General features: G+C 47.3%; 1 protein-coding gene across 2 annotated transcripts; it reads right to left on the minus strand.

Annotated features, from left to right (window-relative positions):
- Positions 1 to 19675: 19675 nt before the first annotated feature.
- DUSP10 (dual specificity phosphatase 10) lies at positions 19676 to 49633 on the minus strand. Of its 2 annotated transcripts, none has more exons than XM_049833954.1 (4): positions 49538 to 49633; positions 43418 to 44263; positions 24373 to 24750; positions 19676 to 20976 (listed from the first exon to the last, which is right to left on the minus strand). In XM_049833954.1, the coding sequence occupies exons 2-4, from the start codon at positions 44217 to 44219 to the stop codon at positions 20711 to 20713; spliced, it is 1446 nt and encodes a 481-aa protein (XP_049689911.1). In that variant the 5' UTR covers positions 44220 to 44263; positions 49538 to 49633; the 3' UTR covers positions 19676 to 20710. The 2 variants fall into 2 exon arrangements, with proteins under 2 accessions (XP_049689911.1, XP_049689910.1); XM_049833953.1 differs by lacking the exon at positions 49538 to 49633 and adding an exon at positions 45939 to 46038.
- Positions 49634 to 71942: the final 22309 nt, after the last annotated feature.

Genomic DNA, 71942 nt, shown 5'->3' on the forward strand with positions numbered 1-71942 from the left:
GCACACCCTTCATCCCCTCTCCCAGAGGAGCGGGACACGCTGTGTGCTGAACTTTGCATTCAGAGGTGGCTCCACAAGTCAGATCCGAAGCTGCCAGATAAATGTGCCCTCGCCTGCCTCCGTGCACATCGGCGTGACATCCCGTGGCAGGTTCACTTAGTCTCAAGCGCTCGCTCTTACCTATGTTTCCCCCACGCAGTACCACAACTTTTGTCCTCCCCCTCGCCGCTCCCCAGCCCCAGGAGGACGGTGGCTGCAGTTCGTCGCAGCATGCTGTGCTCGAGGCCGGAATGAGCGAGGGGGCTGTGCTTTAATCAGCTCCTGGGGTAATTAATACCCTTCTGTCTTTTCTCATTCAGCGGTCGGTGTTGCACCCCTGTATCATCTCCCTTGCTGGGGGATGGAGGCGGCACCCTGAGCCCTCCTGTTACTTTCTCCTGCTTCCCTGCGAGAGCACGGGTTCTGCTGGAGTAGGTGGAGCGCTGCCACGCCGTTCGCTGCACATCACATTGCCTTTTAATATTTCACACACAGATCCAGAAACAGCAGCACACATTTTTTTGTGTCACAGGACATATACCACATGGCCGAGCTACTGGTACAGCCCCCCCATCTCCAGCAATCTGTGTTTCTCTAGGGTGCTGGTATGTTTAATCTTAAAATCCAGACCCTCTCCTTGGGTATCTCCCATTCATCTAGAGGACCACAAGCAATAGCTTTCCTCTGTGTCAGAGGAAAACCTTCCTTTTAGGTTTCTGAGACGTGCCTCGCCCCAGAGGGGGTCTCAGATGGCTTGGAGACCTGGCTGGCAGCTTCGCTGGCGTGAAATACGTGAGGATCCTTTATGCAAATGGCATCTAAGATAACACTGTCTGGTCGACTAGGTCTTTCCAAAGGAAGTCAAAATCTTAAACTATTTTAGAGGCTGTTGGGACACAGCTAGTGAACTAACGAAGTCTGGGGAGCAGGGCTGTGTCCCTTTCTCACCGAGTGGTGGTGATAGGGCCTGTTCACACCTCACGGATGAACAGTTTTTCCATTTGGAAAAAAAAAAAAAAAAAAAGGAAAAGGCATCTGTATTTTTTTCACAGCAGGACTTTCATAAGAGCTGCCTGAAGCAATATTAGGACTGTGCCTCCACAGAATTTACTAATCATACATAAAATACATACGTTGTTCTCCTGGGACTCGTTAACAGGGCTGGGACCACACTTCTTGATGGCTAGGTGGGAAAGGGAGCTTTGCCTACTGGAAAGGCTCGAGAATCGCTGCTGTAACAGGCTGTGATTTAATGCTAGGAAAAACTGTATCCACTCAGTAAATGTACTTGGACTAGATTTTATGTAAGTAAATGCAGAAAAACCTTACTCATTCTTCTGTCACTAATCCACGCACCTCATCATTTGCACGAGGTGAGGGGAAGAGAGGAAAATGGTACACTGCTGCTTGCCAGGCAAAACATAACACTGGTTTCTCACTACTTAGATTTCATTCATTTTCTACAAGACAACAGCAGACCTTTTACTAATATACACGAAGCCACACACAGACTCCAGGTATTTATTGCCTTTGCTCTTCGATATCCGCTATGTATAACGAGAAGTCTATGCATAGGCAGATGTAGAGGCACAGCCTTTTTTGGCATGCTACATTTTAATGGCTGTAATGAAATGAAAGTATGCCAGTGGCTGTCATTTGGGGGCATCATCCTCCTAATTCCTGTATGGTTGAAGCCCAAATATTTACAGATCAGCATGTACTGTCTTAATGTATTTTAAAGGCAAATCAGTCTTTCTGTGCATCCTTGTGCCTTCTCTGCTCTTGGAAAGACAGCACAGTCATTATCTCCTCTGCTTTTCCATTCTTCCCTCTACCCACAAACACTTCAGAAGCGTTGAGTAATTCAGTCACTGCTTTCTCACAGCTGCCTCCTTACCCACCGCGAGAGTGTACTTTTAAATACGAGCAAATAATGAAAGAGCATCTCTAAGGAGGCAAGGGAGCCTGAATGCAGACAGCGTAGGGTCCCTTGATCAGTAGGAACACACACACGCCGAGCCCCACGTACCCCAACACATGTCAGATCAACTGAGTCATACTCGGCGACTTGGTAAGCTTCCACTTCATGAAGCAATGGATGTGCTTTAATCACACATTGGCAGTACCCAAAAGAGTGTCTGCATAAGCAGAAAAAGAAAATTAATTAGTTGCTAAACCTTTCCCAGGAACCACATTACCCTCAGACTTAATGATCTCATCTGCTGGTTGCTGGCTTTGGGGTTCTTCTTAACAACTCCTGATTCTCTTAGTCCTCCTTCCCTGGGAACGCTGCTTTTTCCATACACAGGCACATAATTGTCAAGGCCAAAGAGTAGCATCCACTCTGTTCAAAGTTATTGCTCCACAAGTACACCATCATGTTATGTAAAAGTCCCAGCACCCACAAATCTGTCTTGTTCCTCCTTAATTGGGCCCTACAAGGCTTTAGGGCTATGGATAGCAAGAAGGAACTGAACAAACATATCCACTAAACAAGCCAAACCAGAAATATTTACCAAAAAGTTTCTAAGTGTTCTTGCCCTTGAAAATTTTGTCACTAAGTACCTTGTGGAAAGGAAAAGATAACGTCCTGACCTTACTGTCCCATCGCTTTGTGTTTGGTAGGACAGTCTCCCTGCCTCTTCAGCAAAGAGCAGCCAACCACCCAAATCTTGCTCTAGCCATCTCCCACACAAGGATCTCCATCCCAGCGGTGGGAAATGGCCTGTACCGCCAAGTCCTGACAGGTCCTGTTCAAAGCAGCACTTTCACACAATACAGACATCGGCATATTCATGCCACGGAGCCAGAGGCAACCACGGCACTTCAGCTGGCAACAGCGCTGCTCTGCTCCCACGAACAGCAAGATCTTGACCTTCCAAGGAAAGGGGAAGAGGAAAACAAGGACTCCTCACTCTGTGGTCATACTTTGTTGTAACCCTTCAGGAAAACACAGTATAAGCTTAGGAGAACTTCAGCATGCATGTTTACCTGTTTGGTCTCCACAAAGCTGAGGAAAATGTGGATTCAGGATCACGAGAACTTGCAGGAACATGATCAATGCTCACAGCTCTGCCTAGCCACAGCCAAAACCTCACGTTCTGGAAGAGAATGAGTCATTTTGGAGACCCTCCTGAGGAAGCCAGCTCATTGTTTTCTGAAAACAGGGCACTGGTGTATAATCAAAACCCCAAACCCAGACACTTCTGAGTAGCCCATACCTTTCTGTCAGGTAGCTCTAAGACAGCTGTGTTTCACCACAGCTGCTGCTTTAAGCCACTTCTAGCCATGCATGCATGAAAACTGACACAGGTTTCATGAGTTTTAGCCATGCTGTAATTCACACCCCCCTGCAATTAATGTCATTTTATGATTTTTAATTGCAATATTTTGATGCTATTACATCTAATTAGAAAAGTCATGATTTTATGATGAGACTGTACTTCACAACAGTCGCTGGCTATTTAGTTTTATGTGACATCCAGCATTTTATGAATTTTAATTCCCATTTAATCTCAGATTTACTCCAAGTTGATGGCACATTTATAAGTAAAGGATGGATTCCCGTATGCCCTTGGGGCTCCCAGACCATAGGCCTGGGGAACGCAGCCCCCTGAGAGCAGACGCAACACAGGAGCCGCATCTCACCATCCTTGTGTCACCCAGGTTCAAGTCAGGAGTGTCTGCAAACTTGCCACAGGGATAGGAGGCTGAGCACATGGCAACACAGGCTTTAGGAACTCAGCATCGGCACTTTATACATGCATGAAATGGTTATCTCGCCCTCCCTGAGCACCTCCCTTTCCGAGGGAAAGCATTGGGAATGTCAGGATCTCGTGGGAAAACCCGCCCTTACATTAGGATGAACTAGAACAGTTATCACAGTATTTGGTGCAGACAGTTTGAGGCAAGGTGCAGATGTCCCAGACTCAAGACTGTTTCCAAGTCACTTTTTAAGCACTGCCTAACAATTGCATCAACCCATCATTTCCTCTGGTGGAAATTCTCATTCCCAACTGCCTATTTCCACCCTTTCCAATCAGTTGGAAAACACTATTTCTTGAGCAATCCCAGTCCTAACCTATGTCCTCTTAACCAAGTCTCCCCTTCATGATCAACCAGGGACAGATGCAGAGAGAGGATTGTGGTTCTGCTTATTATCGAGAAAACGACTTCTTTTTAAAATGTCTTATATTTGCTTCATTCAAGATATTCAATTCAACTCTTTCTCACCCCAGATTTTATGCCACTCAGAAACACTATTCAGCCCTGCCTGGCAGCAATTACTATGGCCCGAGTTTGTTTCAGGATTTATGAAAGGGCTTCTATAGATTCTGGCAGCAGATTTGTTTGTTATTTTTATGTAATGTTCATAGACTGCAAGTGATCACTGAGGACGAGAGTGTTATTGCCAAAGAACTTCCTCCAGGTTGGCAGTAGCACAATATTACTTAAAAATAAATAAAAGGAAAGGTAGCTCAGTTTCCCTGTCCATGCACACAGACCAAGAACCGCAATGTCTTTAAATTAAAACTATGCAGACTGATCCACCACTTATTAAATTGCTTACATACTAAATTTTTTTTAAAAGCATATTTTAATGGAGGACTGCAGGTTCCAACCTACAGCTGGGTTCTACTGGTGCTGAATTCCATTTGCAACTGACACATTTCACATACGCCACAGGTATCTCTCAGCTTTTGGAAACTACCTGGCTGGACTGGATTTGATAAGTGGCCTGACAATACAGGTGGACTTACCCCATCACCCTTCTGCTGAGCCACCTGATCACCAGAAGCTAAACAGTTAACACTCAAACTCAAAGCCAAATTAGTTTCTCAAGTAGAAACTTAAAGACCATGCTGTCCATCAGGAAGAGAGGAGATCACGGGAATGTGGTGCTTCAGAAATTGAATTTGTCAGGTTGGAGTAGCTTAGAAGCAAGGAATGAGTTTTCCTTCCTTTTGACTTATAAGTTAATTTAAGTTATTCACCGAAATTTCAAAACCCAGGGTTGCTATCAGGATTGTGATGCAGTAAGGATATAAAAACCTCAACAAAAGTAAGGTAAAAAGTGTTGTAAAGTACATTAATAAAAGAATTACATTAAATAATTATCCCTTTATTTGCATTCAGAAAGAAATCCTTTAAAGGATTACTGAACGAGCTTGAAATAAAATTAGTCAATCAGCCAGCTTGCATGTGGTTAGGATGACAGAAAGCAGGCTAACTAATTGCTTGTGGAGGGTTATTTCAGTGGCGTTCAATCTCAGGGTCAGTCAAGGAGAAGATGATGAAGGAGCAAAGCTGAGAAAGAGCAAAATAAACAGCATGAACTACCGCTAGTGCGAAAAATACGCTGTTGGTGGATTGAGGTGGGTCAAATTGTAAGCATGACCAATGGTCACCGCCATCCATGAAGTCAGGGACTAAGTAAGCAAGTGATAAAAAGCTGGTGCTAAACATGACAAGGCTTAAAAATCTGGATTTATAAGTAGCCATTTTCAAACAGGCACACAGATTTTGGCTTGAACTGCCAAAATTAGTGAGTAATTTTAAAAGCATGGGTACAGAGAAGCAATTTATTTTGTAATCGCTCCAACACTGTGGTTTTGATAACTAGACTGGAATTTGAACTTTCACTGGTTTATTTTCTGGGTTAGAGTGGGGCTGATAAGGAAGAGAAAAGGACCACCTTTTCTGAGAAATATTGCATTCTGTCTGGAACAGGGTATTTGAGTGTTCAAAACATAGTAAGAAGCAGGGGGGGAGATCTTTTTCTTTACAAATTACCTCTAAGTTTCCATTTACAGAACACAGCCAGAACGTGGGGAGAGGAGCACCAGGAGCCAGGTGTGTGGAAGGAGCACTAAAGCCTCTGGCTCCCTGAGAGCTTCAGCTTCAGGCAGCGTTCGCAGGGCTTTCGAGATCAGCAGTTTGAGAGGGTTTCACTTTGCAGGAACTTAGAAGCTTTGGGGACTTCAGCCCCAAGGCAGTAAAAAGGAAAATAAGGTGCTTAAAAGGAGGTTTACAAACTCATCAGTCACCTGGACTTTGGTAGAGGACATGGAGCCGTAAATGTAGAAGCACCAGAGTGCCTCTCCAGCTACATCCCTTCCCACCACTGAGCCTCACTGGGGTGAGAAATCACCCCTCTTGGAGAACTTAGGCTGCCGCGCTCCCTTTGCTGGGTCACCAGCCCCACAGGTTGGACACCTGAGCCATATCCTCCATTTTCCAGGTTTCCGAACCTGTATTTGCTCAGCTATGCCACGCTGAATATTTGGACGAGTTCTAACCGGGGTCTTCCAAGAAACCACACACATCTTTCCTGAGGCCACTGTTCAATGTTCAAATGCAGAAAATGCCGTGGCACAAAGACTGCGTGTCTCTCACTTTCTTAAAAATTAACTCAAACTGCTAATTGCAAGGACACTTTTGAGGAAATTAGATTGCTAATACTGTGATCGCTGGTCTGTAAAAATTTTGCTAGCAACTTTCAAAAAAATGCTATAAATTTCTATAAAATAGTTCGGAGGCGGCAATCCTAGTTTCATCCACACAAAACCAAAACTGTGCAAACAAGACACGAAATTCTGAAATTTACGTTTTAATAGAGAAATGTTGCTGGCAAATTATTTTAAGTTACACCTCCTACCTCATCAGTGGTATTATCTGTATGAAATGAAACAAATGTCCTGGTAGCTGTCCTGCAAACAACACACAGTTGCTTTTTAAAGAAAAACGAGGTAAATTACCAACTAAAGACTATATATCTGAATTATCAAGATATTAAAATCCCTTTTTGGCATACTTCGCTTGCTTCTAACTTGGCCATAGATTTTCTTATATTGTATTGCAGGTCTTTGTACCAGCTTTTACTGCTTGTTCTCTTTTATCACAGAGAAACGAACTTCAACGCGTTGCTTTCTTCCTTTCATGATTTTCTTGACTACATTAAACATCAAGCCTCCTTTAATTTAGCACTTATCATCGCTAGTGAATACCTAAACCCCTTTGCTGCATCTCTAAATGACCTAGGATAATTACGCACAAAAGCATGGGGGTCACGTAGCTGAAAAGACAAGAAGAACATTTTTCCCCAAGATGAATTAAATGCTCTGAATTATAAAAGCCATGTGTTGTCTTTGTCTCTAGCCTGGTATTCAGGCATACCTTGATTTCTTACTAGTATCTTGCAATAGGAAAAATATGTTTTCACTCAAGCTCAAGACAAGCACGGCATTTCAGGCACAAGGCTCTCGGCAGAGCTGAGCACTAGGAAAGTGGAGCCGAACAAGTCAACCATAGGCAACGTGAGGCCCCTCACTTTCAAGAATATGAACTTTGATACTCTCTACTTCTTGAATTGCTATTTGGCAATTCAAAGCACTATATTGACTTCAGTTGCATAATATTGTTTCACAAACATATTAATGTTCCTGTTCTTGTTAATAAGCATTCCTAACCCATTACCACATGCAGCGTCAAGTGCTCTTCAAATGCTTTCAGGGTGAATCCAGAGAAGCGCACTGGTGTCATGGTATAAGCCCAGCTAGCAACAAAGCACCATGAAGCCGCTTGCTCACTCTTCCCCCCAACCCTGGTAGGATGGGCAGGAGAGAATATAATGCAAGGCTCATGGGTCGAGACAAGGACAGGCAGGGATCACTCACCAATTATGGTCAAGGGCAAAACAGACTCAACTTGGGGAAGAAAAACCAAAATCAATTTAATTTGTTATCAATCAAATCAGAGCAGGATAACAAGAAGTAAAACCAAATCTTAGAACACCTTCCCGCCACCCCTCCATTCTTCCTGGGCTCAGCTCCACTCCTGGTTTTCTCCACCTCCTCCCCCCCAGCAGCGCAGGGGGACGGGGAACGGTGGTTGGGGTCAGTTCATCACACGTTGTCTCTGCTGCTCCTTCCTCCTCAGCGGGATGACTCCTCACGTTCTTTCCCTGCTCCAGCATGGGGTTTCTCCCACGGGAGACAGTCCTTCACGAACTTCTCCAGCATGGGTCCTTTCTGCGGGCTGCAGTCCTTCAGGCACAGACTGCTCCAGCCCAGGCTTTCCTATGGAGTCCCGGCCATCTTTGGGGGCATCCCCCTGCTCCGGCATGGGCTCCTCCCCAGGCTGCAGGTGGGCATCTGCTCCCTCGCTCCCCTCCATGGGCTGGGCGGGGGGGACAGCCTGCCGTCTCACCAGGGGCTGTGGGGGCATCCCCTCCTCCAGCACACCTCCTCCCCCTCCTTCCTCACTGACCTTGGTGTCTGCAGAGGGGTTTCTCTCACATTCCCACTAAATATCCCATTAAATCTGTTCTCCCAGAGGTGCTACCACCATCGCTGATGGGCTCAGCCTCAGCCAGAGGTGGGTCCGACTTGGAGCCAGGGAAGCTTCTAGCAGCTTCTCACAGGAGTGACCCCTGCAGCCCCTCCCCTGCTACTAAAATCCCACCACAAAAACCCAGTACAACCAACATTTGTCCCTTAGGCCACAGCTCCTCTTTGAGAGCCTCCAACCTAACTTCTTCCATCCACGCTTTCTGCAAGGAGCACTGAGCCCCAAGACATAAGCAATTCCCTCCCCTCATTTTACAGGTGAGAATGCTGAGGATGAGAATTAAGAGCACGCTTCAGCACATAAATGTCTGCCTGCCCAGAAAGAGGAGCGTAAACAAGGAAACCTCCCCTGACACAGCTGTCAGGTGAGATCCCAGATGAGGGACACCAGCCCCTGCTGTAAACCCTGCACTGGCTGGTGGCCAGCCTTGGGTCAGGATGTGCTCCAGCAAAGGGCTGAAGGAGCTCGCATCCCTCAGAGTGGGAACGCGGCATTGCTACAGCCACAGCACCAGCCTCAGCAGCATGGTTTGTTCTTGATGTTGGCTTGGAGTCAACAGTTTCCAGGGGTCCCAGCTGGGCTGGACCCTCACATGGAGATCCAACACCAAATGCCCAGCTCAAACACATGCCCAGACTCAATAGCAAAGGAGGAGTTGCACTTCCCAAAACTACAAACTTAAAACTCCTGTCAGACGTTCTCCTACTGCTTTCAGGATATCAAGTGAAGGCTTTTCCCAGTAAACATAGCTGAGTGCTTCTAGTCTGAGTGCTCCGAAGGGGATCAGGCAAACAAACATTAGGAAGGAAGAAAAGAAATACCAGCATAGAGTATGTTGTTAGAAACTATCATTTAGAAGAAAAGCTTCACTTCCCTCTAGGTCTGGCACACTGAAGAGACTGAAGTAGTAGTTTGGGAAAACTTGAAACACGGGAGAGCCTCTGTAAGTCAATATTTTTTTGAGATCTCTCATGAATGTAAGAATACATCATTATTTTCTATAAAGAGAATTTCACCTTCACATTAAGACCCAAATCAGGTACACATGTCTATTTGGCCCCCCTTTGCAACCACGCAGTCTTGGTAGAACAAATACATCCTCAACGCTGACCCTCCAAGCAAGATGCAGCAGTCTTGCGAATGCTGTCAGCCATTGACATGGACGTTTTCCTTTCTCAACCACAGCCCCATAAAGTCTGGTTTAGCAGTAGCATGACTAGGAGTCCATGATGCAGAGCAAACTGCCTGAAGACAATACAAAGGGGACACAGGAGCCTCCTTCTGTTTTCTCTCTCCCACCCAGGCCAGGCTGGGACCCTTCTCCTACCTGGCTCCAACCATGAGTGAACTCTTGGACTCACCTGGAAGAGCAGCAGCCACATTTCAGGATGTCAGCACACCGCTCTGACATCATTAACAGATCTGGGTCACACTCATGACGCAGGCCGTGGAGGCAGGTTCTGTGCACCAGTGGGACCACTGGTGACCCGCACAGACCCTGCACCAGCCCCTGCAAGGCATCTCCACAGCCTCAGGGTGCTTCAAATTCTGTAAAATAAATGAGGCAAACAGGCAAAGCTCCTTTCTCTGCTCACATTTACTATTTGGGATTATTATTCACTGGGAAGTATTGACATTCCTTATTGGAAGAAACACCATCATTTCAAAAACTGCCTGCACTGAGCCATTTAAAAAACGATTCATTTACAGATGACCAAAAAGTTTTTACAAAAGTCAAAGCACTTCTTTCCGATAGCAACTTTATTTCATTTTATATATGCACTCAGAAGACTAAGTCCTTTTTGGGGGTGAGCAATCGAACGGTTTCATCGCCAAAAAGGTCGAAGTAACACACTCTGACCTTATCAAAAGGGTTTTCTCCCAATTATTTTTCTTAACAAAACCCTAGAATTATACATTCCATGCAATGCCTTGCTGTTAATGAAATGAATCATTTTCCTAATGAAAATGAAATTATTTTCATTTTCCTAATGAATAAAATCAAAACATCTTATTCCAAAAATTCTCATCAGTTCAAGCTAAAAAAGAATTACCTAAGAACACAATGGAAATAGAGTTAATCACATTCAGATCAGCGCAAATGGGTACTTAGCCTTGATACCCACCCAACACGGAAAATTTTAGCCCCAAATAGTTCAAGTTCAGCAAAGTTATAAGGAACTGAAACCTGACCCTTCTCCTGATAAGTGCAAGGAAACCACAGTGAGATTAACAGAGCCAGCAGGGTCATGACAAAGTGCCCAAGTCCTCTCTGTGAGGCAACAGAATTTAACCTTCACGGAAAAAGGGTTGCAGGGAAGCCAAGATGGTTCTCGGGGGGAAAGGTGCCAACAGGCTGGGCATCCAGCCCTGTCTCCCAGCATTAGGATGCCAGTTGGACCCAACCGGCTTTCAGTCACCAGGGAGCAGCTAGCCCCAGGCCCTCTCTGGGAAGCTGAAGACTCCAGGAGGATCTCAAACCCTTGGATGGGCACACAATGTCTCCGTTGCCTTCTGCATGTATCCTATCTCAACCCAGCTCTACCCTGCTGCGCAGAGCAGGGACTAAAGTGGACTTTTGGCCATGTAGAAACTCCTTTTCTATCTGGGTCACCGTTTCCATCTCTCTGAACCAGGCCCATGATATCGTAAAGAAATGCGTGAAGCATAATTATTGTTTTGCTCCAGCCCAGCTCCCGGGACCCATTTCTTTCCCCGGTCAGCAGCTCATCTCAAGAGGTCCAGCTACCAACTGCCAGAGGTGGTGTTCCTCATTCCCCACCACTCTGCAGAGATCCAACATTGTCCCTCAAACCCAGGTGAGGAGAGACTCTCAATTCTGCGCCCAGTTTTCCCTCTGTGTGCCATCCTCTGCTTCTTAGCATCTCCCACGCATGGTACTTTTCAGTAGGGTGGTTATGCCTTTTCCACCCTCCAGTCATTAAAAGCCTGAATTTTCTTCACCTTAAAGGTGAAAAAGGAAGCAAAGAGAAATACCATCCCCAGCTGAAACAGAAAGGAGAATTTTAACAGGCAAAATACCATTATTCTGTGGGTGTAGACCATGTGCCTGGGGTGCTACTGAAGGCATCTGGCAGACAGAAACATAGAATAGGAGAGGTTAAAGCAGCAAAAATACTACAGTATATTTTCTTGGGATCCTAGGATGATCCAGAAATCCTTTTGCCCAGTTTCTCCATACATGACCCTTACTCTGACAGATTGCACTGTCAGGGTTCCTCTGCTTCCTCATGTACAATGTGCGGTCATCTTAGCGAAAGCAAGGCAAAGGTAGCAGCAGTTTATTTATTTAATTCCCCCGTGGTTTATCTAGCCATATCCAGCCCAGTCATCCCAGGAATTCAGCTGGGAGGGACATTAGGTCCAGCATACCCTGGATCAGACCGTTTGCAAGAAGCAGCTCTTTGCAATGTGCTGCGTGGGAAAGGGCTCAGCTCTGCAGAAGCCTGCCTTGAATCAGGCTGGTACCGATCAAGCGGCTGCAGCTGGCTGCCAGCATTCAGCTGACACATTCCTACCACGTCAGGGTGTGCTGTAAGATGCTGCTGTCTAGCCATTCAGTCCTCAAAGCCAATAGGATACACACAATTAAAATGAAGAAAATAGATGAGGAAAACATTCCAAGCTTTCAACAGGCATTAGCCTGTCCCAAAACCAAATCTTCTGCCTGCACAATACTTAGCGAGCTGCGTGCCATATGTGTGCAGAAGACTAAATCCCCATTTAGCAGCCGAAACCGTGGTACCATCACACTTGGGCTTGCCCTGTCGCTACAGGCCCTGTCTTTGCACGACTTTCCTCCATCCTGCAACACCAGGTAGGCAGTACTGCGCATCTCATGATGCACTGCGCAGCCTCTGCCCTAAGCAGGAACGTTTCCCGAGTCACCACCAGACTCCAGCTTTGGCTTCCTTGTCCGTGTAGTCCCTGACTCCAGGCTCCTACTGCGAGGATTTCAGGATGATTGCAACAGTACTGAGTGCTATTAAAGACTCAGGTTCAGTTTTCAAGAGTAGTTTGCACTCTCTCCCGAGGGAAAATTTCTGCAGACAAAGCTTAGACTGAAGTCACTGAAGACAGCAAGAAAACACAATCTTGGCTCGTTAATAGCACTCCTTAGAGCCCCTAGAAAAGCTTTGTGCAGGTGTCCAAGAAGAAAGGGGAAAAAGAGAAGGGGGAAGCACAACAGCCCAGGCCCTTTGCCCAACAGCTCTCTCTGAATTACGTCCTCCGGCTTTAAAGCCGAGGCTGTAGCAGTGTACAGCCATGCCAGCTGTGTCCGGGGCTGCCGTGGCGAGGGAGCACAGTTCCCCCACCACCCAGGTGCTTGTGCTGCACAGCTGGTGGTCGCCAGCACGGGCAGCAGCCCCACCACCCCCTGAGCAGTAAGAGATGCTGGTGTGATGGTTCACCACTCACCGGCATGACCGCCTGTGCTGCAGGACCCACCAAACCAGCACTCTTGCTCAGCCTCAAGTCAGGGTTGCAGAGACATCTGTGTGCACCCTGGTAGTGTCCTGAAATGCTGCAAAGCCTCTCGTGCCTTGGGTCATCTCTGCTGCGGAAAGGCAGCCCAGCCAAATGGAAGTCCCTTCGGGGCTGTGCTGGAAGCTTGTCTTTTCCAAATACGTCGAAAACAGAAGGCCAGGGCTGGATGCAGGTTTGCTGAGATCAGGGCTATTCTGGTGCAGACAGGCTATGTGCTGCTGATAGGGAGGATTAATGAGCCAGGCTGCTCATCCATTGCAATTAGAAACAACACTACAACTATTTTGGTGCCATTTCTCTGCAGACTACTCAAACGGCTTATCAGCCCCTTCTATATCTCTGTGTAATCGTGGCTTTGTTAAATATAGGATGGTAAACTGCCGTACATATGAATTGCTCTTCATTTAGAGCTAAGGTGCAGAGGACCATTTCCTAATGCTTATACAGCAGTAGAAAGGGGTTTAGTGAATGGCACTAAGACGACTTCACTGTCACTTCGTGGAAGCTAAAATTGCTCTGGCTTTTTCAGTGCCTATAGGAGAGCTGGACACACCAAGGACCTAATTTGCTCTGGCTTCAAGAAGGGCCTCAGCATGTGATGCTATAGCTAATCACCACATCTATCAGCAACCAGATGAAGTTTTAAGAAATGGTTTTGTGACATTAGTAAAGAAAGGGGAGTTCTAGCTCCTGGGCTCTGTTCCTCACTCCGCTCTGTGACCACGGACATTCCTCTCGCCCACCCCAGCAGCAAAATGGGAGGGACAACACGTGTCTGAAGGATGACGTCTTGCCTTCTGCTTCCACGCTGTTATTTACAAGTGTGGGCGACACTTAGGGGCAGAGAGGACTCCCAGAGAAACCCAATCCTGTCTTATAGCCAACATACCATTTCACACAGATCTTATAGAGAAGTAAACATTTTATGTGCCTAGATTCCCTGACAAAGGTTAGGTATTCATGACCATGCACCAAATCCTCCATACACATGAACAATTCAGAGTAGGAACTGGGCTCTTATTTCAGGCTTTCTGAGATTTTTTTACTGATGCTACATGCGCAAGAGTTCAGCTGAGTCAGCTGGCAGCAACAGCCCACCCAGTGCGCTCGAGTTTCCCTTTCAGGCACTGTCAAAGACCCCAGCCCAGAAGAGCCAAGCCCAGAGGGGTTTCTCCATAGGTCACACTCCAGCAGGATCAACAGCTTGAACACAGCTGGACTCCTCACCACTCAAGGAGCACAGCTAAAAACCGAGGAGGGTTTGGAGAAGGAGCACAAACCGTCACTGTGCTCCTCAGCACCTATTTGCCTCCCACTGGAAATAAATCCCTACAAACTATTACCAGTAACTGCAAAAGTTTGGTCTCCGGTGTTGAAGTATTACATGACAGAGCAAAGCAACGTAAGGCAGATGCACAGCACTGCATCAAAACTGGATGCCTTGAAAAAGAGCTTTCAAATGGGCGGTAGAGGGGCAAAGCTTTGTTCAGGACTGTGGGACAGACCTTTGAAAATGTAAATGGCTCCAGATAAGCTCCTCAACCCACCTGCCAATATCTCACAGGTTTTCAGACCAGCATCCTCTTCCATCACCCCAGTGGATTTTAACAAATGACCAGAACGTGTTCTCAGGGAAGCTGCTGCCTATGCTTCTGACTAGACGTTTTGCATCTGCCTGAGTCCTGGACCAGAGAGAGATTTTACAAATCCAGTGGCTCTCTAGAGTCCCTGCATCACAAACTTCTGTCCGTCTTTATAGCAACTTACTACTCTGCTCTACAACGTGATGTTCTTTAAATGCTCCACTGGTGTCTGCCAGAAGTGCAACTTGATATGAAACCCCCAAGTGCCAGACAGCTCCTTCATCTCTCCATGACAAATAAATCTTCATGATAAATCCATGCTCTCCAATGTCACCTCTTATATATAGACAATCAAAGAAGGTAAGGTACAGCAAGTAGAAGTGTGAAGACAAGGCATACGAGTCAAATTACATTTAACCTCTGCTTTAGTGCTTTTACCTATCAGAAATAGATTGTTACATGTTTTAACTGTACTCCCTGATTCATGTTAGGTTTTTTTAAGTGTTTCTGTACTGTGCTGAACTCTTCCCCCTCCCAGATACAGCAATTCGTATCCTCAAGAATAAAACTTTGGGTTATTTTTCCTCATCACTGAAATGAGCCCAGCCCTAAGGCAGGAGCTCACAGGCTCTATGCTCACTCTGACAAACTCACATCACAGCCCAGGAACACGCCAAACAGACAGGCATCTCATGGTGGAGGATTTAAGCCAGACTGGATCCAGCCAAATTTGACAGGAGCTCAGACAGCTTCTGAGGCAAGGGACCACATCTCTACATACTCCAGGATACTGGCTCCATAAAGATGCAAAGAGAAGATCAGCCTCTGAGTCACCAGTGGGATGTCTGGCTGCGCACTGGGTAAGTCCTGCTACAGCTCATTGCACGCCTGACAGGCCTCCCCACCCTGGGCAGCACCAACTAGAGACGAGCGTGCCACTCAGCAAGTGATCGCAATACGTAATTTTGTCATCCCAACAATGTCCCTTGTTTCTAGTAATGAGGGGGCTGCAAGCAGAAATTGCTGCAGGAGACGGTCTCAGGCTCTGGCCTCCCTGGATAATACCCAAATCAAACCAGGAGCCCAGCAGGGTGGCTGAAAGCATTCATCCCGCTGCAGTACACCTTCCAAATGACCGGCTTTAAATCGCTTTCCTCTAGTCTGAGGAATGACAGTGTTGGAAAAGATGCAGAAGACAGCTAAAGCAAGACAAGGAAGGAGCCTGCTCCTCCATCTCATGCTCCACTGGGACAAGAGTCCAACAGAAGGAGAGGAGATAGCAGAAGAAAGCAACCCCTCAGCAAAGGGAGCATCCCATTTAGCGGAAAGATCAAGATTGCACCCAGCACTGGGAGGATTCTGGGGGCTGGCAGCACCTGGGACCATGGCACTGCTTGAACCACCTCCCTTTGCTGCCAGCAGTGGCACGCTCAGGGGGAAGACGAAGGGCTCTAATTATCAGCTACGGATGTCAGGCTGTGCTCAAACCATTTGAAACCTGCTCATCCGTAACCTCCTCAGTGGTACCTACAGGAGCAGCAGGCAAACATGCCACAGGAAAGCAGATACCTGCTAATGAGACAGCCATCAACCACTTGTTATCTCGCTGTGATTACCTCCTTAACTCAGTCAAGAGATAGCATGCTTTATTTTTGTCCTCCCTGCTGAAGCAGCATCCTCAGTTTCCGAGAGGCTTTCCTGCTGCTGGTACTGCACACGCCAGGAGCCAGCTCCACTGCGGCTGAGTGGGACCCCAGGCCGAAACGCTCCCAGTCTGTCCAGCACTTTCCCACACCCCTTGTGTCTCCTACCTCGGTCTTGTCGGCTCCTGCATGTGCTTTTGAACACCCGCCCCCACAAAAGTCCTTGGCACATCTTGTGACCATAAGGTGACAACGCACTTCCTACACAATTGCTTCATCTTGAAACACTCCTAGCCTCTATCTGTCAAGCGGGTAGGAGAGGGACCTTTGATTCATCTTGCCTCAAAGGCAAGAAAGGTTGAGTTTGCGAAAGGTAGAGTCATAGGAAGCCTCAGAAAATCTGACTGCCAAGACAAAAAGGGGGATTCAGTTCAGTCCCCAGTGTGACGCAGAAAAACAAAGCATCCGAGATACTTAGCATGGGAAGTTAAACAATCTGTTGGCTCTGAAAGTCCAACCTTAAAATCAGGATACCTTGCAAGATCAACGAATTGAACAGTTTTAGCTTCAATAGATATTTACAGCCGGTCTCAACACTCTCACACACTGATAGTTCACCATTTGGTAGAGTTCCCAGTTTGCAAAGAGAAAGTAAATTCACTTGCTCCGACCATCCTGCCTTGCTTTGCAAGTTGGATCTCAAGGACATGTTCACGAGACCTGGGTCTTGAGGGCAGTGCTCTCAGAAACAAGCACTCAGGGACTACCCCAGGCTCCCAAAGGGGAGAAATGGAAAATAAGTTATGAGGTAATAAATTTTCCAGGACCGTACCTATTTTAGCATACCTCACACACAAGCACGCCATGCTGACGCTGAGCAGGGAAAAGCAGGTCCTGTCCTCGCTGACACCCCCATGTGCATCAAAGGCTAAAGAAAGATTTTCCCAATTTGTGTTTTGTTTTTACTATGCCCCACCTTGGAGAAGCTGGGAGCCTGTTGCAGCCAGTAGTAGAGCAGGGGATTGGGGATCAAGCCTCAGTTCCGACCTTAAAGTCAGAAATAACCTTTCTGGAGGTTTCTGTAGCAAAGCAATGCCAATGTCTGCTAAACTCCTTCACAACTGTGACACCAACCCCTTCAGCCTTGCTTCCTCATAGAAACGAGGGCAAGTTTTTATATTTTTTTTCTGGCTAGGAGCACACGATGCTCAGACACGGGCTTTCTACTGACGTGCAGGTGCATATTCGTAGTGCAGCGTATCAGGTACCAGAAAAGGAGGAATCTCCAACACACGTGCACACAGGCAGGGCACCCAGGTGGTCTAACACTCATACAAACGCTAGCTGAATTTCTCCTGCCCTCAAGCATAAAGACGTCAAGTAATTATTCACTAGCTTCAATAAACTCTGCCTGAAAAAACCCAGCATTTCTCCTCGGCCCACCTCCCAGTGAAGTGATTCTCAGGCTGCCATTTCCCAGCATTGCCTTCAGTGGGACGTAACCCTCCCGAGCTCCTCTCCACCAGCCCAGCTCCAGTCCCCTCCAAGGGAAGGGGTCTGCACAAAGGAGGGCTTTGATCCAGCTCGTCTCCGATACCGACAGACCCACAGCAAACTCCGCTCACTCACAACCTCGCATCACCCTGCCCCATCATTTCCAAGTTCATCACGCTGGAGAGCAAAATCAGGCAGTACTTCTCACCACGACGGGCACAAAGGCCAGCGGGGTTTCTGCAGTAGGAAGCCCTCCACAAACTCCACGTTTGCGCACGCAGCAGCAGCAATGCTCAGCCTTACCGAGGCAAATGCATTGGCCCCTCTGCTGCCAGTAACTTACTCGGCGCCGAGAGGGCTGTTCTTGGGCTTAAATAAAAACCAAACGCCAGAACTTACATGGCTGAAAACTTGATCCTGATCCAAGGCAGCACGTGGCGGCTGAGGCTGAACCAGAGCGGACGCGCGGCAGGCCCCCCTCCCTGCTGGAGACGTTTGCATCAGGCCATTTAGCCCAGGAACGAGAAAACAGTATTAACAGGGAAGACCCAATTTTGAGTCTAGTCCTCCCTCCCCTCCCACGTAGGAGGGCTGTGTCCCAGGTAGGCAGCTCGCACGCCCCCCCCTTGCCGAATAACCCGTTTCCCTCGTGGAGCATCAGCGCTGTTATGCAGCACCTACAGCCACGAACACGGGCTGCAAGGACCAACTTTTCAGCCGGTCCTCAGCCCTGCCGCTGCTCCCTTCTCTGGCAAGAAACAAAGGGGTTTTCTAACCTCCTCCCTGCTATCAAACAACCTGCACCTGCAGTTCATGGCGAACAGCTGGGAGAGGTTAGGCCCAAACACAAGCAAAGGGGTGAGGGACAGGAGGAGACCATCTTTACTAAGGGACCTCCTTCCTCCTGGAGCATGATGGCTTCCAACCAGCAAACGGAAACTTCTCTGTCCAGCCACTCTCTCCTTAACCCCAGGAGCGGTCACAGTCCGAGAGGTTTTGCCTCCTGGGCAATGCTCGCTGCCAAGGGCATCTCAGCAAAAGGACCAATATTGATCATAGAAAAGAATTAAAAAAAAAAAAAAAAATATCAATTCCAGTAGAAAAATAATTTAATAAAGGGATAAGTTTCAAGAAAATATCTGTATAATAACAACATTATAAGTAAAATGTCCACAAAAATATACATGTCTAATGTGATTATACATAAGTTTTCCGACAGGTCCTGTTTTAAACTTGGTTCAGTCCATCTATGTTTTCATCTAGGAAAAACCTTCACTGCTATCAGACTTCCTGGGATATATCAGTTTGCACAACAGAATCATATGAGAAACGTTTTCCAACTCATTTTATGCTCATACAAAGAAACTTCAGAGTTGGCAACGGTCCAGAAGAGATCAGGTTATACCATATCATTACCAAAAAAAAGTAAATACAAACAAAGAAAGCAAAAGTCAGCCACCTAAGGGACATTGTCAGGCAGAAACATCAGCCCTACAATACACACCACACTTAACACTGACAGCTGGAAAAGGAGGGGGATGAAGGGAAGATGGGTAAGAGAGAAGGGAAAACCCCAGGAGGAGGATTCCCAGGAATCATGGAACTGCTAAAGGAGGGGGCTATAGAGAGGCCAGGGAAAAGCACACACGAGACCAATGTATTTCTAGAAACAGGACAATTTTTTTAACAGTAAGCTAATGGCAATAAGATGAAAAGCAATCAGTTGAGAATGTTTATCTCTTATTTTTCCAAATGGCTACTGGAGCTGTAGAAATAACATGTCTGGCCCAAAAAGCCCTCACCAATAGTGCCAATTCAGCTGAACAGCTCCAAAACTGATGCACTTCCAGGAGAGAAAAATCTGGTTACAGAAATTGAAGGATGCAAGAGTACAGTAGAAAATAGCAGGACAGGAACGAGACACTGAAGAGGAGATGCCAAACAAGAGATCAGTTTTGTCAAAGGGAGATGAACACTGCAACAAAAAAAAACAACAAAACAAAAAGAACAGAACAAAAACCCATCCCATAGAAAGAAAATGGAAAACTGCTAAAGAAATAAAAGGACACACATTTTCCAAAAGATTTTTTGTTTTATAATCAAATTTGTTTTTACATAGACAACTGAAACACACCAATATTTTGTGCGAAAAATATTTTTAAATAAACTTTGCTCGTTCTTGATTTTTGTACATTCTGATATACATATGCAACAAGGTTTATGGCACTGTAACCAGGATCAAAATCATATAAAGGAACGAAATAGTTGCTCTCATTTATCCTTTCTGAACCAAGCTGGCTGCCGTTGCACTATTAGACTTTAAAAATTATTATCTTATTATTAGTGGGCAGCCAACTCCAATTGGTTTGAACACTCAAAACAAACTCCAAATTATTATTGCACGAGAAGCCAGTGAAGGCATATGGCATAGAATGATCAAAGTCCCTTACTGTTAAAACCTTACACCCCAAAATAGAAAAATAGAACTGGAACATGAAACACACCAAATAAACTTTTTTTCTTTTCTTCTTTAGTTTGAGTCAGGAGTGTGAAAAGTGCCTTGCAGACTTTTTAAGCTGCTCCGATTTCCTTTGCATTGGTGAGCGTTTTGCTAGGTTATCTTTAGCAAAGCCTTTGCAGAACAAAGGCCCTTATGTTTCAGGGAGTATTTTTTCTGCTTTGTTTTTGGCTGCTTCTGTTTCGTCTTCAACTTCGGTTTCTTCAGTCTATGAACCTGCACAGACTACTTAGCCATAAACTCTACAAGTAGCTAGAGAGGAGGGAAAAATAAAAAGGAAAAAGCCCAATGTTTCTTTTTATTATTTTGATTTTTAAAAGTACTCCTTTTGCTCCGAAGCCTCCCTGCTCTGCCGGCATCTGGGAAGGAAATCACAACAGCATCCCAAACATGGCGAAGTTCTTAGATCTTTTAAAAACCTTTCCTTACAAAAAAAGGTTTTTATTCACAAAAAGTTTGCCACAAAACCCCCCTTGAAAGCTAAAAAGAAAAACCCAAAACCCACCCGTCGCTGCCCCAAATCAGGTGAAGAATAGGTTAACCCCTTCATTGACCACCTCCTCACAGCTTCACCATCACACGACGGTCTCTACGCCGATCAACTTTGGTGTGAGGATTCGCGGTGTAACACCATTGTTTAGATCTTCTTCGAACTCCAGTAACTGCCCCATAAAGTTAAGGTTAGGGGAAATGATTGGTCGTTTGCCTTTCACAAATTTATAGGCATCCGTCATGGTCATGCGTGTGTGCTTCATTAAGTATGCGATAACTATGGTAGCAGATCGGGAGACACCAGCCTGGCAGTGGATGAGGAGACCTTTTCCACACTGATGAGCTTCCTCTGGAAATGAGAAAGAGAGGACAAAGTAAGATTTTTGCCAGTTTGTAAATGAGAAAAAGCTCAGTACAATTAAGAGTAACTTAATGTGAAAAGTCCCTTTATTTGATTACAAGCACACCACTGTCTCCTCCCCTTCCCCTCCAGTCCATCTTCCTTTGGGGTTTCAGAGTTACTGAATGTGAAACACAGGCCAGCCTAACACTGAAAATCCTCACGTCCACTTTTATCTCTTTATAAGACGAACGGCACATTGAGAGATGCCGCTGCGCTGCTCTGCTCACACGCACTGCCAGGGAGTATTTATTTAGGAGGTCAAGGCCCATGACAAGGCAGCTCGGGCTCCACCTCTGTCACAACGCCGCATTACGTCAGCATCTCAACCTCCCAAAGCAGGACATCACCTTTTCAAAAAACAGGTCTTTTCAGATTCCAATTCGTAACAATACATCTGTTTCAAAGCCCTATTCTTTGAGGCTTTTTACAAAGCTACTCTTGAAAAGAGCTGCAACAGGGCACTCTGCTGCGGTGTCTCTGCAAAAGCAGGAGCTGGATCCAGTTTATACCTCACTGGTAAGAGACCTCAAATTCTGACTCCTCGCTTCCTGCATGTCAAGCTCTGCATGTTTTGAATTTGTCACCTTCAGCAGTGTGAAAAAGGGATTTGCCATCCCTATCTCCTCGTGGTTCAAGCACAGCATTGCATTCTGCCGAATGCTGTCCCTCCAGAGCTTCTCACTGGGAGCAGTGGGCAAAGGACGAGGTGGGGAGGGAGGGAAACGTCAACAATCATGTGCTCTCCACCAAGATATACCACTTAGAGGGATGTAACCTGGGAAGGATTTAGGGAGGACGGAAGGCCCTGGAACCACAGGCTAACAGGACACAAGAAAGAGGACAGTCACTACGATACCATCCTCATCTCCCACAGCTTGCTTTTAAAACAGGAGATAAAGCTTTCAAGATGTGACATCTTATTCTTTTGTTTTAATCCGCAGGATGAGCAGGAATTTAGTCTGCAAGTTTTGGCATGAATCCAACACCACCAAGAGTATGGTTCATCCTACCCCACATGTTCAACCTGTATTGTGAAAGCATAGATGAAGCAGACTTCCCTCTAGACATTTTTGCCAGTTAGTCTTTCAGAAAGCTGAAACTCTCTAACGCATTTTGACACACTTTCCCAGGGAGTTTCTGATGATTTCACTTCCTATGGCTTTAGTCTTAGCTAAACCTGGGTTTGGTTGTGGGTTTTTTAAAACATTTAAAGAAACATAGGCCAATGATCTGCTGTTTAAACATTTCCAAATCTTCTCAAATGCAATTTAAAGTTTACCCTGAGGAAGGGAAAGCTTTGACTAGTTTCTTCCCCAGCTGGCTAAACTTGCTATGAAGAAAAACTCTCAATGGAGAAATATTTGTTTATTAAAAACAGAGACAGACCCTCAAGCTGTAATTATTAAAGAGGAAAGTAAATGGGGTTTTGAAAGACTTTCTAAACCTTTTCAGAGCAAGGCTGCTTTCTCTGCCCTTGGTAAGATCATAAGCCAAACACTATCTTTTAGTGGTTTCGAGAGCTCTAATCCTGCAGTTCATAGGGATGCTGGGAGCAGAGATCTCCTTCCCACCTCCAGAGGACCTCAGAGCTTTGCAGTTTCTTTACATAAGCTTAGCCTATTGCATCTCCTCATCTTGGTGAATTCAAAGTTTAAGGTTTTACTGGATTTCTTGACCCAGCTTTTCTTCCCAAAGGATCAAAGTGAGGTTCCCTCATCCCTGCCCTCAGAGAGGGCTTCCCTTCACCCAAAAAGAGGCGTTCACCTTCCCATGCACGTAGGAATGAGCAGTTTGGGCAGCTGACAGCACTACTGGTAGAGCCGGGGTTGGGTTAAGAACACTAGGAAAAATTTGGTTTTAAGTAGAGATCCTTTGGTCCTCTCCACTGTAGAGGAAAAGCCCAAGGGCTCCAGACAGAAGTTCTCAGTGATAAGACTCATGCTTTAATGCTGCACTCCATCTGAACTGCAGTGTAAGCAGTGATTTGCACCTTCACTGAAGTAGCATGGCTACAGACTGCATGCATCAGCGCAGGATGACCCCCTGCCAACCCAACCACAGCCGGACTAGGCTGACGAGCCGTCTGCTTCAGAGCAGGCATACAGCAGGGGCAGATGGGGTCAGAAGAATATGCTGAGCTTGGACCTCCTTGCCCTGGGACCCAGTCCCACAACTGGGGCCCAATCCCTGCTGAGCCCGAGAGCACCTCCACAGAACCAGCCCAAACAGACTTGAGTTTCAGGAGCCGTGTACCCACACCCTGACTCGAGGGCCATAAACATTGATCGTTTGAGGGCAGGGAGGAAGACAGCTCTGCACCCACTTCAGCATGGAGTCAGCTAAGGACCTAAACTGTGACACAGCACAGAACCACACTTCTTCTGTCTAGTCCTCCACCATCAAGGCTGAAGTATGGGTAAAGAGATTAGCCCAACCTTGGCACAAGAAAATAAAATTATATGTCAGCGGTCCCCCCAGCATATTTCAGAAAACCTGTCAGGACACATACTTGCGCTGGGGAAGCACAAGTGGACCTTCGCTATGCTGCAAAAGCTGTGCCCACAAGAGACGTATAGAGGGGCAAGGGAAGGTCCTCAGAAGTTTTCAGTATCACATGCTGATGTCCTCACTGACCAGCCTTGCTTAAAAAGGCCACGTGGTTTTAGCCTAGATGACCAACAAGAGCTGAATGCACCCCTAAACTTGGCTAAGTGCTGTACTGTGTGGATTGTAGCAAGGTTCAGAGCAACATGGGTAACGTTGCTGGGTCATTTCTTCAGCAACCTCCCCAACAAGCTGCATGTTTGTGGTGAACTCTCTCACACAGCCTAGAGGGTTTAGGGGCTTATTAATACAGGTTTGCATCACAATCAAGTCATCCACACATACACTCTGAAGTTACAAATCTAATGGTAGAAGAAGCAAAGTGTGGAAGTTCATCAGTTTTCTCATGAAATTAAGTTAGGAAAGACTCAGCCATCATTAAGTATAGTTACTATGAAAAATTGGCTAGAAGCCACTGTGGAAACTAGGAACGCAAAGGAATCAAGAAGAAGGGATGACAAAAGTCTCAGTTTTCTGGGGTTTCCTGAATTTGGAAGCCTGGAGGCAGGCATCACTATCAATGTATAAAAATTGTACCCCCAGGCTACTTAACCGGATATGCCAGAGATGAGAATGAGTAGAAACATGGACACGCTCAGAATTTCTGACAACATAAACAGAAGTAAATATGGCATTACGTAGCCTTCAGGGTAGTTCACAAAGCAAAAAATTCACTCTAGATTCTAACATCAGGTAAAAAAGACAAACACAGGAGTATTTCCAGTCAAGGGTAATTACCAATGAACTCAAAAGCCTCTTCAAAATACTGCCTGAGATTCTGCTTGTTGCTGTCAGTGGCCGGGAGCCGCTTGTAGTTGAACAGGCCTTTCTCGTAATGGTACAGGGGCAGGTGGGTGGTCACATTGATTATGTAGCCTATGTTCATCCTCTGCATTTTCTCCAAGTCCTGAGCATCGTGCTCATTTCCAAGGAAGAGGAAGGGCAGGATGGGGGTGAGCTCAGCATTCTCGATGTCTGGCGTGGTGGGGATGGACTGAGGTAGCGTGGGGGGCACGGCGGACGCGCCGCCCCCTCCTCCCCCCTCGGGGCACTCTTGCAGCTGGAGGGAGTTATCGCAGAGGTTTTCATGGTTCTGCTTGAAACCGCTGAGTCCTCCTGGGAAGAGAGACCAAGCAGATATTTTGGTTAGACACCCCAAGGTCGGCGACACTTTGGACCCACCGTTCTTCAGAGCACGTGCTGGGGCCACCAGGACTGGAGCTGGCTCTATTGTTCCCACCACCGCTGTCACAGTGACCAATGCTGGCCATGACCACCAACGGCAAGGGTGGCATGAATCAGCAGCACACATTGTCCTCCCCTCCACGAGGCTGACGGTGCCAAGGAACAGGCTCAGACAAACGTGCCTCTGTGCAGCACCAGTGCGCTGCGGCTGCCTCACCTACAAGCCCGTGGGAGGCAGCAAAGGCTGGGGGGTGGGAGAAGGGAAGACAAAAGGCATTTTTCCAAGACGGAAAACATCACCAAAACTACAAGCAAATGGGCTAGCAGCACACCAAAGCAGAGCAGTGAGACAGCTGGGACAGTTTTGGCTTTACCTGTCCGCAGGTGGGAGCAGCCCTGCAGTGCATTCCCCCCATCCAACACCCCCGAGGAGGGGTGGGTGCAGCTCATGCCAGCATCACTCCGGGGAAACCTACGTATGCGTTCGTACGGCTGAACAAAAGAAAACCGTTCCTCGTAACCTAACAGTGACTGAGGTGCTCACTTAACATGTGGCCAACAGCTCTCCTTTTTCTGCCCCGGTTGCCTCAAAATATCTAGCAAGAGTTATTTTTAGGACATTAATACGAATTGGCAAATGGATCCAAAGCAGGAGGGAGAAGTCACTTTTTTGGCTCATGCCTCCCCTGGCTCTACTGCACATCTTGCTGGCTTTTTCAAGCAGCATTTCCCACTGCCCCAGCCCCCACCCTTTTTTTTTCTTTTTTTTTTTTTTCAGGAGGGCGGCTCCGCAGAACTGGAGCAAGAAAAGCAGACCTTCTTTCTACACCTCATTCGGCAATTACATCAGCCCCAGGCTCCCCACCTGCCCGGTTTCCATAGCGATTACACAAAGCACACAATGACATCAGCTGGCATGACATCAGCTCTTTGAGCGCAAACAATACAAGAAGAACTACTTTGTGTAAGGCCTTTGGTAGGAGGCAGCGTTCCTGGGAGCCGCTGATGTAATGCTAACAGGTGGCTCCTCCAAAAGAAAAAGGCGGAAAGAGGAGAAATGCAATGATATATCCCCCCGCCTCGCCCACAAAAGCACACGTTTATGTTGTACCAGGATACTTGGAGTCATGCACCACATCGAGACGGGCCAAGTGTTCAGATTCAACCGCACTTTGTTAAATGCAAGCCAATAAAAAAAAAAGCAAAAAACAAAAACCCAGGAGGGGGGAGAGCTACGCTGAAGTTACTAGAAAGAGCTACACTAGCCAAAATAAATGCTGAATGTCACCGTCCCAATAATGTTATTTTTTAAAAAAAGCAGAAAAGAGCTTATTTGTCTTCTCCATGCTCTTTCACAGTGATCTAGCAAAGGAGGATTTTAAAACAGCACAACACACTGTCAGATGGGCTCTGGATCACACACAAAGGGCTTCGATGCCTACGTCTTGAGTGCTGCAACTCCAAATGTCCATGCACCAGCCCATAGGGTATGACCCACCCAGGGACCATCTCTGTGCCCTACAGAGTACTCAATGGGCATGAGGCACCCAGACTAGGTTACAACCAGCTGAGCCCCTCTAATACAAGTGCCCTTTTTTAATGTCCAGATTTCTGTCCTTCACATGCTGCCAGTAACTCATTTTCCCAGAAATCCTTGAATTGCCCACAAAACACAGAGTATTACCCCCATCTCAGAAGCATGCTTGTCTGTTTCTGCTGTTTACAGGACACAGAGAACACAGATCTGCCTTAAAGTTCTCTACTCATGAAGCTGTTACAACAGGGGAACAGGACGGGAAGAAGAGCAAGGACAAAAATCTGAGCTCGACTGCCAACTGCACCACCTGGCCTTGACAGGGTCTGAGAAGTCTGCTTAGTCCAATCAAGAAAAACAAACACCACTATGGTCCCTAAGCTGAAGATGTTTGAAGTTTCATCCAAACCAACAGCCCCAGCCCAGAGTCTAGGCTAAAGGCTAAGCCCTAACCCACATTCCCATCCCTCTGCATAGGCAAGCAATCCATTCAGCTTAAATACTGCTGTTTAAACAATGACCAGAGCATGCTAGGATTCCCAAGAAAACCCCTAAAAGGTAAGCTGCTTTAGTGACTCCAGAGCCAACACTCATTTTCCATCTCTCTTGCAGCCTTCTGGGAGTAAGCTGCCATAGGCAGAGGTAGTATCCCACTGCTTCATCACCCAGATGCAGACACGCTGATGGTGTGGCAGACACCATCCTGCTTCACCACCCAGCCACCCTGTAAGACACAGCAGAGCTGGAGAGTCTAGAGCGAGCTCTTTCCTCACCACCTCTGCCTTCCTCTCAGGGCCTCTGCCTGCCCTGTTGGCCAGAAGACACTCTTACTCCTGTTACCAACTATTCCTCAGTGTGAGCTTTAGTCCAGCAGATGAGAACAGGGAGGAGAGGACATTACATTGTGCAGAACTCTGTTATCACTGTACCCAGAAGAGATCAAGAGGTGCAGGGCAATCCCCACAATTCCAGCAGGAACATCAGGCCAAAAGACAGCAAGACAACCCCAAATAAACCATGCAGAAGATGCCCAAACAAGTGGAGTAGCCATACATACAATAGCTTCACCGACTATTTCTTTCCTGACATTCACCAGTGCAGAAGTCACCTTTCCTAAAGTCAGTCTACATCCTCCCTCTCCTTGCTCTCCTCCCTCATGCTGGTAGGGAATTAAAAAGTCAGTTCAAGCAATACTTAAGTACCATAACCAAGCAACTCTCAGAGCAAACATCCCTGAAACAACACGTTGCTGGGGAGAGGATTACTAACCTGAACTGGCTCAGACATGTGAGCAAGGGAGGACTGGACAAGAACACTAGTACCCAGAAGGATGCAGCAAAATGCAGTCATTAGCTGAACTCTAAAGCCAACAGTAAAAGCTTAGCTTGCATCTGCACTGCCATACAAGTCATGCAGGTCCCAAACCAGGATCCAGATGCCTCATGAGTGCTGTTCCCTTAATCCACTCTTGCCATGCTCACCACACATGATCCTTGCTCCTAGCTAATTTATGAGGCACTCGGGTAATTTAAGTGGAGGTCACGCATGCATAATGCTCAGGTTTTTCTAAAGCTTGTGAGACTACTTCCCAAAAAAGGTCCAAGCAAGGTTTGTTATGACCAGTCAGAAAGAGTCAAAGAGGGATGGACTTTCCACATGAAGGTAAATACAATGTACAAATTCAAATGCATCTGTATTCCTTTGTCAAGCAGCTGCTATTTCAGCATTTAAAATCTTCATGCAGTGGGGGAGAAGTGGTGGGAGAGAAGATGCTGTACCGAGAGAGCAGGCCAACACATAGCTACTGCAAGCCTGAGCTGATTCATTAAACTCAGCAAGGACCAAGACATATCACTGCTACTGACAGCAACTCTGGATCACGAGGAAGCTCGAGGTATGGATGCAGAGGCTCCACTCGTCGTTGTAACAGAAGCTGTTTTGTGGTTGAAGCTGCTCAAGCCTTCCCAAACCTGAGGCATGAAGAAGTGTTACACAGAGCAATAATAGGGAGTGGGGAAGAGAAGCACAACCTGGCAGAAGCCTCTCACTAGCACAAAAATATGCTGCACTTCAAAAGCAGCTTTTCAGCCGCTTTTATGCAATATGCAAAAAGCCTTCGTCATATACAGGCAGCCTAAGCAGAGGCAGTATAATATATCCACCAGGAAAAACCAGAGCATGCATAGCAGTGCAGTTTGAACAACAGCCATGAAGCCTAGACTCAGCTGCATAGCCACCTTCAATGACAAACCAAAATGCCAACAGCTAGATAAGCCACCAATGTTCACTTCTACAGAATGTCATGCTTGTAGCCTGTCTCTTCTAGCTTTAAACATACCACGTAGCTTTAATAACCAAAGTACAGCAAAAAGCCTGAACTGCCCAGCCAGTTTGACGCAGCCCATACATGGATGCAGAGAACATCCCAAGTGCTTTTGTGCACACTCTGCTCCCAACCTGCTGCGAGGCAGGCTTTCAGGGGGGCTGAACCTACCCAGATCTGAATGAAAATGGACATGCAAGAATGCCCAGCACACTGGGGAACCCAAGGTATTTCTTCCTTGAGGAAATGAATCACTGAAGCAGGACCCTTCACGACTGATGGCCTTGCCTGCTATCTAGTGGAACACAACAGAAGACCAAGTGCTCTTGCTCACCACTGATGCAAGAGCCAGATATTTTTGCACTTACCACTGCATGACATCTTCCAGCATCCTGCCCTGCCAGAACAGTTAGCAAGTGACAACAGACGTTGGATTGTTCAAGACCTCAAAACTTCTAGGAGGTTTCAAGTCAGCACCGTACATGCTCCAGCTATTCACACTTGTTTGTTCAAGTTCTTTGCAGCCATCTGCCCATAAACATCTCACTTTAATGCTCCTCAAAATCCCCCACCGAGCAGCACCCAGGCAGCAGCTGCACACAGATTTCCCAGCTCTGAAGCCACCCAGGAGCCCAAGGCTTGCACCAGTGCTACACAGCCAGGTGAGCAGCTGGACAGGAGCCAGAGCAGCTCTGAACAAATAAAAAAAACAAAAACAAAAAAAACCCAAACAAACAAACAACCGACACGCAGCATGGTGCTTGCATAAAAATCATGCCAAACATGGTGGCTGTCATTTGCCACCAGAAGAGGGCAAATACGATGCAAAACAGGCACAAAAGGTATGGCAGGAACTAGGCAACCAACTTTTACAAGGGACACCAAGACCTTGCAATAGAAACAATCATCTTCAAAGAAAGCAAGAAACAAACCTTACCTGCACATATTTTATACAAGTGGGGTTTTTTGGTTGGTTGGTTTTTTTAAGACCAGACTGAGAATTAAAGTACAAGGAGTACAGTAACACCTGCCCTCCTTCTCTGTGTCGTCTTTGACACCTCTTTCAACCATCACTGCTGTTCTATGGCTGTGTGACTACACACAAATTAGGATGTGGGTTTACAATATGTTTTGGTATATTTGCAACATGTTTCCAGATAGGAAACAGGCTCTTACCCCACAGTAAAGGGAGTAAGTGACCTTGTTTCCTCCACAGTGAGTAGTGAGGGAGCTTATAAGAGAGGCAGTTACCGTGAAATACCCTCACCATAAAGCAATACCTTTGCATTACCTCATTGGTGTGGCTATACTTTGTTCTGAGCATGACAGGTACTGGGTGTTCCCGCTACAATTACAAACAGGAACATATTTTTATACATGACAGACTGCAGATGCGGGATCTACATTTAGACAGAACACGTGGTCCCGGGAGACAAACAGACCTTTTATACAGCTTTCAAAGCTGTCCAGGCGGATTTCTGGATCCGCTCATCCTCGATTACAATACCACAAAGCCATTGCAAAAAAATAGAACCAAAATACACACGCACATGCGCAACAAGAGGAGAAATCCCAGGCTGCTGTGAAGTATCAGCAGAAAAGATGTTCGGTCTGTAGCTTCCCCTCCTCTTGAGTTGCTGGGCTCTCACGGGGAGAGCAGCAGAGAATCTGGCCATACTGGGGTTCTGGCCACTAAAAGCTTCACTTGCTCAGGAACGAAGCCAAGTTTTAAAACACCCACTCAGCATGTGCCCTGTCAGTACCGACATAGCAAACCGAGCTCCTGCAGCTGCGTTTGAGTGTGTTTAAGGTCAAAATGTTACAGCGAGCATTTGGGGCACAGGACAAAGATATTCAGACAATTGGTGCATATCTGTTTAAGATGACGCTTTGAATTTGTGCAAGTACAGCCTGTTCCTTTAAACCTGTGACCTCATTTATTTACATTACTGCAGAAAAGCACTGCCAGAAGCAACAGCTGATGACAGTCTCATGTATTTTTCCACTAAGACAACAATTAAACTGCTTCTGTGTTATTAATGAACAGATGACTTTGTGTCAAGTTGATTCAAAGTGCAGGATGCCTCAAGGTTAAGCAAATGTGACTCCAGCATGTAAAAATAGAGGCCAGGTACTGCCCAGACACTTCATCCACCCAGTGCTGTGTCCTTTGCTCAGCCTGGCAGGGGGGTCCAGGCCCCACAGCCACCCCCCTGCCATGCTGCCATCAGTGCCCAGAGGTCCTGCTGCAGGGTGGCAAGCTGGTGCTGAGCCACCACCGCTTTAATGCCAGCATTTGGGCTGCTCCTGTACCATAGGCAGGGCATGCTATGGACTGTAGCACCATGCTCAAGCGAGATGCACTTACCTTTGAGCACTGTGCTTGCTTACTTTTTTTCCCTACTGTCACGTATTCCTCCCCTTTGGCTCAGGCTACAGTCCCCACCGGCTTCAGCGGGTACATAGCATTGCTTTCCTTGGGCTAACCTTCACACAACAAGTTTACAGAGGGGTGAGGCTGGCTGAGCTTATTTGGAGGCAATGCCTTGTCCCCAGGTCACACATCTATATTAGCAGTGCTTTCCCATGCACGGTGAACCAGCGAGCTCCAGCACAGAAGCACCCCAGGGGATACCGCTCCCCTCTGACACAGGTATGCTTTTAGCAGCAAATCCATCACAGCTTGTTTCCTTTCACCAAGGAAAAAGGAGGTGTACAGGTTGAAGCGGAATTCAGCCAGGATAGGCCAAATCCACTCCCAGGATGTGGACAACCATCCAGACCATCTCTTTATACCACTTACCAACACAGCCATGTCTGCAAAGTTTATGGCTGTGCACAAAGGATCTTGCACCTGGGCCATAACCAAACGGAAGGCCCACTACCTTATCTCCAACACCACCAGATGACATGGGAAGAGTAAAAGCAGGAGAAAAGCACCTAACTCTGTATTTCCTCTGCAGTACTCCCTTAGCCTCAAGCAGGGGTAGGTCTACTGGGTACCAAAGGCACTAGCAGGGAGGGCATGGAGGCACTGGGGGTGCACCCATAGAGCACAAGAGCTAAGACCACCTTGCAGTGGAAGATCTAGCCACCACACTTTCCCACAGCTGTTGCTGGCACCGTTTTAGCCATAGCAAAGATGGTTCTTGGTGCATACTGAGGAACACTCTCTGTTCATCCTGAGGCACTGAAAGAAGGTACGTTCAAATTTCCTGAAGAACACAAGACAGCCACTTTCCTTGTCCAAGCAGGGCTCCACTTGTTGTGGCAAAGAATTATGCTTCCCATGCCTCTTCTAGAGCAATAGGGCTAATCCCAGCAGGTCACTGTAGGAGTGTTCCTACTCTCCAAGACAGATGTCCTCCTCACCACAGCTGCTGCTGAGCAGCACTCAGGGCTTGCCCTCACTGCTGTAGGAAGCTTGACATGGTTAAAAATACAGTATTTGGCTCACACAGCGGGAACCTGCGATGAGAAGGGCAACTTCCTTCTGTCAAAAGGGGTGGGGACCTATCAGACCACGCTCACCCAGGTGGCATTAGGAGTTACTCCTTTGATTTCAAGGAAATGGTGGGGGTTTTGTTTGCCTGGTTTTAAAATACTTGAGGGAGATTTATGTGATGTCAAGCCCCCCAACAGAGGGGAACCCATCCTTCTGCAGTACAAGGAGACCACCGTGACACCAGGACTGCTTTACACATTACCATTACTGCTGTTAAAGAAGGGAAGGAAATTAAAAAAAAAAATCCATCCTTTTGCAACATAAGTATCCACATTTACCGCAACAAACCCTATTGCCCCCATTTTCTAAAAAATCAAAGGCCTAACTGAAAGTTTTTCTACTTCTATTGCTACTAGCAAGTAGAAGAGGTCTGGCCTTCTGGTCCTGCAAGTATATTTTTCACCTGCCTGAAGGAGGTTCAAAAGGCCCATCGCAGGGTTGCTTTCCCTGTTGCCCACACAGCATTCAGCATCAGCCTTGCCACAAAAGATTAAGCTTTAAACAAACATGAAGTAAAAGTAAACATAGTTCACAAAGAACAGCTTCCACCTCAATACACTCAATCTAATCTAGTCTCTCCCTCTAATCAAGCTGCCAACAGCACTTCAAAAAAAGGCAAACCCCTGCATTCTGAAGAACTTGCAAGGTCAGGTTTTTTCCATGTGGGAACTATCCCAAGAGGTCTGTTTGTACACAAATTCCTTGACACAACTACTCTGAGGTCCCTTTAGAAGTCAAGAGTGTGACACCAGATAAAGAGGAAAGGTTTCCCCTCAGCATCGAGGCATGCACGTGCGTTTGCATGTTGTTTCTAATTTCATCTCTCTACGGCTCACGCCCCTTGCCACAGCGCATCCTCTGCCACTGGCCTCTGCAGTCCCTGGTTTCATCTGCTTTTATTTTGTACTTTGACACCAGGCACAGCGCAGCTGGCTGTCCTAGGGACACGTCCCAGGGAGGCGGGAGAGAGGTCACTGGAAACCCCTTCCCCTGCCAGGCTGTGCCAGAGATGCTGGCTCTCAGCTCCTCCAAACCCGCCACTGCCTGCTTGCAACCACAGTCACCCCCAGTGCCTCCCACACCTCAACACATGACTTGCTGCTTTCCACCAGCAGGTCTCACCCCTCTGCTTTTCTTCTTCTGAGGACCACTAGATCATCTAAATTGGTTCCAATTAGAAACAAACAATTTTTTTTTTTTAACCTGCCACTAGGGAACCTTTCTTGGGTTTTTGTTTTTTGTGGGTTTTGGGGTTTATTTTTTGTCTTAAAGTTAGTTTTTTCTTCGGACCCTAAGTTTTGGATCCAGGCCACCCATGCAAATCCCACACATCCCTTCCCTACCTTACTCGCCAGCTTTTCCAAGAGAGACCACTAACTTCTGGACTACTCACCAGCCTGTCCAGAAGCTGCTGTGAATACTTCTGGACCACATCTCTGAATTCAAGACAGTGGTTCCAGCTTGTAACTGGAAATCCCCCTATGCTGAGTGAATGCGGAGTCTGCCCATTTGAAAGAGAGAAAAAAAAAGGGGGGGGAAGGGGGTATTCAAAGGAAAATAAGCCACATGGCAGCGTCCTTCAAAGCATTGCGTTATCCTTGCGGAGCTGTCAGGAAGGTGAAAGAGAAGGCCTGCTCACAATTTTGGTACAAGGATTAAGCTATAGAAGAATGTAATTAGGAACAAGACAAGAAACCCCACATCCCAAACACACTATGGTGACAATTCTGCAGCCACAGACGAGGATTGGACTTACCCTCCCTGGAGGGCAAGCGTTTATAGCAGAAACTCAAAATTAGACACATTACAACTTCTCATAGCAAAAGTATGCGTTCCCATGGGGATGCAGGCTAACATGAAGTCCAATTAAATAATCACTGGAAATGTCAGCGTAAACCCTGAAGGAATACATACTTCTACTGTGAAATGCTCCCACTGGAAATCATATTAACAAAAAGGTCATCAAGAAATGCTGAAGCTATGTACAAACGAGGCAGGGGAAGTGAGGGGGGAGGGAACAGAAACTATTTTAATGCAATAAAGATACCACAAATGGTTTTATATTGACAAAGAGCTATGAGTCTGTTTTCACAGACAGAGGTAGAGCAGACCAGATTTCCCCAAAACACCAGGTTTGGTTTGGTTTTTAACCTATTACCAAGTCTCTCCCTCCCCATCACCATGTGCATCCCTCAAGCAACTGGCCCGCTTGGCCCGCAGGCAGCTGGCGGCCGGTGTGATCCCACACGAGCGCAACACAGAGGGCTTTGGCTCAGCACGTCTGAAGAGGGAGAAGGGTCCCAGCACTGTGTCAGACATCTGTAATCCTGGATGCGTAGGAGTGGACATTTGTTTAATTCACATGTTTTAGAGAACACTGACATTTTCATGCTTCAGCCATCCATTTATTCACTTTACCCTTTTAAGGGCAACCTCTTCAGGACAGCTTCTTTCTAACGACAGAGCAGGCTGCTTTGTTTCTCCCAAGGATGAACACAGGCTCTTTTCCAGCCCAAACCACTGCTCTTCCACATCAGAAACCCCAGTAATATTTGCATTAATATGAAAGGAAAACAGGGTGCTGATACCACACCAGAGTTTGGGAATGCGACCAATTCCTGCTGGATCTAAACTCTTTTTAAAGTGAAGAGTTTCTATCCTTTTTGCTAGAAATACTGGTTCTGATTTGACACTTTCCAGCAAGGTATTTCAAAGCACATGAGGAAAGCCCACAGAAAATAAAGGGTGCTGTCTGACGCATCCCCATGCCACACTGTCCAAAAATAAAAGCAGCAAACTACTGAAACTAGCATGGTGCAAGCCATGTGTCAGCCCACACTGACACAAACTTCAGGGCCAGCCCTGCCAGCACTTAAATCCCAATCCTAATGGTGAGGGAAGCAAGGCTAGACCTTAAAAACCCCAAAGGGCAAGAAAAAGTAGACCCAGTTTGCATCCATACACTCCAGAGTCAAGGGAAGTAAAAAAAGAAGGGGGGGGGGAGACGAGACATATTTAGAGATAAATAGCAATCAAAGAAGGAATCTCTTCAGCCAGATCAAAACCCACCTGGATCTCCTTGTCTCCAAGCAGAGTTAACACTAACATTTCCCAGGAAGCATAAGGACTGCGTTATCCTTCAAGAGAGATGTCATGCTGCCTTGCAGGACTAACACAAACACCTATGAACCCAATATTAACCTCACGTTAAACAATCGCCTTAAGTGGTTTTGTACCAAAAATATGCCGCAAATTCTAAGCGGCAGCATAAGGCTTATTCTTAGTTTCCATCAACTGAACAGACAGTCTCCCATTATCTTAGCAGAGACCATGAAGAGTTATAGCCCATCACCAACACAGTACAGGTCAATTGCTCTTAACAGCTTTTGCTTTAAAACATCATTGGTCAACTGCTTACATAAGGCTTAATCCACACATTGGCATACTAAACTTGAGACAACCAAGTGAACTGATATGACAGAAACTTGCAAGTTATGTTCTATTTTCCAAATCTCTTTAAGCGATTGTAAAAAAAATATAATAACTCATGTGTGGACAAGTAGTTACATTTGTTCTTTTTATTACCTTTAATTAGAAGCAGTTCTTCTCTGTTGCATTGAATCAAGTGGGAATTAACCCAGGCATGCCGTAGACTTTTTAAAGCTAGAGCATAGTAAAAGAATTGGAACTAACATGTTCATGTCACTTTATTATTATTCTCTTAATTTATTTTTTTCCAATTTCCTCCTTCAAAGCCATTATCTTGGAAACAAAGTGATGCATATGTGCAAAGCAGCATCTAACCCTAGTGGGAACAGTGGCTCCCAAGCCCTCCCACCCATGGAGCACATTCACGTCCCCCCCAGCAGCAGGTGATGACAGATTTACAGTCACTCTGTGCTAACCCCACATCCCTCCGGTTGGGACAGCCCCGTGCAGGGACACACAGACTGGCTGGACCCCAGCCAAGGGAGCTGTGGGTGTAATTGAGCTAGACAAGGCTAGTGTTGCCCCAAGCAGCAGCAACCAGAGGCTCCTTCCTTCAGGACAAGAGGGACTAGGTGGCACCCAGACCTACAAGGTCCCAGTTGCTCCCCACAGACTTGCTGGCTCAGGTCTTTCTTGCACATAGTCTCCTGGGACATGCTCTTAGGGGCACCGCTAAGAACAAGTGCCAGGAGACCAAAAGCTTGTGCCCCTTCTGGATCTTGGTCTCTTCACCGGGAGCGGAGCTTTCCTTTAGAAAGGAGGCAACCTGCTCACCCAAGCAGAGAAAGACATGAAAACAAACCTTGAATTTTTAAAAGAACAAAAACCACCTAGAGGCAAATCAAAGCCTACAGTTTATCACTTAGCCAGAACACACTGTAAAGGGGAGAGGGGAAGGGAGTGCTCCTAACTTTCTGCAACAGGCAGCTATGTTGTTCCAGGGCACCACCGCCACAGTGGATGAACCTGGGTCAACCACGCTTAATACCGATGGCAACAACAGAGATGAGGTCAGTGTTACAAACAGTGCAAAGGACAGAAAAATAGAACCCAGACAGATTCAAATGACTTGTCCAAGGCCTTACAGCAAGTCTGTTGTGTGTGCTTAGTCACAGAGCAAGACGACAACCATCGCAGAGCCTTGGCCAGAGCTCCCCTGGCCCCAAGACTGCCCTGCTATCTAGGCACAGTTACCTCTCTAGCCAGATTACCCACTTTCTGCCCCACATGGGATAGACTTACTTCTCCCATCTCCCCACCTCTCCTTCAAGCCCTAAAATGCTGCTGTGCAGTTCCAGAAGCAGGTCAGAGACCACCTTCTGGAGGGACACATGCTCCCAGGGAACCAACGTCTTTCAGAGCAGGGAAAGACACAACAAAACCAACCTCCGGTGGGCTGAGATGCTTCCAGACATGAGGTTGCCTTGATCGCAGATGTTAATTGAAGCAAAGAGTTTCCTGTACTAAAAAGTCACAAGGCATTAAAAAAACCAAACCAGCCAACCCCACAGCTTCACTACTGAAGCACAGAATATCAACTGGCCACCCCACACAGAGACCACGAGCACGCTGGGACTTTCCAGCTGCAGAAATAACCCCGCTGAACCCCTCCGTGGCTCGTGCTCACAGCCCCCCCCGTTCTGCCTCCACACAGTGTGCGTTGAGAGGCACAGCCAGGACCGGTGGCCAAACCCAAAGGCACTGGTGTACACGTGAGCTTTACCACCATAACCATCAACATTCATTGGATCAAGCCCAGGTGAAAGGCCTGCCAGCTGAAGCAAGTGCAATGCACAAGACAGCACCTTTATCCAGCCTCCTCTCAACGGTACTCTTCGCCAGCTCTTGACTTTTAGGTGAGGAGGGGAAAGGTGACATCCATGATATCTGCCACACTTCTTCAAGTCCCAGCTTACCAAACACCTTTGTCATAACAAGAACTTCAAAAAAAGTTTAACTTCTACAGCACAGAGGTGTTTAAAAAATTGCTGAAGACAGATTCAGGTGATTACCTAGAAACAAAGCTCCAGGCTAACAACTGCTCGCTATAGTTCAGGTCAGCCTTGTGATTTTTGCAGCTAGCACTCTCCCAGGCCCACCAGAGACTTCCCAACAAGGCCAAGGCACCACACGTAATCTTATCTCACATGCAAAGGGACAATGCATTAGGTCATCTTCACAGATTACCATAATCTATTTCTTTAAACAGCGCGAATTCTATAGCCCTGCAAGCCCATGCTGAATATTTGAGAACTATTTCCCTCCTGGTTGGCTGGTTAACATGCAAAACAGACAAATGTTAAGACTGTGTGCATGCTGCTCCTACTTATGGCATTTCTTCACTTCAGAGTTGCTTACATAAATTAAAAACTAATTATAACATGGCTTTTCACAGTGTAAAGAAAGAGTCATAGCCTAAAGACAAGTAGCTGATCCCCCATTTCAAATGCATCATAAAGCCTAGGTAATCTCACTAAAAACTTCTGTGCTCTTCAGTGTAGTAAAAACATTGGCTGCTGCTTTGGAAGGAAAACAACCGCTGTATAGGTTTAAAACAAAAAAAGGTCCATCTGTATTAACATCCAAACACCACTCAAATCTCAAATACAGCTACTAATTTACCCTGAGCCTCTCAAAAAGGCTGTGCTCACCTGTAGACTAAAAAGCCAAAAGACATACCAGCAAGCAACTCTATAAGGATTTTACTAGTAGCTTGCCCACATCCAGCAGGGTAAGAGTAAGGGCAGCACATTGCTAATTATAACCCAATGTCTACCTACCAGGAACACTGCAGGGGATGTCCCCCTAGTTTAAACAGAACTGGAACCAGATTTTTCTTTACAAGCATCAGAGATATTTGCCTAATATAACAGTTTGCTTCTTGACTCTTAGTTTTGTTTCCAAGGGTATGAGAAGCTGGAAAGCTTAAAAAATAAAAATTATTCTTCCTGTTCCTCTATTTGCAAAAGAATGTCATTGCCCTCTTCCCCCCCAAGGACAGTTAAAATGTGACAGGCACTGTGCAAGCCAGCCCTTTGAATGCTCAGATGCCATCATCTGGGATGAAATGCTACACTTTCCATTACTGTTGAATAGGCAAAGTTTAGAGGTACACTTCTTTGCAGAAGCATCCCCTAGAAGTACAGAAAAGATTGTGGTCTCCAACCACACTACTGCCCCAATTTATCTATATGCAAAAGGTATAGACACACACAACCAATTCTCAAGTGTTAAGGCCAATAAGCTTATCTATCCCAGTGAAGAAAAAGATACCTTTTAAAGCTCCAGTAATCAGAGTCTGAAAACTGAAGGTGAAATCTCAACCCTAATAGAGCCGGCAGAAGTGTTTTTTTCCCCAGTGGCTGATGGGGCCAGATTTCCTCTGCAGCCCAGAGGGAACACACTTCAGTTTTAAACACATTGGACACTTCACACACATTACTTAACACTTAAAAATACACATTTCCCCTATTACAACCATGACTTAATAATTATTCAGTGGAGATCTCTGGTGGAAATAAGTGCCAGGCACGTGTTCTGTTGGTCAGCTGGATTTGTTGACGATTGCATCAAGTTTTACTCTCAAATACACTTGTGCAGTGTAATCCAATTAGGGTTTAAAGTAACACTGACACTGTTAAATTATATAATAATAATTAATAATGTACTTGCAACAGATTATGACCAGATCAGGTATTCCAAAGGCAGTTGATCAGTATTTTGCTTGAACGTGGGACAACATAAACTAGGCACTTATTCCTTTTATAGGTGTGTCAGTCCCTCTGTAGTTGTTTCAACTTTGCTGATATGTGACTTCAGTGTGGTAAGAGATCTGAAGCTATTCTTAGACTGTGGCAGAAGGCACGAAGTGGTTTGCTGGCAAGTCTTATACTCCCTGCTATATAATGAGAGCGAGTCACTTCATTTATTACCCTGTTAGATGAGCAATGAGAACACTGAAAGCCAGAGCATGTATAAGCTCCTCAGACCAGGAACAAGAACAGAGAAGCAACCAGTTGTTATCACTACCAGCCAGTTCCTCCCCATCCCCCTTGCAGCAGTCCAGCCAACAGTTTAGAGCATGCAGGGGTTTGTGGGGAGGGGAATTATTTACCAAATTACCTTTTGCACCTCTGCTTTCAAATTTGGTGTTTCCCTGCAGGCAAACACAGAAGCCTTCAAAAACAAAACACAAGACTTCAGGGAGTTCACAAGGCTCCTGCTGCTGGGGCTCAAAGGCAGGAGGAAGGGCAGGATGAAGACAACACTGCTAGACACCAGCCAGGGAGACAAAGGCAACTCCTCTTGTGTTAAAAGCTGTTGAAATGTGTTGGCACAGATGCTTTAATTTTTCATTTTTAATTTGTAGGTTTTATTTAACTTGGAAAAGAGACGTTCAACTCCAAACCTAAACATTTAATTCTGGGTAAAATAGTATTTTTCATCTGAATGCAAATGAATTTCCCACTTCCTATTTTTTAGGTCCCAGTAGCAAACTCAAGCACACAAACCCCCAAGACTCCAGGCCACTTTTGCTATGAGCTGAGGTGCTCAGGAAAGGCAGACGTGCCTTGCTGCCATTGGGTTTGCAGGAGGGAAAGGGGCACAACCCCACCAAGAAGGGCTGGGGCTGCTGAGCCAGCCCAGGGCCGCATCGCCATGCTCTCCCTCCCCAAATTCAGCAACAGCTTTGCCATTGGCCTCAAGTGGAAGGGATGCTGGGCTCACATCACTGGTTTTTCAACCTCTCCTTCCCAATGCTAAGCAAAAAAAAAACCCAACCAAACAAAAAACATACACAAAAAGGGAGGCCCCTTTAGGTTTCAGTAAGCATGAAATACCATGGTTAGTATGAAGGTGTGTGGGTGCTGGGGGGAAACATGACTTCCTCCTATTTTGTATATAGGCTGAGCAGCAGCTTCAGCCCTGACAGCTTAGGCTGCTAGAGCCTGTGTAGCAGCACTGTGAAGTACTTTTTTCCCAAAATAGGGGGTTTATGCCTGTCTCAAGTGCTGTTGTGCCTTGTGAGCAAAGAAATAAGCAAATCTTTGCTTCTAAAGAGCTTAAATCAAAATTATGCAAACGTTATATTCATGACCAAAAAAAAGCTCCATGTTAAAGGAAGCAGCAAAAAGAGGCATGGGTAGAAAAGGAGGAACAGAGGTCTTGAAATCCCCCCATATCACAGCATTCATAAAACCCCAAGGTTCTCATCACAGTGCTAGTTTATATATTGGTCTGCTACATTAAAAATAAATCAGGCCACTTCTTTTTAATTTGAGCCTAATAAGGTCCCCTATACATACATTTATCTATAGATCACAGCCTGGCCGTTGGAAACAGCACAGAGTTTCTCCACTATTTAAAAAGACTCGGGCACCTAAAACCTAAATGCACGCAGGGCCACGTCGCTACCCCGGCACACCGTGAGCCAAAGCTGTAACTCAACCCTGGGCTTTGCCGATCGGATTCGTCCCACAACGCGACACCGTGCCACGAAAACGGCAACGGGGCCGCGGGCTGACAGGCAGCACCAAACATGGAGAAGGTGGCACCGGATCAGGGGGACATAAACTTGGACAGCCAGGCTAGCAACCAGTGTTTGCAAACACAACACCAGGGATCAGATGGGGCGGCAATAAATTAGGACCAGACTGCAGCGAGCAAAAGAAATCGCTCGAAATAACAGACAGAGGCAAAAAGGGCTCCCCAGCTACCCCCAGTTTCATTTTGGTGCCTGAACCCAGGGGCTCACGCCAGCTCCCAGGCTGCTGAAGCATGATGGAAAAAACGCTATCCGACAAGTGAAACTAAATAACGAGCACTTCCAGCACCACTCCTCCAGCTCAGAAACTTAACCACAGCCTTTCCAAATGCTGCTTCATCCTACAGTCAACTCCATTTGACGCCAGTTTGAGCCCCACTTCAAAGGGGGGCAGGGGAGTTAAGGTGATGGGGCGAGCTCCTTCGCTACACACTTCCTCAGGTGAGGTCTGCTCTGGCCCAGCTGATCACTACATCCAAAAAGCAAAGAATTTGGGCTTCCTCTGTCTTCTAGCATGCTTCCAGGACAACTTTGGGAGGGTATTTCTGCTAAGCAAGGTTTTCAAGGCAGATGCTAATGGTTCTCAGTGGCTGAAAACCAAAAATGGCCCGAGCAATCCTGCAAGCGCTCTGTTAAACCCAGCGCAGTGCCCAGGGGCAGCAACCAGCATCGGAAGGTGAGAGCAGGGGCTGCCCACCACCTGCCTGTGGGGCCCGACAGCTCGGTGGTGCCCAACTACAGCTATGCAGCTCCACCTCAGCCAGGATCTTACCTCAGGTACTGAAAAACTGCCAATCTGAGGGCCACAGAAGCTTCAGTGTTTTCAGAGAAACAGAGGAAAAACACCTTCAGCATCCCACTTTTCTAAGGACAGGAAGGCTTGCAGACTACAGCCATGTATCTAGTTGCGGGGACTGTACGACAGAATTATTACCACCATAAATGCAGGACTTCAGTGGTAACCTCACTCTGCAAAGCACCTCCTCTCCTTCTTTTACAGATGAAGGGCACCATTGTGACCTGAAAGACTCAATAAAAGCATACTGGGAACCTGTAGCAAGTATTGAAGCAAGCCCAGCATGACCATACACTTGCCTGGAGCAAGGAGAAAGTTCAGTGCAATTTTAAGCTTCCACAAGATACACCCACAGAGGAGTATCTCACAGGACACTTTGCTCCTATAAAGCGTGAAACTAAGCAGAGGAAAGGGGATAAACTATCAGCCTAATCCATTCTCCTGCCACGTTGTACAGGTTGGAAGTAGTAAGCTGTACAGAAAAATTAAGTGAATTAAATACATACAGTATAAGCTAAGCAACAACTCCTTCCCTGGTTTCTCCTTCCATGGTTTCTCAGTGCCACAGCCAGCGTCTGCCAACCATGCCTCTGAATGGCACAAGCATCCAGGGTAAAGCAGATTCAATCTGGAAGGCTGCATTGTTATAAATAGGAGCTACAGAATGAAGAAATAGAAGCGTCCTTGGATTCTGCCTTGATTGGTGGGGCTCATTTCCCCCAAAGCATTAAGGGATAGACCAAACAACACATTAAAACAGGAACCTTTCAAGAAAGCATAGGTACATGTAAATGCAACACTTTCAGATCACTTTTTGAACAAAGTATCTCCCTCCGTCCATTATTCTGACCCCATACCACCAAAACAAGGCTTGATTGCTCCTCAAGTTTTGCTGACTGGTCCATGATGCAATGTCTCAGAACAAGTGGCCTCTGTCATCTTTCCTCCTCCCTTCTACTCTCCCGCTACCCCTTTCCAGCACCTATGAGTTCAGTTTTACATGGACCAAAATAAGGCCGCTAAGTAAAGGTCAGTCTGATGAGCTAAAAGAGAAGGATACCCTCCCAGACCTCTGCCCCTTGGGCTATAAATACTCAGAGCAAGCACTGGGGGAAATTCTTTGTCTGCACAGACAGACACCAGGAAGCACGTTTCCTCCTCCTTCCAGTTCCCACCCGCTCTGCTACTCAAGGACAAGAGTCAGAGAAAAGCAAGCATCTCCATGCTACCAGCTCCATGATCTGTCCACAGAAGGCATTTGCTTTGCCACTGGTGACTCGAGGTATGCAGGCCTTCCTAGAGATAAACGGACGCTTTCACAGTTCAACCATCAGCAAGGCTGACACCAGAGTACACGCGCTGCAAAGCAAGCCATGAGACTACGTGTGGGCAAAGAGGAGGATTACCTTTTAGGACTAGGGGTTCCTTGCCTTCTCGCTTGAGCGACTCCAGCACTATGTGGAGTGGCTGGGAAGGCATTACTCTGCTTGGCTCATTGGTATTCTCATCATAAACAATGATTTCTTTGGAAAAGATCCTCTTGAAGGAGTCCTTGCCTTCCCGGCAGGAGATCAAGTCCAAGACAGTGATCTTGCCCTGCTGGAGCCTTCTCCGGCTGATCTTGTCAGAACAGTTAATGTGGACAGCCCCTTGAATGTGGCTCTTATTATACTCCATGAACGGCCTGCAGTCAATGATGACAGGCCCTTGGTTCTGTTGGTGGCTCTTGCTGCATTTGGTCATCTTCTTCGCCAGATCATTGGGGTAAATTATCTTGATGCTAGCGAGTTGCTTGGTGGTGCCTGAGACCGGGCTCCCCACTCCGCCCAGCGGGCTCAAGCTGCCGGCATTCTCATTGCTGTTGACCATTTGGTTGGCAGGGCAGGCAGTGGAGGCTCCGGCGTTAGCGCTGCTGGTGCTCGCTTGAGTTTGGGCCTGAGTGTCCTTGTCGTACGTTGCCACAGTGCAGCAACTGGCACTGCTGCATCCACAACTCAGGGAGCGTGCAGAGCCGTTAGATGAGGGCATATACGTGAGATTAGCAGTCTTTAGGGACACGACAGCTGTGCCGAGCAGACTGGAGTGGCTCTCACTAGCAGAAGAGGCAGATTCAAGATAGCTAGAGTCTAAACAAAGGTTGAGATCCTGAGGTCTCACTGGCCTCGAAAGTGCCACTACTACCCTGTCGTCTAAAGGAGATGGAGGCATGAGGAGGCTGAGTACTAGCAAGTTAAGAAGAACTCAAGATCACCCTGCAAAAGAAAAAAGGGAGGGGGAATGGGAAGAAGAAAAAGGTGATGAAAACAGATCATGAAATCGCATAAGCCTACAGATACAGCAATTTACTTTGCCAACACCCATTATCCACGGCTAACAACCTAACAACCCCTTCTGGCAGTTACCAGCTCACAGTAGTTGCTAAAAAACCTTTTCCAATCCTGCAGCGAATACTTCAGCTATCTGCACGTGTGCACATGGCACGCAGAATACACGCGACTAGCCTGGGCTGAGCAGCTACACCCAGGAGGAGGCATTTGTCTACATGCAGATGGTGCTGAGCTATTCTGAAACCCCAGGCTGCAAGGAATGCAACTGATAACGACAGAGAGGCACGTTCTCTTGTTCCCATTGCTTACTGCAAGGGAAGCAACTACTGGGCTGACTCTACTACTGGGAGGAACGCACCGGAGCTGAATGTGTCAGTGGCAACATGCAACTTTTCCAGCAAGCTGGAAGAAAATCAGCTCGTGAATATAGTGTCCGATATGGCCACAAACTTGAACACATACAGCTAAACAAAAAACACCCAGGAGAAAAACCAGGAAAGTTAGGTTCTGGAGACCTTTACAAAAAGCAAGCACGCGCCTTGTGCTTCCATCCCCCTATTAGAGGTTAGTCCAGCCCCAGTTAAGTCCCCAGCTCCAGGCCCAGGAAGGCTGCTGATCTCCAGCAGTCCCAGAGGCAGAAGTTCCCTCCTCCCCGGCACATTTCACAGCTTCTAGAAAGAAGGGTCCCCTCTACTCCAGCAAGGTCACAACCCGCACAGCCTCTGCCTTGCCACTTGCTAAGGGGCAGCACGCAGGATTAGAACCCCCCCACACACTTTCCACTCGGGAGGGAAGGAAGACAACAAGAGCAAAACCACCTAAGAAAGCCCAGACAGTGCCTCCCCTTCCCCAGCAACTTTTGGGGCGGCTGCGGCTCTCGCTGGAAGACACATCCTAGCAGCAACTTCACCAACTCCACCAATTCCCCAAAAGCGGGCGAGTGCTTGCAACACCGGTTCGCCTCCCCATCCAGCTCTGCACCGGGCCCGTCGATAAAGGGGCACGGAGGTGCCCCATCCCAACAAGCGAGACCTCCTCCTCCCGGGGCGGCCCGGAGGACGCTGCCACCCCCTCATCCCCCCCCCCCCCCCCCGCCAGCAGCCACCGCTTTACGGAGCAAACCCGCGGGCACCTCCGGAGCAAGACAAGGTGCCGCGACCCACCCGCCCGGGGGACGGCGGAGGTCCCGGGGCCGGGCGAAGCGGCCTGGTGGCGGCAGCGGCTCAGCCGGGAGGTTTTCCAGCCCGTTCTTGTTTTCCCAAACCTCCCCTCGCCCTTTTCGCCGTTTAGAAAAAAGGATAAACAAGCCCTGAGCGCGTTCGCCTGATGCAATTTAAAAATAAATAACAGTAGTAAAATTAAATAAAGGAGGGAGATAACCCAGCTCCCCTAGCTAGGGACGCGGGAAACAAGAAAGAAGCTCAAGAGAAGTGGGAAACTGAAGTTTTACCGCCGAGCGCAGGCACCCAGGGCCGCCGCCACCCGCGCGGCGAGCCGAGCCGAGCCGAGCCGGGCCGGGCCGGTGCTCCCCCGCCGCCGCAGCCCTGCCCGGGCTCCCGCGGCCCCCGCGGCCCGCTCCGCTCCGCTCCCCCGCACTCACCGGCGCGGCGCGCTCCGGCCCGGTGCGTCGCGGCTGCCGCCGCTGCCTCTCGCGCCCGCTGCCCCGCGCGCCGCCCGCCCCGTGTCCCGCGCGCCGCCCGCACCATCCTCGTTACTTTCTCTTTTGCTACCGCGTAAATGTACGGCTCGGCGGGGGCGGGGCGGGCGGCGACGGGCGGCCCCGTCGGCCAATCACCTCGCGGCGGAGGGCGGCGGGGCGGGGAAGGAGGCGCGGCCGGCCCGCCGGCCGCCGGGGCGGTGATGTCATCGGCAGCCAATCGGGAGGGCGCGGCGCCGGCCCGCGCCCCGGGGCAGCAGCTGCTCCCCGTTGACAGGCGGAGGCGGCCGGGCCGCGCGCCCCCGCCCCCCCCAACCCCCGCGGCAGCGCCCCCCACAGGACGGTGCGCGCACACGCGGCCCCGGGGCGGCCTGAGGCGCCTGGGTGACGAACGGGCCTTGCCGGTGCGACACCCCCCCCCCCCCAAAACGTCCCAAATCAGTCCCTTCACCAGGAAGAACCACCAACACCCCAGCAACTCCCGGCCTGCCGCCCCCTGCGGCACCCCACCCCGTCAGGGAGCTGCCCCTCAGAGGGACGCGCCACCTCCACCCAAAGCGAGCCAGAGCCATATGCAGAGCTATTTCCACAACCCACGGGAAAGGGCCAGCGAGACCACCGGCCACCTTCCAAGGAGGGCAGGGAGAGCAAAGCCCCCCGGCTCCTGGAGTTTCGGGGCAGCGCTGCATGCCCTCCCCAGCCCCCCCCCCCCCCCACCCCCCCGACAAGCAACGTGGTGAGGTACAAGTGGCATCAAACTAAGGAGGCTGCTTTTTAGATGCTCTCCCAAGCGATCCACCTCCAACAAAAATAAGCCCGCACAAGATACTTTGAGTAGAAAAACAGTAACTTCCCTGCACGGCAGCTACAAATCACGGGGAGGGCAGGAGATGTCCCCCCGCACGCAGCTCAGAGCCGGCTAGGCCTGTAGGTCTCCTCCTGCCTGACCTCCACGTTAAAGATGGATCCAGTTGCTCCGTGTTATGCAAATTCTGATCAAATCCAGCTTCTGGCATACTGCCAGTCCATCCTGGTCGTGAACATTCAGATTAGACTGGACTCTCCCAGTGTGAAAAGGAAAGCAACACAGGCTTGAGGACAAGATTTTAGGGACCAGTTACGAGGACAACTATAAATCCCTTTCATCCTTTCTGTCAGACCTTGACATGGGTAAAAATAATGAGCTCTCACCCTCGCTACGGGTGCACTACAAGGCAAAAGGTGAAAATTGATTTTCGAGCCGTAAGGATCAACTCATCAAACACTGAGAGAGGACCGGGCAGCAGCACGAGATTTTTGCACCCATTTCTTCCCCACTGTGCAATCCATTTTAGCATTTCCTGGTTTAGCAACCACATCTCATCACGTATCAATCTCCATCACGTATCAACCCACCAAGTCAGAGACAGGGAAAGTGGCATCGCCAGAATGATGCATCCCACTGTGCCCTCCGTGACGGAGGGAGTGCCCAAGAGTTTCACCTAAACCCCTTTGAGCTATAAAGGAGGAAGGGTGACGTTAGAGCAGATAGGATGTTGTCAGTATGATAACACTGAATCTAAATTAGCCCCCGAAGATTTTGGCTCTGGAGTGTACGTGGAGAATTCATTTTTCAACTGGGATTTTCAAGCTGTGACTACCAATCCAGCCAGGACTATTACAAAAAAATGCAGTAGTATCAGCATTCAGCAATTCAGAGTAAAAACCAGGAAAACAGGTAGCAAGATTTCAGAAGCACTGAGTACTTGATTTTTTTGATTAATAGTTCTAACGTAAACAGCAAGTCAAGTCGTTCTCACAGCCACCCCTTAAACAATCAGTTGTTTTCCCCTAAATGTTCCTCGCAGGACAGTGACTCATCCAGCACAAACTCAGACTTTTGGTTTCCACTATTGCGATGCCACAGTAAGGCAGCAGTTCTCCTGCATGCTGGAAAGGAAAGGGGAGCCGGGGGAAGGCTCTCACATGCAACAGCTTTACCTCCTGCAATCTGCTCCCACTGAGAGCAAACACGTGGGCAAAGACTTCAAGCAACTAAATCATGGAGCGGCTTCATCTTCACTCCAGCAAAAAACATAGTCTGGAGGTATTACCTTCTGAAGGCTTATAAAATATAAGTCACTGTAATACCTAGCATAAAGGCAAATCAGGCTTCTAGTACCAGTGTGCAATTGCTGCCCTCCCCAGCGAGACGGCAAACAGATCAATGCAGAAATGCACTGGTCTCAGATTCTCTCCACAAACATGGTGCAGTTCCCCAGAGGTGTCAGCGTGAGACACCACTGTAGCATTTTCATGCTCTCTATTCCTCTTTGTCTGTGGCTTGCTGAGGTTGGCACTGGGCTCACTGCAGAGAGGAAGGTTAGCTCGTGCTTCTCTCAAAACTGCCCTTTCAAGCCACGCTCAGGCTTGGGGAAGGAGCTCTCCGTGGGCTTGTGTTCAATTCACGGCCTGAAATGGTCCTTCCAACCAGGGGAGCTGGAAACTGGGTTTCTCTGTTTGGACATCCTCCCAAAGCCAGACATGTCCTAAAGCAAACATTTGCTAGAAAACACTTGGAATCATTGATTTAGCTATCTTTTACTTTCTGACCAAATTTCTCAGTACTAACAACGTGCGCCGAGGAAATGTTTTGTGACTTGTTTATGGAGGAGTTCACCTCGCAGAAGAGCCGTGCAGAGCTTACCCGTGGCAAGCAGTGCTCCCTTCTGAAGCATACACAGCCTTTGCCAAGTTTTCTTACGATACAAAGGGAGGCCAAATGTACTTTTGTCTCATAAATTTGACTTAACTTTATATTTTTCTAAGAAAGTTGACTATAAGTTGCTATTCGTCCTCGGTTTCAGAGGATTTCCTACAGAACTTTTACTGACTTCATCCTTAATATATTTTATTAGCCTATGACATAAGATTGGCCTTTTTCCCGCTCTTAGAAACCACAGCCCGCTGTGATTTTTTTTTCTGAGCATATTCAATGAACAGCTTTCTAAATGCTTTTGCTTTCTGTAATTTAACACCCATAAGAGACGCGACTTATCTATCCCCTAACAACTAAACCTCTATTTTCTGAAGAGCATACAAGCATTCTTACTATGAAAGCTGGCAGATCTTAGTTAAATTCCCTCTTCCAGCAGTAGCAGCACATGGGATTTTGACATTCGTTTTCCTCAAATGCTTTTGCCATCATGGTGCACTTGCTCAGATATTTGCAGAAAACCACAAGCAGACAAAGAGAAATCATCTCACAATTGAAGCAAATCCTCACAAACTCTCACAGTATACTAATTGCATAAAATCCAATCAAACCCGTTCAACCTCACAGAAAGGGTAAAGATTGCTAAAAACATGCTGAATATTTAACGGATGTGAAAAAGAAGCCATCAAAATTCTCGCCAGTAACACAGGCATCCCTTAAGTGCTCTCAGACTAAAGACTCCCTTGTTATTGAAAGATTTCTTCCATGTCAACCATTCTTACCTTCCGCTCTAGAATCAGGGACCTTTTCTCTTGTTTAGGATTTAAAAAATAAAATAAATAATTACCTTTGCCAACAAAGCCATGTGCAGCAGCCACCCTGTGTCTAAGCAGACAGGAAGGTCTGCTGTCCTGTCCCCCCAAACATACAAATCTCGTCCGAAGTGATGTGTGAAGAAAGGATTTGACCTGATGTACGAGATGGTGCATCCCTCCACCGTGACCACTGCATGCTCTGTGGTCCGTACAACTGCAGGACTGGGCACTCCTGCGTCTACTCCTGTCAGCGCTGCCCTCTCACTGGTAGCGTTGTTTCGGTTTTAGGAGCAGAGTAACAACCAAAGTTAGGTGTTCACCATAACAGGCTATATAAAGACAATAAAGGACAGTTGCCTGTCCCTCCTGAGACTGGGATATAAACTGAGCAATTTTACTGGTAGAAATGGGAAGCAAGAGGTTGAATGACTTGCCCAAAGCCACACAACAGCTTACACCATGGAGCAGAAAATTGGGAAACCTGGGGGAAAGCAAAGGTGTTAACCAGTACAGTATTTAAATTGCAAACCAGTATCCCGCACTTCAGCAGGTATCACATGAACTGGCTAAAAGCAGATCTCCCTGGGGCCAGACTGAACTCCTATGTGTTCACTACGTAAGTTTGCCCATCTGGTTTTTGAAGCACTCTTTGATTCTTGATTGGCTTTAATACATCACATCGCACCTTTGTTTGTCCTCATTAGGAATGTCAGTTCACTAGACAGGCAAAGCTGAGAAACCACTTGATTTCATTTCTGTTAGACTTTTGCAAGAAAAGGATAACCCTTTTTTCTTTTTTTTTTTTTTGAAGTCTGTTTTCACGGCACCTTCCTCAGTAAAATACAAACTTCCCTCTTAACTAATCCTGTAGTACAAGTGGAAACATAATCCCTTTTAGACAAACAGTTCATCTTCTAAAGAAGGGGGTGGGTTTAAAACCTTGCACAAATTTAATTTATAAGGAATATGAGATCCAGTAGTAAACATAAAGATGTATCCTTGTACTCCTGCTTGCTTTTTATGGCTTATCCTCAGCAGGGAAGCTGCTATAAAATGACCTAGGTGAGAAATTAAAATGCAATAGCTATAGCACTGTAACTCCACTTGGATGCTTCTGCTGCCCAGCAAGCAGCTGGTGTGAGTTTGGTAAGCCATAGGCCATGCCAGGTGTCCCTTCCCCGGAGCATGCCACGGGACCATTTGGGCAAGGATGTCACAGCGGTGAGCAGCATCACTTAAACAAAGCAACAATGCAGGTGGTCAGATAGGTGAAGGCAACCCGTACGTGCTGACCTCCATGCCTGCTCCAGCTTAGCTCTTGGCTGCTGCTGTGGGGCTGTGGTCGGATGCTCACCAGCAGCGCTTGCAGACATCCTTGCCTTCCTGGTGCTTGGTGGCAGATCTCTGCTGGAGACCACCCTGCAGGCACCTTGAGCTGCAGCAGGTGGGATGGGTTAGGTTGAACAGCAGCTAAAGTAGGGGACAAGCTAACCCGGGGGAATTTGCCTCCGGCAGCCCTGTGAGCACCCCTGTGACCTTTCTGCCGGCAGAGCATGGGGACGGCTGCGTGCTGGGAGGAGCGGGAAGTAGTTCAACACCTTTAAGATGCAGCGCTCAAGTGAGAAGGTGATCTGTGCTCACAGCCTTGTTTATACAATTTCATTAAACAAATGCAGCTACAGATTGACATTTTAATTCCTCTACAGGACATTTACCCAGGGCTTCAAAACAAACATATTTGCACTTATCTGGCAGTATATGCCTCCTTTAAAGCAACAGAGGAATGATTAAACAGGAGTTTGCTTTAGTAAAGTCAGCTAGTTTTTCAAACCTGCCGGGGTCCGACTTGCTCATTTGTATTTAAGCTTCTCCAACCATCTCGGGCTGTAGCCTGGCCAGGAACCTCAGCAGAACAGACACAGATTTTAATTTTTTTTACAGTTCTTTTATCATTATGATTTCCCTTTTAAGCAGCAGCTGTTTGGGTGTGCACGCAGTTACTGATCTCCCCAGGGTACAGGCACCATAGGGAGCAGAAAAGACTCTGGTCACATGAAGTCTTCAGGTGTGCTCCTGGAACCCCCACACCACCAGCACGAAGCAACGCCAGGAGCCCATCAACAGGAATGGACAAGCGGCACATCTGTGCCACACAGGAGGAGGCATGAGGGCCAGGGAGGGAGGAGTAAGAGAGTGTGAAAAGAAAAAAGGAACTGCTTTCTGAAGGTCTTTATTTATAAGTTGCGTTCAGGCCAGACACAGTCTTACTTCCTTTTCTTAGAGATTGGGTGAGATCCCTTGCCCTGGCTCTCCTTAGGAGAGACAAAGGGGAAGACACTGATGAGGAGGAGCAGAGCAAGAGGACTGGAAGAAGTCCAGCTGGAATCAATCCTACAGCTCTGTTCATCAGTTTGGGGTCATAAAGGCTAGGCCCTCCTGGCTTCAAAAAGAGATCAGGGAAGGTGAATTATTCAAATCAGATCTATTGGAAAATAAGTGCATGAATAGTTGCTGTCCTGACAATAACTGTGAGCTGAGAAAGCTGCAGCACTATTGACAGCCAGTTGGGCCAAATAGCGCTCTCCATCGCACCCACACCACCCTATCGATTCAGTGAGAGCAAATGCTGCCTTCCGGCTCACTGGCACAAGGTCTCCTTCCCAGAGGCAAATATCCCGCTGTCCTGTCCCAGCAGCCTGGAAACTGCAGACAGACGTGCACAGGGTAGGTGAGGGCACGCTGCAACGGACACCGTGGGATGGGGGCTTTTGAGGGTCTTTCCAGGCCCCTGGCTGAGCGATGCTGTAGGTGTGCTCCCGGGCAAACCTGAGTCCTGCTGCCCCTTTGCAAAGGCAGGTAAGGCCAAGCCCTTTCCTCGAGGCCAAACCCTTTCCTCCTTGTGCTGGGGAGGATGCCTGCCTGCCTGCCTGCCTGCCAGAAGTGACAACTCTTGCTTTTTGTGTGCTCTCCCTCCTGGTTTTTCTTTCACTGGCTGATGCGGCTCCTCCCTCCTGAGCCACAAGAATCAGAATACTGTCTTGCATATTTCTACCTCCACCCCCATAAACAAAAGGGGAAGCAGGACGGGAATATGACCTTTATGACTTATCCGCACTTGGAAACATACCAGAACAGATCTTCAGAGACGCTTGTTTCAACTGCCAGGGTAGCTGCTTCAGCAGCAGCCCCTGTACGGCCCCCATGTGGGAAGGGCAGCTCCTGTCTTACATGAGAAGATTCTCGTCTTCCAGAGCAAGCTTCCACATCAGACCTTCCACCTGGACCGCAGTTTTTATCCTGCTCGGCTGCAAACACCAGCCAGGCTCTGAAGGTCAGGGGTATGAAAAAGTGCAATGCTGCATGGCCAGATGAAGCCCCACTAGACAGCCGATATGTGTCTACAGCAGAGCTGAGCTCTTACCAGCACCACTCACTGTCATGAGCGACCTGACTACCAGGGTCATACTGCAGCCCAGATAACCAGCACTAGCAGTCCTGGTTTGCAAGGAACTTTTTAACCCAGCATTTTGTGCCTCTGCGTCACCTCCGGCTCCTTCCTCGCTGCCTGCTCTGCACTGGCCTGTGCATGTGTGCAGACACATGGCGTGGCAAGCTCATTCCATCAAGACCAGAACCAGCAGAAGAGGCACAGATCCCCCTTCCTCTACCTCTCCTCACACCAGGTCCGTTCTTGAATTTGCACCGGCACTTGTGCCAAAACAGCTGAGGGGCAGCAGCGAGCAGCCACCGGGGTGGGCACCTCTGCCCCTGCCCAGGGACAAAGAGCAGAAGAGTTTCACTGGCAAAGCACCACCCATGTGGGGAAACCACCGCCTCCACTCCTTTGCTCAAAGTCTGACCGAGCCTTCACCAGACCTGGAGAAGGACCCCAGCCCTCCCTCCAGCCCAGGGGAGATGAGGGGACGGAGGACACGCACAGGCAGGCTGCAAGGTAAAGTGCATCAGTCAGCCGTCAGCAGCACCGCGCTTTGGCATTCACAGGTGTTTCGGAGGAAACTAATTGAACTATCATAAAACCACTCCGAATGTTTGTCCTAAGAGAACATCCTAACTAATTTGTTTATGGCGGAGGCTTTGTATTGTAAGTTGCTGCTCATTTAGATTAGCATTCAGTGCCAGTTTCCACCCCACCCCATTTCCGTCTGTATTAGACAGAGCTGTCAGCATCTCGCCTCCAACGAAAAGAGCATCAATATTCCTTGGCAGCAGGCAGGGAAGGCTCTGCGCAAAGCCAGAGTTTTAACAGTTTAATGGATGGGCAGACTTGCAAACCTGGAAACTGTTGCTCAGCCGCACTAGACGGTTCAGACCAACTACCTCCCTCCTTCGGTGAGGCTGCTGCCAGAAGGGAAGGAGAACAGGTCCTCTTCTGACCCATGTACCTTCTGCATGGCCACACCGATGACTGGACGGGAACAACTCCTGAATCACACAGACCATCCCCGTGAGCCAGAGTCATTTCTCAAAGTACATTTTCAAGCAACTCCCCTCCTCCTGCCTGGGCTTCAAGCAACTTCCCCTCCATGGGATAAACAGCCTCTTCCTCAGCTTGATTACAGCAATCCTAAAATTGGAGCTGAGAAGTTAACAGGAAGAAAGAGCTGGGATCTTATTGAGATCAACTCTATTTCTGTCATGTTGACTGAAATAGGCAGTTGACCTTGTTCTACTTATGACTACCACAGTGCAAGCCACAGCTTGCTTTATCGCCAGCGCGGGGCGAGCAGGTACAGCAGAGGCTCCTCAGCACCCTCTGCCTGTTTCACAAATCCCATGCCTCCCACCGTGGTCGAACGACCAGCAGTCACCCCCAAGCAGCCAAAGTCAGGCAACAGGGAAAGTGAAATTTTTATTAATAGGCTCCAAATTTTCATCTGATTACTAAACGAGCAAAGTGCTCTGGGTCACAGGACGAGCTTTTCTCCCTCCTCCTCCACTTTGCCGAGGCAGTGAGCAATAATTACACTCACCATATTCCTTACACTGATATGACAAACCAGTTAAACTACAGAGGGTGCTTCCCTTGCCAGTCTATTGTACCAAAGGCCAATGAGCCCCAAGCAGGTTTATGCAGCTTTCATTGAAGATATTTTCCCTTTGAAAGGGATGACAGTTTAATCAAAAGCATCTCCTGCCTCCACAGAGCCTCCCTCCCACCAGAAAACCAATCCTCGCTTCCTTTGCTCTCGCACCTGCTACTTGGGTCCCACAACATGCCTGTGATCCCCCTTGATTTTGGCCCATTGACTGTGACGCTGGGGGCTGCTGGGACTTCCCGGACTGCGTGCAGGAGGCTAAGCCCCTGCTAATCCCTGCAGGTGAGGCAAGGCGATGGGGGACACCAGCTCGCAGGTTGCTGCTGCCAAGTTCTTTCCTTGGGAGGTCATCACCACTTTTAGCTTAGCATGATGCGCTGGCCTTGCCGAGCCTCTAAAAAAGATGTTCCAAGGGGAACAGCACATTCTCTCGCCATGGTTCAGGTGTCCCCTCTTCCCTTGTGAGGTGAATATACTAAAGCCACTGGGAGATGAGGGAAGGACATTAAGGGTTAAAGATGGTAGGAGAAAACTACAGATCAATTTGGCTCTTACTGGGTGAGCCTCTGTGGTTCATGCTTGCAAGCAAACTTCAAGAAGGCAGACTACAGTCTTACCACATAAATGAGTAACAGAGCAGTGGGACAGCATAATCAGCTAATCAGTATAATCAATGCTTGCAATTATTAAAATTTTAAGGCAAATCCTGCTCAGTTGACTCACGGGATTGAGGGACTTCCTAAGGGACTCCTACCACTCTTGGTAGAAGGAAAACAACGTGATGCAATCGAGGGAGAAGAGGAAGCTGGCTCCCTTGTGCCCACTTGTGAGAGTACAGCAAGCAGTATTTGGCTGTAAATATAGATCTTGTGCAAAATGCTTATTCTTGCTTAGAAGGTGGATTACCCACACTCGGGTTAGGCTGACTGGCTCTTAATAGGAAATCACAGTGCCCTTCTCTCAAATTGCAAGGTAGAAAAAATAAACCCGAGTTTATTTAGGGTTAACATTAATGTCCCAGGCATTTCTAACAACTTCTGTTTTCCCACACTGATGATCCTGCAGCTGATGGATTGTGAAACCACAGTGTAGGGACTCACACAAGAGGTGTCAGCAGTGGAGATTACACACTATGGGCTTGCTTCCCCAGCCCACTAAGGATTATCACCACACCTACCATCTACTCAGATACCTCCTTGAGAGATTAATTTGTTGGTTAGACCAATAATCATTTTTCTCCCTGCTATGCGCTGAAAGCAATGTGGCATGCATCCAACAGCTGACCAGTCCTTTTTCTTACTCCAGTCCAATTCCTGTAGTTCTCCTGACCTCTAATGAGCTCCTTCAGCCTTTATAAGTATCCCATTCTCACTAGGCAGCCACATGGCTGCTCCTGAGCTGGCTACAAAATCCCTACCAGCAAGTAGTGCCCCGGGCTCCAGATCCCAGAAGCACTTCGCCCTTGTCATGGTTTAACCCCAGCTGGCAGCTAAGCACCACACAGCCGCTCACTCACTCCCCTGCCGTGGGATGGGGAAAAGGATTGGAAGGGTAAAAGTGAGAAAACCCATGGGTTGAGATAAAGACAGTTTAACAGGTAAAGCAAAAGCTGTGCATGCAAGCAAAGCAAAACACGGAATTCATTCCCCACTTCCCATGGGCAGGCAGGTGTTCAGCCATCTCCAGGAAAGCAGGGCTCCATCGCGCCTAACCGTGACTTGGGAAGACAAGTGCCATCACTCTGCATGTCCCCCCCTTCCTTCTTCTTCCCCCAGTTTCATACGCTGAGCATGACATCATATGGTCTGGGATATCCCTCGGGTCAGTCGGGGTCAGCTGTCCCGGCCGTGTCCCCTCCCAACTCCTTGTGCCCCCCCAGCCTCCTCGCTGGTGGGGTGGGGTGAGAAGCAGAAAAGCCCTTGGCTCTGGGTGAGCACTGCTCAGCAGCAACGGAAACATCCCTGTGTTATCAGCACTGTTTCCAGCACAAATACAAAACATAGCCCCATTCTAGCTACTACGAAGAAAATTAACTCTATCCCAGCCCAAACCAGCACATCCCTGCACCAGGTGCAATGTATTGGAAAGACATCTCTTAGTGAGATGTTCATGCCACAGTTTTGGGTTTACACAGCTCTGCTCTGCTTATAGTAGTCTCTGAAGGAGCACAGCCGTAGCTTCACTTCAGTGTCTGCTGGTAGTTTTGGTCAGTTCAGTCCTTGTTTCTCTGTTCAGCAGCAAACTGCAGATATTAGGAACTGGATGGGGAAGCTTTAATCACAGCCCCCTTCACTTTCTTAAAGCAGCACCTGAACTGGTATGTGTGGTATTCAGGGAGGTGTGGGGCAGGCTGTCACTACTATAACGATCATTAGCGTGCAACACTGTATTGCTCCATCACTTCCTGGTGACCTTTTGCAGGTGATTTCTGTAACTCATGGGTCATCCTTTGAGCTCTGGCTGGAAAGAGTCACTACAGATGGAAGCAGCGGTAGTAGCAGTCCTCCACGCTGAGCCAGTGTTGCCCACAACACTCCATGGCAACAACCACACCAACCCCCAGGTTGGCCTCCTTCCTCACCACTGAAGAACAGTTTCGAGTGAGCTCATAGTAATGGACCTTGTACGTCCTAAGAGCATAGTCAGCACATTGACCAGTCCTCAGTGACACCTGCATGAGACAAGGAAAAGAGGACCTGGCACTTTGGAAGCCAGTCAGATTATGCCATACTCCAGAAGTGGCCCTACAAACTCCAGAGTGACCATCTGAGGGATAAGATCCCATCCAAAGATCCCATTGGTGGCTTAGAGATCCCAGTTGACTTGAAAACAGACTGTTTAGGACATAAAAGGGTGAAGAGCAGACCCAGAAGGAAGCATCTGGGGCAGATGTCTCTCAGCCCCAAGATCAAACCAGTAAAAGTGTTCCAGGACATGCGTCAGAATTTCAGTTCTATATGAATCCTGCATCAGTAGCAACACACTAAGACGGGCTGATGGCATAAACAACACTTGGGTGTTCTTCAGCATTGTTTCCAAATTCTGCTCTTCTTCCTAAAGCCCTGCTCAATTTTGCTTTTATAAACACGCTCAAAGAACACTGCTTCCCCTCCCTCTTCTCCAAAATAAGGTCATTAATTACAGAGATCTAATAATAAAGATACAGTAAACTTGCAGGACTTTGTATGTTATTTATGAGGCGGTGACTCAGCCTTAAAATGCTGTGGAAGCCAGTGTTAAGTGGCTGTAACCTAGCAGAAGAAAAAGGTTTCGATAGCAAAGGCAAGTAAAACAATCACCTGTACACCAGGACAGAGCATTGTGCAAATATTTCTGAGCCGTGCCAATCATTCGTGGTGCATCAGGAAAATCAGGCAGATTTCCTCAAAAATGAAAAGGGTTTTTCCTAGCTGAGTGAGTGCATTTACTCTTAGACTGATTAAAGTAGTTTTCAAATATGACTAATCCCATCTGGCCAGCAAGAAAGTCAGATGCAGCAATACTCCGGTAAACACTGTCACTCTAGTTATCACGTGCGTCTGCTCTGAATCCTGTCAAGGGACTTTCATTCAGGATTTTAGTCCTCTTCCTTTCTAGATAGCCATGCCATCCAGATGAGGTACCCAAACCACCCAGATGAGGCACCTGACCATCGCTGCCTAAATTAGACACCACCCCCAGATCAGTCTAGTGCTCTGAGTCACCCCCCTGTCCACTGCTTATAGCAGGAGATCTAAGAGGAGATGCCAAAGTCAACAGTGCGAGTAATTACTCATGGTTTTAATCGAAGGAATGTAAAAATAAGAAGTGATGATATAATGAAGTGAAAGATTCTTTCTTGATGAGCGTTAATTAAGTCATGGTCACACAGTCCCTGTGGAAGCTGAGTAGATTACCGTCTTCAGGTGGGGCAACAGACTGGGTCTGCTGAGCCTAGGGCCATTATGGGATTAATGTTCAGCAAGGGGCAGACATCCTGTGAGAGAAAGCTCTCTGTCACCAGCTCTCTGATCCCTTTTGGCTCTTCTCCTTCCTAAATAGAGGATTACACCCTTCACCTGGTGTAAGATATCCCAGTTCCCCTCCACGTCCCGGCCCCATTCTGCTTTGCTAACTTGGCCAGGGAATAAGCAGTGGTCAGGCACACATGGTGTTTCGGAAACACCACAGAAAATCACTAGGAAGAACAATTTTTCCAAGAGGAATTTGCAGAGGCATTGCAGTAGACATACGTGTTGACAACAGCAGCTACCAGATCCCCACGTGTCTGTACAGGCGCAACACACATTCAGGAAGATTTATCTTCTCCATTTCCTACAGTTCCTACAGTGCAGAATGACCTCTTCAGAAATAAGCACTCCAGAGGGACTTTTCCTGTTATATTACTGAAGATGTACTTCCCTGCCCGCACAGGCAGCCTTACATCACAATTCAGCAACCATTAGCAGTAGCAGCACTGCCCAGCGGCTGTTGAAGGACAGAAAGGGATGGAAACTGGAGTTTCATTACACTTTTAAGGTCACAGATCATTGACTAAACAGGTTCCAAAAATAAAAATATAAAGGATTGAAACTTATGGTTTGCATTATCTTTAAAAAAAAAAAAAAAAATTTCTTTCTGGCATCGTGGCCGAACAGGGGCCGGCAAATGTCACAACTTAGCCCAGATGCATGTCCAAGAAGTAGCAGTAGGCAGAGCTGAGTATGCCAGTGCTTGTGTGCTGTTCTCACTGGCATACATGGAGCAGCTCTGGGGTGTGTTATATGCTCAGCCATATGGCAGCCTGCCCATTTTGAGGACAGAGAACAAGCTCTGGGTCCACACCTGGATAATTTCCCTCGTAGCTCTGTCCCCCGTACCTGCAAACTGCACGCGTAAGTCTGTGCCTGCAGCTAACAGATGAGGGCAAACCTATTTACTACAAATTTTGCCAAGAATGGGGAACCTACGCTATAAAATCCATACCTTGTGTGCGTTCAGTGTTAGAGATGAGCAGCTCAATGTCGGTTTTTAGCTCCAAACTAATTTTAATGGCTGAACCATAAGCACTCAAACAACAGGGTAATGGAAATCGTCACAAGCCCTTATCTGCAGCAGCTCTGCCAGTTGCTGCTGTGATGCTGTTTCTCACTTCTAACACCTTTTTTTCTCAAAAGAGTCTTTGCCTGTCGCTTAGTTATCTGCAGGATGAGCAGAATAGGGATTGAGAAATGTGCAGCAAAATTGTTTCAGACCCATGGAGGCTCTGATAATGAATCACCAAAGCTTTCCCTGCCAGGGAACACATTTCTAATCCCAAGCACAGCCTGAGCGCTGCTTCTCCTCTGCCTTCATCCTCCCACCGCGCTCTCATCCGGGTGTCAAGACCAGAAGAGAAGAGGGGTCCTGCAGTTCCCAGGCATCCCGTTTTTTGTCCTGTCCACTGCCTGGCTCCCTCCCGACTCTTGGATCACACCTTCATTCCCAGGAGGGGCTGGGATAATGCAGGGTGCCTGTGACAGGGATAAACTCTGCTCCTGGTGAAGGAAATAGTGATGTTCCCACCTATAGGTTTAACAAAATCACCATGCCTTTGGCTTTTGATTTAGATACCACCTACATCTGACTACACTGCCTGTGATTATCACTAACTGTAAATGCCACGGGAGTGAGCAATGTCCTTTGTGTTAAACACAGAGCAAACACAATTAGCACTCAATACACAAATAAGGAATTGCTTCACCAGGCGAAGGAGGTATGCAACTGCCATGTTGGACAATAAACAACAGGTCTCTTCATCTGTACCATTTGTCACTGCAAATATAAGTTGTCTCTCATCCACAGCATTTCTTAAAAGACTGCATTGTGTTGTAAAATTATACATCCTTTCAAAATAGATGAAATAAAAGCTTAGGAGGACAGTTGTGTGGTCTTACGGATATTTCATTCATGACTAATGTTTTTCTGGCAAACTTCGTGTAAATAAAACTTCAGCTTGGGCTCAGGAGAGTGATGGGGGCTTCCAAACATTCTGTCATCTTGGCTGAGTTGACATTCTGTAGCCTGGCCCGCTGGGGAACAGCAGAGACCTTGAGCCACTGCTCAGAGGCTTGGGACATGCACATTCCACTAAGGTATTCCAAAGAGACATGGATATCAGGAAGAGCTCAGAAATTTTAGTTTAAACTGCAAACTTTGGTGTGAGGATCTTACACAGTGCAGATTTGGGGAGGGAGCAGGGAGAGGAAGGGAGAAGGAGGTTGTTTTAACCTGACTGCTTGTTCAGCCCATTATAAAGAAAAGGTTTTGCAAAATTCAAACTTAGCTCAGTGTAGGATTTGGGAACATGCATGGGTAAGCAGCTGTGAGGCTTTGTTTTTATTTTTTCCTTGATATTGCTGTCTTCATTGCTACATTTGCTGAGGTCAGTATATAAAATGGAGCCTGCAAGCAAAAAGGTGATAAACATAACTTTTCTCCTTGACAATGTCATGCCTTCAGATTTTCAGCCATAAATCTTAGCGAGGTCTGAAAAACTATGCATATTAAATAGTTTCAATTTACATAGTACGCATAGGTGTATTTACACACACAGAAAAAAAAATGCTTTTGGTGATTCCCTCCATGCTATACAAACGAATTGGCACTGTGGGCAATCCCAGTGACCCACCTACTCTGAAACTGAGCCTCAGAGAGCAAGGAGATTCAGCAAAAGATTGAATGAACCCCCTCAGTGGACAACCAAGGAACAGCTACAATATCCAAGCCTTGGCAAATGCTCCTGAAGGCGAGAGACCTAGTGCTTTTGATTCCTTCTAACAGAGTTGTTAGGAGCAGTCTCATTAGCCTTCTAAGTGTTTCATTCACTCTCTTAATCCCATTTGCCTCTTGACCTCGAGACTCTCTCTGAAAGCAATTTCCACGTGTTAATTATGCCTTGTGTAAAACGGAGTGTTATTACTTCTCACGCATTTGCTGCCTCCTAATTTTTCTGGGATACTCCCACACTGCCACTGCGAGAAGCACCATAAAAATTTGGTGACCTAACTTCCCCAACTCACGTGCTAGTTAGTGAAAAGGGCTGTGATAACCTCAGGCGGTTTCAATGAGCCATTCTCTAATCTTTTGGTTTGATCTATCCCATTAAGGGAGCCTTCCTGCTCCCCTGTGACTTTATTCCCCTGCTAATGAAAAAAAATGCCTGGGAGAAGAGTCACGTTCTGGTCCGAAGGATGAGCTCACTGGTCTTCATCAAGGAACAATTTGCAATCATTCACAATGGTGATGACGAGTTGATCAGTCATGGTCAGACATTTGCAGTACAGGAAACACTTGAAGGGAAAATCATTTTTTATCAAGCTATGGAAAAGGGAAACAAAAGGTGATTCATGAGCTTTAACCATTTAGAAATCAAAACTGACACAGAGGTGGTAATTACATTGGAAAGGTGGTGCAGCACATAAAAAAAAAGTTAATACTTTCAGCAACTACCCTCCAAGCTGCATGCAGCTCACACCCTGCCAGGTTGCGAAGAGGATTTCCTTTTCCAAGAGAATTATACGTAACCCTTGTGGGGTGGGGGAAGAGAGGTTTGGCTGAAATGCCACTATCAATAGAGGGTGTAACATGTACGCAAGCGTTTCATGGTGCCACAGGTTAACAGCAGTTGGGTGGATGTGCTATAGAACGTGGCCATACCTTACAGACACTGCAGTCCTCCCCAGGACTCAAAAGATTTCAAGAACCAGACTCCTTGGGCTGCAAAACACCTTCCTGGTGGTACAGTACCACAGCTCCATAACCCCTTGAGCCCGCTGCTTAGAGAAAGGATCTGAGCGCATGCTATGCATCAATATAAATTCACAGGCAGGATATGGGTCTCTCAACTTTTCAGCTCAGATCTTGACCAAATCAGACAATTTTTGTTTTCCTCTGAAGATACCTCTTTGTTGGCAGAAAACCGAAGGATTCATACACTTTTTCTATGCCAATGGACTTTTTTCTAGGCTTGCAGGCTCTCAGTGTCAAACAGATACCAGAGACACTGAGGGTGTAAAGCCAGGCACTGGTATTCCAGGTCCTGCAGAGTCAGAGGAGCACGATAACCCATCAGTAATGCAGTACTGCACACCCACCGTACCATAGGAAGACCAGGGACAGTATTTCTTGGGACAACTGTGGGCAAGTGTTGCCAAATGTCTCAGACTGCTCCTTTCTGCACAGACATCAGGAGCTAAATACTGCAGTGCATTTAAAAGCCTTTTTGCCTCCCAGGTCCCTTGGTGCATCATTTTGCATAGCCCCGTGGAGCATTAAATCCAATTCTGCATAGCTGCATGCAAAATATTAAGCATCATCAGCTGCCTGAAAGTTGATGCGATATTACAAGGAGAGATCTCCGTATATAGTAAAATACTCCTCCTCCCCCAATATGTATACTTTTCCTAAATCAGTATGTTAAAAATAACAACAACTCATGTTAGCATAAGATATAATGAACTATGTTAGACTCATCCAATGCAGCTTAGTCACCACACATATCCCATTTGAAAAACTGGTATGAATAATTCTGAGTGGAAACCTGAAAAAATGAGTAACCAAGGCCAATGGTAACAATGAGGCCAATGTCCCCTGTCATGTTGGTCAGAACAGTTCCAATGACACCAAGGGAGTTTTGCCTTTTTATGCTACTTGAGGCTCACGCCCTTAATTATAAAGGGATAGTGGAAGCTATCAAGAAATTCCTTTACTAATCCCAAAGAAGGGCAGATATTTTGCCATTACTACCAGACCCAGTAATAACAACATACTGATTGAAGGCTTTGCTCCACATAAGCACATGCCTCAAGCATTTCTGATGGACCAAATGTTTAACATTTTGTTGCCTCGGAGAAGCAAGTGATTAGCTCTGATACTGCTCAACTCTCCTCTTGCTTTCAGGGCACTGATACTTGCCGGGTGACCCTGACCCCAGGGAAGGGTTTCCCCCTCCCCAGATATGTCCACTGCCACAGATGAGCCAGATCTGCAGCCAGCAGCAATGGGCACAACAGCACCGGTCTGTGCAGCTGCTGATCCAGGCTTGCCTGCTGAAGCTGACGACAGAGCCATTGCCTCCAGCTTACATTAATATATGCTCAGGATATGTGTATCCGGAGAAGAAAAGACCTGGGAAATAATTGCAAGGATTATTGAATAGTGGGTGCATTAGTGGTACACAGCATGCAAGAATCTGTATTCCAGGTCTGGCAGTGAAATAAACATCCTGACCCCACTGAAGATACCACAGATTAGCTACCAGCCTCTAGCTGAATGGAAGAACTGAACATCATCCAGGAGCAAGGCAAAAAGAAAATTTTATGAAGTGTCATGCTGGGAGATTGCTACGTCAAAAGCCTGGCTATAATCCTGACTTTCAAGTGACACTTTTGTTAGCCCTACGGTGTGGCATTCATTACCATTCTCCCACTTACTGGTACACCAGGAGGAGCAGCGCCCTACTGAATGAATTAGAGATGGAGGATGGGAGACGACTGAACAGCCTTCTAAAATAACTCTTTATATATGGATATGCACACATGGATGCACAGAAATTAATGGGGTGGAGGGCTGAGGTTTTTGTTCTTTTTTTTAATTGCGAAGTTTCCTTGAGTGCTTAAAGCTCAAAATGGACAAATACTCATTTCACATACTCCTCCAAATCTCGCTCCACCTCCCACATGCAGCTGGCCAACGTGGACTTTTCAGACTCACAGAGCTCCTCATTGTGCAGAGACCCAGTGCAAGGTCCATGTGGCACCCCTGTCCCACCTGAGCTTTCAGCTACAGCTGACATGAATCAGAAAGTGTGACAAGAGCTCCCAGTCACTCCCAGAGGAGTGAGATTTACCTGCAACCACCGCCACAGTCCATCCTTATCTAGGAGATAAGAATAAAGCTGTCTACAAAGCTCAAGAGTTTTCCACGTGCTTCCTCATACCTCATGCACCAGACGTGCAAGAGACGTGGGGTGCTTTCATCACGCAGGCTCTTGCCCCATCATCCCCCCTTCTATTCAGAGCCCCAGCTGGAGTAAAACCCCTGCCTCTCCTGCAACACCTCCCCAGTGCCCCCACAGCCATGGGACACCCTGTGCCCGAGCCACCCTGGAGAACCTTCTTCCCTCGGAGGAGGTTCACCTATGGAGGGGAACAACCTCTGGGTCCGTCACACGTCCTCCACCGCAGCGAACAGCCCAGTTAGTCAAGAAAGCAAGTGGGAGGTGGCAGGGACACGTGGATGCATCTTGCATCATACTTTCCCTAGCAAGTACATTAGATCACTAGCTCAGTTGACTTTCTCCAAGACAGGTCTTTAAAGAAGAGTCTTTAAAGCAGGTCTTCAGGCAGAGGCTCTGCACCTGTGTATCCTCTGGTGAGGATCTGGCCCCTTTCCATTTATCCATATCAATGTCTCTATTTTCACACGGGGCATTTCTACACCAGCTTCAGTCACCCTCTTCATGCCAGCATCTAGCAATCACAGGCAAGCACATCAAATTAAGAGGGCAATAAAAGGAAGACGTCTATCCCAGAAGAGAAAAAAGAAAAAGCCTCTGAACCCAAAACACTAGCTTTTTCCTGCAATGCCTTGTGACACATGGGCCATGCAATGCAACCTAAGGAAATGGAGGCTGAGCTCCACGCAAGGCTTCCACTTTGGATCATCCTTCTTGGAAAATCCCCAGTAGCTGCAGATCAACCCTGCCTCTGGAAATCCCCTGCTCATTACAGTTCAATCCCTTTTGTCTATGGACAAACCCCAAGCTGCGTGCTTTACCCTCCTACGTGGGTACCACGAGGCCAATCTTGCATGAACAACATTTGGAAAGGAGAGGAGGCAGCGGTTATTTTTGGCCACTCAGATAAGCAAAGTAGCACAGGCTGAGGAAGATAGGGAAGAATTAGACGTGCCTCAGCTGGCATTTATTATCCTACCAGGGGCAGGGGGAAGATCAGGTTGAAGAGGTAGCAAGCAGGAGAATCACATGTGTCAGACCCAGCTCTTCCCCATGGTCCCAGCCCTTCTGCAGCCTGATCCAGGCACAGGGCATGTATCCTGACCACAGGGACCACGCTAAGTGCTCCGCTATGGAGAGGTGGCCTTAACCAGCACACTGCTAGCAGGATCCCACTGGGCTGGCTGGAAGGAGCAGCCCTCCAGGTGACCAAGTCCCTCCTGGGTGACCTGGTAGCTGCAGCCACCAAGAGAATGCCATGGCCATTCACAGACCACGGCAGCTTTAAAAACTACCAGCAAACCTCGGGGATAGCTGCAGTCCCTGACAAATGCCCCTCTCCCCTGTGCCAAGCAGATCTTAGCACAAAAAAGAGCTTGGCCCAATAAACTGAGGGCTTCCCCTCAATGAAATCAATGCTGGCAGCCACAACGAGCATGTCTGAGGGCAGACACGTGGCTGGCATCACACAGCACTAATGTGTTGGCCTTCAACAGCAAAGGAGAGCTGCCTCCTCCCCTCACAAAGGGTTAAAATGATGTGATCTCATGCGTGGAGGGGGGACCCAGCGTGGTGCCAAAAACCAGGTCCCTGCTGCCAGCCTGAAGCTGTCCCATGTGAGGGACCCAACTCCTCCTTGGCCAAGTTGCTACAGAAATGGACTCGCAGGAAGCTGTCCAATGGGACGTAAGGAGAAGCAATTTTCACTTAGGACAACATCGGTCATGACTCGTTTGTCAAAACTGGAGGAGCAGTGATGTTTCTGTGGTCCACTACAAGGAGCCACACCATTGGCTCTTCTCTTGCTACCTCATCAGAAATGGAAACTGAAAAAACCTGAAATATCTCAACTGCTGCCCCACAGCCACATGCAGTCACATCCACAGACCCAAGGGCTTGCAAACTGCTGAGGTCAGGCTAAGACTCTCCCTCCAAATCCTGGGGAGGAGCGCTGAGCAAGAACCCCAATTGCTGTGACCTTCCCGGTGGCCTTGCTGTGTGATAGAGTGAATGCAAACTCCTCAAGGACTACACGATGCTGCCACATTTGTACTTTGTCTGCCACTCTCCAAGCTCTTTCTAAGCCTCAACACCTTGAGCTATGTAATCTGTAGGTAAGATAGGCCAGTACAATCCTTCCCACTTTCTAGAGGAAGAAAAGGGGACAAAAATGGGAACCAGAAGTCCATGACAATGGAAATGGGTCTCAGCAGGCTTGTGTTAGACTTTAGACTTGCCTTAGCAGCAAGTCCAGCCTTCCTCTTTTCTCTGGTGCTTCTTACAGGTCTGAGCCCGGATCTCTGAAGGTAAGTGAAAATGAAAGGAGGTTGTGGTCCTGTAACTCAAGCAGAAAAAGGAAGCTAAAACTCAACAGGCAAAGCTTTTCTTAGATACGCTCTAGGTCAGACCAAATTCTGCATCATGTAGGTCCTTGAATAGCACCATTTCCTTTAACAGAACTGTACCAAGCGTAAAATAACGCTGATGGTTTTACATGACTGATGGTGGAGAAACACTAAGATTAAGCAGTGATCATTTATTGGTCATTTAGCAACTAATTATGATGCAGGTAAAAGGGATAAACCCTGAACGAGGCAGTTCACAGGCAGTCGGACACACCTGCAGCCAGCTCTGCGCTGGTGTGTATGTCCCCAGGGGCCTGACTCCGATACCACTGTCACGCTGCTACAACCCCAATGATTTTGATGATTCAGGTGGGATCTCTAGGGGTTACCCGGCGCAACCACCCGCTCACAGCAGGGCTTGCCTCAAAGATGCAGCTGACCTTGAAGCCAGAACCCACCGCTCAGCTTTTCTACAGTGTTTTAGTAATTATAGAGAGGAAGAGGGTGGGAGGTGGGAAGCAATTCCCAATCCAGCCATCAAGCTGCTGGGACTTCCAAGTAGTCCATTCACCACCCTGGAAGGGATGTGATGAAACACTCGTGCTGCACAAGCTGTTTCCTGACGAGTTGCTGGGTGCGCAGTCAGCGCTGCATAAAACCCACCACCGCGGCATCGCGAATCTGGGTCAGCATCTTGACGCACCCTGTGGAAATGAATCCTCCCTCCCTCCCTCTGCCCTGACTCTGGCCGGGGTATGCAATGGGATTGTCTTTTCTTCGTATCCCCTTGTTTGACAGGGATTTTCATCCACTAGCCTTTATGCATGAAACACACCCACCCACCCACCCACCATTTTTTGGATGCATTCCCAAATTCATTTCAAGCCCCCAGCAGCCGCAGAGCGGACATTTTGAGCGGGTGAAATGCAAAAGAAAATTCACATGGAACAACATGCCTTGCAGCTGGCATCTCAAGTGAACGAAATCAGGGCGTGCCCCAGATTTGCTGCAACTGCCCTGGGAAAGGTTTTTCAAAAGCCACTGTCGTGCGAGTGCTTCTGCTGCGCTGCTTTCATTAAATTCTCCTCCTAATCTCCAGTGAATATTTGCCCAAGGCCCACAGCCCATGTCTTAAAATTGACGTAAGACTGGAAGTCTCTGATAAAGGAAGACATGAGATAGTGGCAGCAAGAGATATCAAAGGTCAGAGTTGAAATATATTGCAGGTCCAAGCAGATTTATCCAGCTCATTTTCATCCACTTCCCATCGGCACACCACACTTCCCCCTAAATATTACGGACAGAAAACATACACAGGCTACAGTATCCATGGGGCAAGGTCCAGCAGAGCGCCGAGACTCCGCTGCAGCTGTGCCTCCCCTGCAGCACCCGCAGGGAGGATGTGTCCGGGCATCCCGATGGACATCAGGCACCCGCAGAGGCATCCCTGCTCCCTTCCCCAGGGTCGAGAGTCTCGTGGCTCCATTGCAACGAAGGATTTTCTCCAAATAACAGCATTTTCTCGCTCAGCCAAAGGCCTGATGAATTCGTTTATATCTAAACCATCTCACAGCTGGCGAAGGGCCTGAAATCTTTCTTCCAAACTTTCAACAGGCTCGTAGATTAATTTTCAGCTCACAGCCATTTCCATCTCTTGTCTTCTCGCTCTGCATCAGAAACATCAGTTACACGGGCAAGCACCTCCCTGCTGTTACAGGCTGCACCCTGCCTGACTGGGAAACTTAAATGGCCATCCCTTTGATCCTTCTGGGCTAATTAAGCCTAGATAGTAACAGGAAAGGAAAGCAATTAAGGGGAAAATTGTATTTCATTCCCCACTGTCCCAGAGAAGATGTCCTCCAAAGTCACCACTTCAGGTAAAAAAGGGGGACCCCCCCCCCCCCCCCCCCCAAAAAAAAAAACAAACCCACAACAGAGAGGCATTGAACAGACCTCCAGTTAAATCAAGGTAGCAAGTAGAAGTCCAGAGACCTTTCTTAGCAAGGTACTAGCAGACAGAGACCAAGAGCTGTACACAAAAAGTGAATTTTTTCATTCCCCTTGTGTTCAGGGAGCTGGGCTGCACCAGTTTCTCTACCTTGTGAAAACAAGTCCCAAAGAACCAGACTTGAGGTAACTGCTCCCAAACAAAAACGAGTTGATCAGGCATGGCATAATCTAGGGTTTGGAGAAATTATTCTCTCCAAGTGGAAACCTTTTTTAATGTTAAATGAACTCAAACATTCTTTTAAGGAGTATGGTTTGTAGAAAATAGCATCAGAAAAAAAGGAAACCAAAACCCGCACCAAATTTCTGCACAGTGTGACAGCCTGCAGAGCCTTATTTCCCATTCCTAACAAAAATATTACCATGAAAATGTTTAAAATCTTTAATACCCTGCAAAGATATGGTAGCAGTTACTGACCACGCTTAGTTCAAAGGAATCATATCTGATCATTTTGAGTCATCAAAATTATACTGAAAATCTTGCAAAAGCAGGCATTTTGCAAGACTACCATTATCCTGCCCCTTAAATAAGCCTTATTAACACGAAGAATCTAGGTGGCACTGCGATAGCCCGCTGCATGAAAGTTAATCAGAAGGAGCTAATTTCAGATCCAATTTTCCTGTAACATTCTGTGAACTCACTGGAAACATTCATTCTCATACAGCCATTTAAAAAAGCCTTTTTTTTAGAAGCCGATTGTCAGTTTAATCCACATTTGAGATTATTTGCCTAGCTGAGAAGAACAGCCAGCTTGCATGCTGCAGAGGGCGAGCGAAGCGGAGGGCTCTCACGCAAGACGAGTCCAGATGAGATTTCCAAATCGATTTAAAAGGCCTGCCTGAATAGAATTTCCTTCTTTATTCGGGAACTGCTAAAAGACAATCAATAGCTACGTAGCCCTTTCTTTTGTTTTAGAAGATTTTGGGGTAAGAAAGAAACATTGTTCTTAGCACAAAAATCCATCTGAATGGAATGTTTGAAACAATCCCAAGTACTAAAACTATTTTTATTAACAAGTCGTGGTAATTCATTTTTCCCTGTGTGCCTGTTGGATGACATAAGTAAGACAGTAGCTCATGGCAGGGCAACAATCTAAACGCCATGGATGATTTGAAAAATTTCTATTATTAGGAAAGCCAAGAACCGGTTTGCTCCAATGCCTTCATCTTCACCATGGCAGAGGCAGTTAATGAGGAAGAAACGAGGAGACAAACCGTACCTTCCTCCACCCTGGCTGATGCTCCTCTGCTGCCCGCTGTGGGATCACAGCTGAGTCCCTAGGCTTGTCCAACTTCACCCTGCCATGGGAGCAGTCCCGTACGGAAAGCGCCGAGGTGAAGCTGTATATCCCCAGGGGCCATGCGCAGCCGTTGTACCCCTCTGCTTGCACATGGCGGGAGAGCGAGAAGGGGAAATGGGCACACAAAAATAGGGAAAAACCTAAGCGTTTTTTTAAAAGGCCCAAAGTGGAATCAGGACCCTAGCATGGGCCCTCAGTCACAGGTGGGTTGTGCAGGTCTTGCTCAGGGGTGCTGGCAGCTCCCAGGGCACAAGGACGGCTCTGGGAGGCTCATGGAAACACTCCCCTCCCTCTTGCAAGTCCCAACAACTTCCATGGGAATGCCAATGTGTTACTTGCAACAAAAATTTTAAAAAGCGTCATAAATGAATCCACTAAATAAAAACCTTCTAAGTTTTTTGGTCTGGAAATGTATTTTTTGAGACATTGGTATCTGGCATGGGTCAGAGCAGGAAATGGTGTGGACACAAGGACACACTCAAGTTAGCCAGGAAGCTGTAGTCACCTCCAGTGTTTCCAAAGTTGTGTCATGATAAACCCGAAAAGTCCTGATTTTAAGTTTTCCTGCTAGCTAGAAATTCTTTTAAAAGAAATCCATTCAGAAGTGTGGAAATACCTCACTTCTGCAATGATATCGCAATATAAGGCGCTGTTGCCTTTGATGAGTTTTAATATTAACATTCCCTTCAATGTAAATAGACCAAGGGAAAAGTAATAGGAGCATTGCAGGTTGAAAGAAAGTACCTTCCTCTCATCAAATCAATGCAGTCTGGCACCGACTGGAACAAACCGAGGATGTCAAAGCGACCACACGTGCCCTCCTGCCGCCCCCTGAATGCTAGTGTGCTCCCACAACACATTTTGATTTTGACAGACTCCATTTTCTGATGCAAATGTGGTTCGGAGAAAAGCTCTGAGCCATCTCTGGGGAAAACAGCTCTAAAGCCTCCATGCCGAGGCACACGCATACACAAGCTGAGCGCTCTCCTGTCAGAAAACAGGTATAAATTCAGCACAAGGAGGGACAAAAGACATTTTACCAGGGGTGAAACAACCTCTTCCTTGCTTTTTATATCCCTAGTAACGATTTTGTACTCGAATTGCAAGGGCTTTTTTTTTTTTTTCCCCTTAGCTGTGCTCCAGGCTGTGCGGATACTACCGCAACATACACATTAAACAGTCGTTGGCAGTATACTATAATCACCCAGGAATGCACTGGTTGTCACATGGGGCTTTGCTCAATACAGCTGTTAGCTGGCCCAGCTGAACAATAAACATTTGAAGTATGGCAAATGTTCTTCGAGGGGGAAGGTTTGTTATTAATGTAAATATAAAAGGACTCTTGAAACAGCCTGATGACTTCAGCTTCACTTGAGGAGTGCCCAAAGTTATGAAGCTGGAGAATACAGAAGTTGAAAACCAAGACGTTATTTCCCTGTTATTCAAGCAGTGAGAATTCATTTAAAAATATCCGTATGACCTCAGGGGAGTCACAACCACAGAACCCAGAAGATTAAAGAAAATAAGCTTAAAATACCTTCCTCACAGAGTCATGCATTTCTTTCTTGATTGTAAGAAGTGATGGGCAAACCTCAAAAGGTCCGGAGGTTTGGATACATCTCCAGAGCAGCTGATGCCTTCTTAAAATCCCCCCCAGGGAAGATTCCTGCTCACATTTATTGGGAACATGAAAGATGGTAAGGTTCGAGCTCATTCCCTTGCACTGCCAACGCAAGTCCTTCATTACCTGC

This window comes from Accipiter gentilis, chromosome 30 (genome assembly GCF_929443795.1).
Source record: "Accipiter gentilis chromosome 30, bAccGen1.1, whole genome shotgun sequence".
NCBI classification, from domain to species: Eukaryota; Metazoa; Chordata; class Aves; order Accipitriformes; family Accipitridae; genus Astur; species Astur gentilis.

Coding starts and splice junctions, on each gene's coding strand:
- DUSP10 (XM_049833954.1), bottom strand. CDS start 44,219: ATGCCTCCATCTCCTTTAGACGACAGGGTAGTAGTGGCACTTTCGAGG. Junction 24,751..43,417: donor GGAACCCCTAGTCCTAAAAG/GTAATCCTCCTC, acceptor CTCTCTTCCCAG/GAGGACTCAGCGGTTTCAAG. Junction 20,977..24,372: donor AGAGGCTTTTGAGTTCATTG/GTAATTACCCTT, acceptor TCTCATTTCCAG/AGGAAGCTCATCAGTGTGGA.